We start from the raw sequence: 72,089 nt of genomic DNA, 5'->3' as shown, positions 1-72,089 counted from the left end.
CTTTCTTATGCAGTAAACCATATTCTGAAATGTGGAGCACATCTACAAAATGTTTCGGCGAGGGACTTTATGGAGAAAGTGAATCTGCAAGATAATATTTTGGAGTCTCATCTAATCAATCTCATGGCATGTCAGCGTGGTACAAACGAGTATTGGTACCGTCGTCATGGGGAATTGAAATGTATGCTAAGAAACTTAGGAACTCCTACATGGTTCCTCACTCTTAGCTGTGCCGAGTATGCATGGGACGACTTACTTCAATTTCTACGAGAGGCAAATGCAAATATACAAAATATAGAATTCAAAACACCTGGAGAACTGTGTTCTTTGGATCCAGTGAATGTATGCAGATATTTCAATCATAGATTTGAAGCTATGATGTCTTTTATTACCAACAAAAAAATCCTCCCCTTGGAGAGGTTTTGGATTTTTTTTGGAGAAAGGAGTATCAAGCGAGAGGTGCTCCTCACATACATATGTTGTTATGGATTAAAGATGCACCCAAATTTGGAACAGATTCGGATGAGACAGTGATGAGTTTCATTGAAGAGTATTCAATATGTGCTGTTCCGAAAACTACCGAAGAAAACAGTTTAAGGCAACAACTTTTACGCTTTCAATCCCATCGTTGTGGAAAGTACTGTCGTCGAAAATTCAGAAACAAGGACAAGTTCTACACAAAATGTCTTTTCGGCTTTCCACGACCAGTGATTTCTAAAGGAAGAGTAAATAATTTGATGTCTTCTCTGCGACATACTGTGACGAGGAAATCACCAAAAAATACATACAATTTAAAAAGAGACGAAGAGTCCAAGTACATCAACGACTACAACCCAGTGATTTTGTCCATGTGGAATGCTAACATGGATATTCAATTCGTTGCTGACAACTCTATTGCTGTGGCTCGATATGTGACGTCTTACATCACAAAAAAAGAAAAGACAGAACTAAAGGAAATGTGGGAGGACATTTCACATGAAAAGAGTCTAAGCAAGAAATTATACAGTTACAGTCTGAAGATGTTGTCGCATCGAGAAATTGGAGCGTATGAATGTTCTGATGGATTGTCGTCAGCAAGTCTCTATGCCAAATCTAGAACCATCATTTGGGTGAGTCTAGGTCTTGCTGCAACACGAAATCGAGTTTTGAAATCTGTACAAGAGATAGAGTATTTGTCGGAGAAGGAACCAGAAAGTACAGATATTTTGAAGACAAACATGTTGGATACATACTATCCAAATAGAAGTCATCACCTTGAGAACACTTGTCTCTATGAAGTTCTGCAAAGATATATTTATAAGAGGAACATCAGAGAAGATATCAATAATGGAATATATGGAGTCATTGGATGTGAAGGATGTCTAGTGAAACAGAAAAAAGGTCATTTGATTAATCATCGCAAATTGAGTTGTGATAATCCAGATAAAAGAGAATTTTATTATTTGGCTCTTTTGCAACTGTTTAAACCATGGCGTGAAGAAGAGGAACTTCTTGGAGATTTTCTCTGTTATGAAGACTCCTTTAATGCAACGAAGGATACCATAGAATGTCCTGTTTTTCCAAATTATCTGCAAATGTTGAATGAAGAAATAGAGCAAGAAGCCACAATTGCTGCAGAGATTGCGAGAGACAGTTCTCAAGGCAGTCAAAGTTCTGCTTCATTGAGTCAGGATCCACTAGGAGGACCAATTATCCAAAATGAAGCTGCTACTGCCATGGATGAGGTGGAAAGAGCTATGGAACAAGCTCAAGATTATGAAGTTAACTTAGAAGATTTGGTTAAACAACTAAACCTTGAGCATAAACAGATATATGACGAAGTCACAGAACAGATTGAATATGGATTCAGTCATGAGAAAAAAGAGTGCTCATGTACATCATTTAAGCCTGTCCAACTGTACGTGAGTGGAGAAGCGGGAACTGGAAAAAGTTTTCTGATTAAAGCAATTGCAATTTATCTGCAGAAAAAGACTGAATCACCGCTGTCTTGTGTTGTTACCGCTCCAACTGGGCTGGCAGCACATAACATTAAAGGGATTACTTTACATCGTTTACTGATGCTGCCAGTGGAGCATGATAACAAATTGGAGTATCACAAGCTATCTGGAGATGCGTGTTCCGAAGTTTTGAGAGTCCTGAAGAAAATGAAACTTCTTATCATTGATGAAGTAGCATGGTGTCAAATATAATGCTTGCTTTTGTGCATTTGAGAATGCAAGAAATTCTTAGAACAGACTATGATGTTTTATTTGGAGGAAAACATATTATTGTTTTTGGAGATCTTCTGCAGTTGACTCCAGTGAAAGGACAACCTGTGTTCAAAATACTCACTCATGAAGATACCAGGAAGTGCTTAGGGAGCATTGGAAACGTTAATATATGGTTAAACTTTAAATATGCAGAACTGCTTCAAAATATGCGGCAGGCAAAGGATGAAGATTATAAAAATATTCTACAAGATGTAAGGATCGGAAAAGTAAGTCAGCAAGGGAAAGAAGCTTTACATGCACGATTAATTTCAAATTTGTACCCAAATGAAAACATTCTTCCAGAGAACATTTTTAAGAAAATTAACGAGAAGAAATCTGGCATATGTTTGTTGCCAACTCTGAAAGAATGTTCCATGTTCAACAACAAAATGTTACAGTTAGAAAATGAAGAGATAGTGAAACTGGAAGTTATTGATAAAATGGAGCATATGGGAGCAACAATTATTTTGTCTGAAAATTTGAAATCAAAATTGGATTCATTAGAGAAGACTATATCTAAAACTGCTGGTTTTGAAAAGACTCTGAATGTGTGTTTGAATTGTCGTGTCATTTTAAGAAGGAATTTAAATGTTGAAAGAGGTCTGGTAAATGGAGCAATGGGTTATGTTGTTGGTTTTGTGAATTACAAAAATAGAGATGGAATTGAAATTTTAAAAATTAAATTTGATGACATTGATGAAATAGAACAAATTTGTCGTTGTTCAGCTAGATTTTTGCTCGTGAAAGACTTATATGTTCGCCGAAAACAGTTTCCTATTTGTTTGACATATGCGGTGACAATTCATAAGTCTCAAGGTTTAAGTGTAGATAGCGCTTTGGTGAACATTGGAAGTTCCGTGTTTAAAGAGGGTATGGCATATGTGGCATTATCACGAGTCAGAACTTTATCAGGATTGTACTTGATTGAGTGTGATGAAACAAAGATTTGTGCAGATCTAGATTGTGTAAAAGAATACAATAGGTTAAGAAGAGAGTATGCTCCACATTTGCCTCAATATCCTCTGATTGAAAAACGTGTGGTAGGCCGAAAAAGAAGAAATGAGAGTAATTGCAGTGAGGTATCAGCAAAAAGGCATAAAGTAGATAAAAGTGTAATTGTAAAGAGAAACAAAAAGGATTCTGTTGAAGATGTTGTTGGATTTCAGTTTGAAAACAGTTCTGGTGTCAACTGCTATGCTAATGTAGTAGTTAATGTTGTTTTTTTCTTCAAAATTTACAAAGACAGATTGTTGAAAATCGGGAACAAACATTGTGCGGTTTATTGAATTCTGTGTTAGACAAATGTAGTAGTGATAGAGCAAAAATAGAAAGTGTTTCAGAAATTAGAAATCTTCTAGATATATGTTCAGGTCAAAATCAATTTTTACAGAATATTCAGGAGGATTGTCAGGAATTTTTAATGTATATGTTTGATGCCTTGCAAGATGAAGGAGTAGATATAAAAAATCTATTTGGCCTTTCTTATCAATGGCAACATGACTGTGATAACTGTGCTTCATCAAGTACTACTAGAATAGACTCTGAAAGATTTATATATTTACCTTTACCAGACTGCAAATCAGTGTCTTTCAATAATCTAGTTAAAGCAGCGGATCACAATATGGTGTGTACCCAATGTAAGTCTGCAATGCTGTCCACATTTTTTCTACAAAATTATGGTCACTACGTTATTTTAATGTTCCAACGATGTAGACCTGATGGAACTAAATTGACAACTTCTATTAAAAATTTCGTGGCTTCTCAGTTATCGATATCAGGAAGAACCTTTGCAACTGTAGCTATTATTTTTCATGACGGTCCTTCTACAACATCAGGGCATTACACATGCCCTAAAAACTTCTAAAGGTTGGACCCAATGTAACGACACTCATTTGACTTTCAAACAACGTTTGCCTTTTGGCTTTATAAATTCATACCTAGTGTTTTTACAGCCAAAATTTAGGTAAAGGTAATTGGCCTATGAAGACGGGAGGAGTACTCATATATACTCATACATCTGACACTATTTGGCCAAATGGAAAGGTGCAAGAATGAGTAAAGAGTCATGACTGAAAAAAAGGAGTATATTAAAATTTTGAAAATATTTCAGATGTTCTTGGAGCTTTTCTTGTAGAAAGTCGATGAAATGGATTTCTAAGTGAACAGCAAAATACTATGCAACGAGAAAAGGACCTCCGTGATATACTATTTGGCCTCAAGGAAAAGTAAGTCAATCAAAGATTAGCGTACATTTGTCATTTGTCAGTATATAAGGTTTTTTTTAAAACACAATCTTTTAGATTGTGTCTTTTTTTTCCCGCTGTCATATGATGAGTAATTTGAACTCACTGCTTTAAGTGAAATTCAATATATTCTGAGAACAGCAAAAATAAACTATGTAACATGTTGTAGAAGTTATTCTATACTTTGGATTGTGTAAATTAAATTGTATTCCCATTCTCTGACATCCACTCTCCCTCGCTTATCTTTTTTTGCTCCTTACTTTTGACCTCTTCTCTCTATTATTCGTTCACTACTTCTCTGTGCTCCGTGCCTCACTCTACTTGTGTTATTTTCATTTGTGTTTATCTACCTTCTATCACTTCTTTTGCAACAACTTCACTGCTCCTCTCTCATCGTTCTTCATCCCATTTCTTTTACTCTGGTTCCGTTACTATCCATCATTTCCTTTCTTTCAATATCCTTCTCTTTACTTTCATCACCAAATTATTTTCTCTCAGTACCACTGTTTTAGTCGTCTTCTCCTCTCTTTCCTTTTTTTTGCTCAATTACTTTTTTTTCTTTTCTCACTCATTGTACTCCACCTCACTCAGTTTTTCTCTTATTGTGTCTACCTTATAACTTCCTCAGTCCATTTCCTTCAATTGTTGTATATTATTCTGTCTCCCATCATCCTTTCACTCTATGACTGTTCTTCACTTACTCTCAGTTATCTTCTATTCCTCATTCTTCTAAATGCATCCTTAATTAGACTGTTTTCTGTCTCAGTCATTATCTTTTTACTTACTTCTGTTTCCTGATTTAGTTTTGCTAACTCACATTGTTTTAGTATCTTTCTTACCTTCAGTTCATTTCTCTGTTCTTCTCTCTCTTTTTCTTAGTGAATCTATATGCCTTACTCTTTGTAATTTGCTCTCCTTCTATTTCTTTTTCCCTCTTTTTGTCCTTCTACCTTAGTTTATTTCCCTTTCTGTGTTCTTCACTCTAACTTTATTTCTAAATAGAGTGTTATGATGTTTTTAGCTCTTCATTTGTATCTTTTAACTTAAAATACATATTTTACTAATTATAACTTATTTTTTCTTCTCTCTTTCACAGATACCAACTGTAGTAAAAAAAATTAAAGTTACATTTATTATATGGTAAGTATGACTAAAAAATGTAGTTTGTTATCACCCTTTGCTTTAAGGTCACTAACATTTTCCCAATCTACCTCACTCCTGTGTTTTTACTCTGCTTCTCTCACTTATTCTTATTCTCCATGTTTACTCCCCTTTCCCTATTTACCCTCTCATATTCAACTTCTTTTGATCCCTATTCTTTACTTCACTTACCCTATGTTCCCTACCTTTGCTTCTTCACTCATACTCTTTTTCTTAATTATTTACCTTACTCCTACACATATACCTCATCTCCCTCCCAACACATACACACACCTGTAACATATACCCCACACACACACCACACACACACCTCATACACACACAAAAAACCTCCCACACACACTCCTCAAAAACACACACACATTCCATACACACACATACATCGAACACATATACACCCCACACTCATACACTTCTCACACATATTTCACACACCCTCATCTCTACCCACACCAAAACACTCCACACAACCACACCCAAAGACACACCTTACACACCCACACTCCGCCCTACACCCACTGACTCCCTGTAAGTCACACACACTGCATTACTTATCTTTTTTTGCTGTTTTACTCAAGCCCATTCAGGTACTGTTTCCTTTACTCTCTTTGTCCTCTCTCTTTGTCACTCACCATGTGTTATCCTAATTCAATATTTCTCCCTCTTTCACCCCTCTTTACTTATACTATGGGTAGCGCACCGGGGAGCGTAACAAGGGGAAAGCCAAGAGAAACAGTAAAATAATATTTTAGAGTGCTTTGAGGTAGGGTAGCTGTTGTGTTGTGTGGGTGATTTACTTACTGCACTACTTCCACTCCTTTTCTCAGTCCCTCTGTTCTCACAGTTCCTCACTCCCGTTCACTCAGTCCGTCTCTCTTACTGTAATTGTCTCTGTCTCTTCACTCTTTCACTACTTGTTCATTATGCTTTCTCCCTGAAGTTCAAGCAAACTACGTTATTTACATTTCTTTGCTGCTTCAATTATTCCCTTTCCGTTACTTCTTCTTTTCTTCTTTCAGTTTTTTCTCTCTGTCAATCCACATGTTTTAACTTTAGTCGATTTTATCCATCTTATTTCATCCCTCTTTAGTTATACACACTACTTTTTTCTCTCTCTCCCTCACCAGTGTTATTTAAATCTGGTTCCGTTATTACCTTTTATTTGTACATCATTTTTTCTCTTTCTTTTTACTCTTTACAGCCACTCACATTCTTCATGTGCCTCTGCTTTAGTATTCTTCTTCTCTCTTTCTTTGTTTCACAGCCTTATATTTTTTACATTTTCTCTCTTACACTTTCTTATATCTTTTACACTGTTTTACTATGTATTACACAGTACCTCTGTGTTGCTCTCTCTTGCTGTCTGTCTCTTAACATTACTCTCTTTTTCTCTTTCTCTTATGCTCTCCTTCTCTTGTTTTTTTTTTCTTTTTTTTTTTGATTGCGCTAACGGAGCGCTCTCCGGTGCGCGTACCGGGAAGCGCACCCATGAGAAAAATGAAGTCAAGAGTGCTAAAAATGTTAGTAATTTTTAAAAAATGGGAGGTAGTTCTGAAAATAACTTTTTTTTAAATGTTTTTGTTGTTTTATATTTTTTTTAATTTTTCTGAACATTTTTATTTGTATTTTTTGAACAATTTTATGTTTTTTTGGGAGGGAACAACGAAAAACAGGCATTAGAAAGGGCTCAACAGGAGCAAAAAAAAATTTACTTCTTGGGGCGTTTTGAGCACTTGTGGTTTTCAAATGCTCTATTAATTAAAATGATACTCATATTCCCATATGAAATTAGTTCACCACAATAAATGCACACTAGCTTCATGTGCACAAAATTCTGTTGAATACTTGGGACCGTCTCCCTTGCCTCTGGTCCCTATAGAGTTTCCTGTGACGATGTACTGGCCACAGGAGTTGGTGGGTTATCCTGGAGGTGACGCAGCTCAGCAACGCTGTAATTGATTGGATGCCACCTCTGCATGTGGCGGAGCATAGTATAGTTTCCAAAACTATACTTTTTGTCTGTACCTCTAGACAAAACATCTTTGCAAATGAGGCATGTCACGTATCGGGCATTGACCTTTTTTTGGTCTTGAGGGTAAGAATAAAATTGCCATATAAAATGGTCTTTGCGGTGGGATTTCCGGGGCTCTTCAGGCAAGAACTGCCTCGGCTCTACGTCCTCTTCCTCTTCTTCATCCTCTTCCTCTGGGTTTGGAAGGAACTGTGCAGGTGGTCCTTCCTTCCTAGGTGGATGTGGTGGTGGTGGGGGTCCACCAGCTGCAGCTACTATAGATGCCATTATTTTAACAAGCAGAAACAGGTCTTCCTCGCACAAAGATGAAAGTCAGAGTGAGGAAAAAAGGAGGGGTTTTCATCATTTGGGAAAAAAAATAGTTCTAAACCAATGAAAAGTGTTATTTACAGGTCACATGACCTGTCACGCTTACGTTACGCGTCCCGCTCCGCGCACCGGTGCACTTACGGGGTGCTGCGCTTCGCGCCTCGTTCGCGCTCTGGAGCACTTCCGAGTGCGCTAACGCGGCGCGTCATAAGACGCATTACGCGGCAAACGCGATACGTCGCGCTTACGCGACGCGTCACGATGTTGTTCTCGAACGCGGCAGTTGTGCAAACGGAACGTTTTCCGGTGCGCGGATCGGGTCGCGGCACCAAATTGAGCTAACGGGAAGCTACCCGGTGCGCGGACCGGTAGCGAAACTGAAAAAAAAAAAAATTATATACATAAAAAAATTATATTAAATACATATAAAATATATTTTTCCTTTAAAAGAAGAATACATTTAACAGCTTTTAATACTTGTTATTAAAAAAACATTGAAATTCACTGAAAAAACCCAAGGTTATAGACCATATATAGTTAGGAATTAGCATTTACAAAACCTTGAAAATTCACTGAAAAAACCATAGGTTATAGACCATATATAGTTAGGAATTAGCATTTATAAAACCTTATTTTACTCACACAAAACCATTGAAATTCGCATATATAGTTAGTTGCACTAACTATATATTTCGCGCACCCGCAATCCACTGCTGATGACGTCACATATTACATCATTCATGACATGGTCAGTGACATCACTGATGACATCACTGATGACATCTCAAATGACATCACTGATGACATCACTGATAACAGCATCCAGTGACTGTATGTTTCTGTAAAGTTTAAATATGTCTTACATATTGAAGAATGAGTGGATGTATAAGTGTCTGGATGAAGGATTTAGTAGGTGCATGACTGACTGTATGAGTGAGTGATTAAATGTGTCTCACTGAGTGCATGGGTTAGTGACTAAACTGTCTTAATTTGTGCATCATTTTGTCTGTTGTTCTGCAAACTGCTGCATGTGTTGATCAGTAGCTATATGAGTAACTATATGGGTTATTGATTGGTTGCCCAAGTATTTGTATGGGAGACTGAGTGTGTGTGTGGGTGGTTGGGAGGTGTATGACTCTGTGCATAGATGTGTGAGCAGTTGATTCACTAGATGTATGGGTTCAAAAGTGCATGTGGAAACAGCTGTATGGGCGGTTGACTGTGTGCATGAGTGTATTGGTGAGTGAATGGATATCTCAGTGCTACATGTCAAAGTAAGAACATATGTAAAACACAGTATATGTGAGAGTTGACATATATAATTAACTGTGCATAAGAGCCAGTGAATGTGTGAGTGGCTGTATGGATCATTCTGAAACTGTATCAGGGATTGTATAAGAGAGTAAATATGTGTTAGTATCTGTTTGAATAAGTAAGGTGTGTATTACTGTTTAGTTGAGGAAATGGAGGTGTGATTGATTCTTTGCATGACTGACTAGGTGTGTGAGTAACTCCATGGATGAGTGACAGTCTGTGAGTGTCTGTTTACACTGAGTGTACATAAGGTTATATTAGAGTCTGAAGAAGTTCATCATATTATCACATGAATGATGTCATCAGTGATGTGATCAGTCATGTCAAATGAGATGTCATCAGTGATGTCATCAGTGATGTCATTTGAGATGTCATCAGTGATGTCATCAGTGATGTCACTGACCATGTCATGAATGATGTAATATGTGACGTCATCAGCAGTGGATTGCGGGTGCGCGAAATATATAGTTAGTGCAACTAACTATATATGCGAATTTCAATGGTTTTGTGTGAGTAAAATAAGGCTTTATAAATGCTAATTCCTAACTATATATGGTCTATAACCTATGGTTTTTTCAGTGAATATATATATGTGTGTATATATATATATATATATATATATATATATATATATATATATATATATATATATATATATATATATATATATCCTCCCAAATTGCCGAGCAACTCAAGTCTGAACCTTAAAAGGCGGCCAGCGAGACTGGTGCACGGCTTCCAGTAAAAATTCAAAACTCTCCCTCCTTTTACCTTCAAGAAGGCTCACTGACACAGGCTGGGTTGCTGTAGAAGTTGCTTTAATGGTGAACAGCACGAGGCAAGACGTTACCACAGCCCAACGTTTCTGCCATTACAAGCCTTGATCACGGGCGGTGTCAGTGAGCCTTCTTGAAGGTGAAAGGAGGGAGAGTTTTGAATATATATATATATATATATATATATTTATATGTATATATATATATATATATATATATATATATATTACCTACTGGCGATAGCCAGTAGGTATATATAGATAGGATTGTTTTCCATAGGGAAATCGCAACATTCTATTGGGAATAACTTTGGCGCCGGTTGAGGAATCTTCCTGAAATTTTCCTTAACTTTGCCTCGCGGCGCTCCGCTCCTTCCCTGAAAGTTGGGGGGGGATTTGTCAAGCGGGTGCCGAGATAAAAGGGGGGTCCCAAAACGTGTTTTCCCCATGTTAATTTCCATAGGGCGGTTGGACTCACTTTTAGCCCGAACGGCTGAATGGTTTTCCACCAAACTTGGCAAAATTGTAGGGACTGGTAGCCCGATGTGCCTTTGCTATGTCTCAAGATATGTGCTCCAGTGGGTTTTACGAAAATTAACTTTGAAAAAATATATATTGGCTACATTGGGCTATATATATGTTAGAGCCAAAATGTAGCCCAATGTAGCCCAATGTAGCCCAAAGATGGCCACCAGAGACACAAAAAAACAAATGTAGCCCAAATATCTGCCAGATGTAGCCCAACTATAGCCCAATGACAGAATATCCCAGAGTGTTCTACAGAACAACTAGAACGCTAACAGTCTTACTTATGACAAAAGTATGGCACACCTGAAGTCATCTTGATTGGAATAAAGTGGTAACACTTAATACATTTAATTTGAAAAGGAAAAAAATGAGGGGTTTCATTTTGCCATAGAAATTTTATATATATATATGTATTCACTGAAAAAAAATAGGTTACAAACCAGTTATAGTTAGGAATTAGCATTTAAAAAACCTTTGAAATTCCCTGAAAAAACCATAGGTTTCACACCAGTTATAGTTAGCTGGAAATTTTACTCGCATAAAACCATTGAAATTCCCACGTTATAGTTAGTTGGACTCACTATAACTTGCACGTCTGCAATGCACTGCTGATGACGTCACATATTACATCACTCATGCATATATTTAAATATTTAAACATTACTCGCTAATATATGTATATATACACTTAATAAGCCAGTTAACCAATCATTTTTTTTTTAAAAAACACTGAAAAAACCATAGGTTTCAGGCCTTATATAGTTAGGAATTAGCATTTAAAAAACCTTTGAAATTCACTGAAAAAAACATAGGTTTCAGGCCTTATATAGTTAGGAATTAGCATTTAAAAAACCTTTGAAATTCACTGAAAAAACCATAGGTTTCAGGCCTTATATAGTTAGGAATCAGCATTTAAAAAACCTTTGAAATTCACTGAAAAAATCATAGGTTTCAGGCCTTATATAGTTAGGAATTAGCATTTAAAAAACCTTTGAAATTCACTGAAAAAACCATAGGTTTCAGGAGTTATATAGTTAGGAATTAGTTTTTAAAAAACCTTTGAAATTCACTCAAAAAACTATAAGTTTTAGTGGTGTTATAGTTAGCTGGACATTTTACTCATACAAACCCAATGAAATTGCTCCTATATAGTTAGTTGTACTAACTATATTTCGCGCACCCGCGGGTGCATGAAATATAGTTAGTACAACTAATGCCTAAGAGTCCGAGGCAAAGTGACTTTCCACACTGACTCTGTCCAAGTTAGCTTGATTTTAACGCTAGATGAGCGATGCTGACAAATGCTCTAACGTTTGGGGAGGAACATAGGCACATATTTCTAATCTGGCCACCGGAGATTAATGTTGCTATGCTGTGTGCCTGGAGTGCCTGCCATTAGACCAGAATGAGTTCCTCAATGACACAATGAATGATCTATCCACAATGCTGCCAATCTGGTCATGAGAGCTTAAAGTTGCTGCGCTGAGCGCCTGGATTGCCTGACATCAAACCACAGCGGGCTCCCTAATATACCAGTGATATCCCCAATGATAGTAAGTGCCTAGACCACAGTTTTCTTCCTATTACACAGCAATCTATACACGGTGATCTCTCCAACGACAGTGATCTCTTCACGGTGATCTCTTCCAATGTCACTACATGCACCACGTGCACATCCTGGATGAATGCATGAGACGCCCTGTACTTCAGATCCCAGCTGATGAAGTGTTATTGCTACCAGTGAACTGTGATCTGGCTAACCACTCTCTTATATAGATTTGTACTATCTAATCTACCCCACGTGATTGCCGAAGGGGGCCTTCCAGGGCACCGATCAAGGATCTAAGCAATTCAGAAAAGGATCTAGCAGTCATGATGGATACGAAAGACCAGGGTACCCTTAAAAGACTTAAATCAGAGCACTCGAACCCAGGATCGCCAAATAAACCAAAGAAAGTTCCTCCGGACGCACTTGATATGATACTGAATAGGCTGGATGAAGTGAAGGACCTAGCCAAGGTCACTAAAGAGGAAGTGGTGGCAATCCGTCAAGATATCCGAGACACTAATGCGCGCTTAACAGAAACAGAATCTAGGATCAGTCGCCTGGAAGACATAGAGGTTAAAACCTCGGCGGCTCTGAAACACCTACACATCTCTTCTGACCAGACAACTAGACGATTGGAAGACAGGAATAGGAGAAGGAACCTATGCATTTTTGGGATTCCGGAAGGGTCCGAAGATTCGGAAGGATCATGTACTCGGTTCTTGGAATCTTGGTTTACTAAAGCCACGAACCTGACTTTTACCAACCCTCTTGAATTTGATAGAGCACATAGAGTGCCAGGAAGAATCACTAAGACGCAGAAAGGACCTAGGCCCATCGTATGTAAGCAGTTACGCTACCAACACGTGGAGCAAATCCTTGCCTTCGTGCGGAAACACAATCATATCCTGTGGAGGGACGCCAAGGTCTACATTTCTCAAGACTACAGTAAGGAAACCGTAGAAATAAGGAAGGCCTTCCTAGCCCTACGACCACAACTGTCGTTGAAGGGATATCAATTTGGTTTTGTGGGCCCGGCGAGGTACAGGGTGACAATACGTGGATCGTCTCACTACTTCACGGATCCTATGAAGCTCAAACGCATGCTTGAGGAACTGGAAGGACGAGATATGGAACGCGACATGGAAACCAATAACCCAGACAATCTGGCGGCCTCAGCTTCAGGATACAAATGATCACCTCTGGCCGTTGGTGCTTTCAACAGGTGATCCAGCGGCCTATAGAAAATATATCATAAACAACACTACCCAATTTCATAACCTATAAATAAAATTCTATACTAAATATGGACCCATTTATAAACCTGACATATTTTGGGCCTACTGAATCAGGTGGTCAGATTAAATCTATATACACATTATCTATAAATTATATACAATTTTATACATCTGCGGAAAGAATATAGTTATTAGAATAAAATCTAACCATTTAAACGACCACCATTGGCGACGCGATCTAGCTAATAGTAACCCACACTTCTGAATAACCAAGACCAGCTTGTTTGTCAAAAGTAAGATTTTATTTACTAAATTATGGTATATAAGTTGATAGTTTTATAAATGAATTTTATTAGCAATAAAGTAAACATGTTTGTAAAGAATCATAAAAAGCAGTTTATGCATTTAAATCAAAGTTTAAGAGAATTATTAAAAGTTTAGCATTTCTAAAACCTATGTCCCTAGCTGAGCTAAAATAATAGAAATTAAAGTAAAGTTCTTTGAGGATTCTTACGTGCTCCAAGCAAAGTCCGACAGCACTTCACCCTCATCGGAAAGTCAGAAAGCAGCAGCCAGCCCATCCCTAGGGGCATGACTTTTTATACCTTTCTACGCTAACTAAACTACGCAAAGGAAAGTTTTCAGAAATCTTCGACGTCCCATTGGCTGAGAGTGACAAGTGACATGTCACCCACATTTCAAAAGTTCCGTTAGGTCACTTTTCTTAAGGACCATTGTCTTTTCTGTATGCAACCAGGAGCTTCCTAGGTTTGCTACAAATGTCTCATTGCTTCCAATTGACTTCCGCGGATGCCAAGTTAAGGACTGACAAAATGTTCTTTTTCGACCTTGGCCATGTCCGACAGAATGATGATAGCACGTCAGCTTTTGCTTTGTGAACGCAGCTTTTGACGAACATTTTATTTCAGAATGGGCGTCTCGTGACTTTTGCAGAAATAAAATTCAACTTTTTGTAGCTCGAGCAGGCTAGGCCCAAAAGCAGGCAACTTATGCTTTCTAGTATAAAACAAACACAAGAAAAGTATTAATGTAAGAAATAATGTAGATTCTGTATCCACCCCAAGATTTTCTAATTAATTAACCCACCCTATTAATCTAATGTTACCTAGCCAATGCAAACAAATAAAGCAGCGTTTATATCTACCAGTCTCCGATAATCCATGAGACTTATATGCACCTAGAATAGTGGAAATGACATCACACAGACAAGGAAAAGCAAAACAAGCACATGCTTCTTTTAATTTTGCAGCAGTTAGTAATGACAAAAACGAAAACAATAATTTATTTTATTATTTTGCACGAACAAAAAGATGCAACAATTATGCACGTTTATGAGCACACATGTTAGTCCCCCCATGTGTAAAGTTTAATCTAAGTTGTATTAGAACGACATATCACAAATCATTAATATTATTATTCATGTTATGGAAATGTGACTTCACGAGTTTAAACAAAATTTTGTTTTCTATCTCGCTCCATCAACTCCCTCATCTGGTGATTAACAAATCACCACACCAGCACTCAAAATTTTGGTAAATTAAATTTCTAAGAAATCGATTCAAATTCATTTGTATCAGTAAACCTAAAAGTCTGTTTCTGCATAATCTTTGGAATTAGCATAACGCTCTCTATGTAACTCCTGTAATTCAATTTCTCTTTCTTCTTCTTTTCTAAGTTTATAGATTCTTTTCTTCTCTTTCAACTGTTTCTTTCTTTTATGTAACAAACAACCTATTTTAGTCAAAATAAAAATGAATATTATTACAATCAAAGGTGCCAAAATCTTGCCAAGAATTGAACTTCCGATATCATGAAACCAGTTTTTAATTGCTTGAAACCTTTTTGAAAGTTTCCCTGTAAAATCATCTTCTTCTAAAGGAATTATCTCTGAATGCATTTGTGTAATATTCTTAATGTACATTTCAATATTCTTACTTTCGTCAGGTATATATGTACAACAATGTTGTACATGTAAAATGCCACAGACTCCTCCCTCTTTTGCTAGGATTATGTCTAAAGCAAGGCGATCTTGAATTACCATGGATCTAATTGCAATAACTTCAACATTCACTAATTGAAACCCATCAGCTGTATCAGTTGATAATCTATCAACTATAGTGGACAATTTTCTAATTCTCCCTGCATTTAAGGTTATACCAACAAAAGGTATTACTGCTTGAAAAATATCTCCCAGAACTTCAGTAAAAGTTTCTCTTTTAACTCTATTTACATAATTATGAATTTTAAACAATCCTTCTGAATCTCTGTCAACATGAAACACTTTAGGAAAAACAATTCCCACATAACAAGTTCCATACCAGTGGTCTGGAAGGTTGTAGTAGGCTTTGTCACCACAAACAAAATAAATCCCAGGAAAGATTGGATCCTTTCCACCTTTGAATCCCCAACCTCCCAAAATCTGATAAGTATCTTCACAGTTACTTGCACCCACAAAGTAATTATCAAAAAGTGTATTATCTCTTCTAATGCAAAGCTTTCCACTAACTGGTTTGTCTATGTGAATCGCAATATTTTCAAGCATTTTGCCATTTAACTTCTCATCCTCTTTCTGCCAGAAGCTTGACTTAGTCTGCTTGACTAATTCATTCCTCTTATAAATTGCTCTTCTCTCCTCAACCATATTCAAAAAAAAATTTCCTTCAGCACTTAATTTGCAAGTTAGATTATTTTTATAAGCATACTCATAAGTAAGTTCGTTAGTAACAAGGAAAAATTCTCTCATTTGCTTTGCTTTCTTATGCTTATTTAAAGCATTCTCAATCTTAATATTTGCAAAAGTTTCATCATAATTTGAATAGTAATATTCTAAACGTCCAGTTTGATAAAATAAACTAGTTAACACACTACATGTTACAGCATAAGTGAGAGGAAGCATATTATATGTTACTCCCTCAGAAACAGAAGCAGGTAACTTAACGCAGACGTAGCAGTCTTTTGCATCCATTACCTTAACATATTCACTCAATAGCTTTGTGAATGTATTACTTGAAAAATCACTAATTGATTTATCTTGATGAATGTTAGGCTGATGATCAATAACTTTTGCAGACGCACTATGTTTAGTTTGGCTAACCAGAGCTTTGCTTGATATGTTAACTTTGTGTAATTCTCTATTCATCTCTAAAGGGATAATCACAGCTAGAATCAACCAGAGCAGAATTAAAATGAGCAGACACACCAGAGTCATCTTACAGCATCTTTTAAAAACAGAACACTTTGAAGTGCTCTCCTTAACATAAGGCATTTTTGATTTTAGCCTTTGATTTTAGCCTCAAAAAAATTAAAAATAAAATAAATTTTAAAATATTTATATTTACACCCCCCTTTTAAAATATTTTTTTTTTTTTTTTTTTTTTTTTTAAAACCCTAAACAAGATTTCTTCGACCTTATGTCATACATAAGTTTTCTTCAACTAAACAGTTTTTCTTCGACCTTGTGTCAACTAACAAATTTTCTTCAGCCTTCTGCCACTTTAATATATCTGTACTTCAATCATTGTCACTAATTTCTTGGATTTCGTTTTCTTCTTCACTACTATCATATATATCAATAACAGGTGGAATTACTAAGTAAGTCCACTCAGGAGACTTGTATTTTTGATTTGGTCTTACTATTCTCTTTCCTTTTCTCGATATCACTTCAATTTTTCTTCCAACTCCAACTTCTTTTCCAGGACTCTTTTGACTACTGATTTCTTCAACTTGTTCTTTTGGTTTCTTGATCAATCTGACTCTTAATCTTCCACCAGGCCAGTAGTCTGCTTTTCTCACGTACTTCTTCTTTGGTTCAGAATTATTTGATTCTGACTTCCAAGTCCTTTTCTTTCTGTTTTCACTTTCACCATCCACGTCACTTTCTTCAGTTTCGTAGTCTGAAATTTCAATTGACTCAGGAATTTCTTTATTCGGCAATTTCACTCCTTCAGGAACTTCACTTTGTCTTCCATCACTGGTACTCGGTAATTCTTCTTCCTCCTCTTCTTCAATTACCTTCAACTTCCCAGATTTCGGATTTCTGTTCCTTACTTCAGAGTTTGTTCTCTGCCTTTCGATACTCTCCTGGTCTGAAACTTCTTTTTGTTCTGCTTCTTTGTCTTCAATAGAGACAACCGAATCCTCAGTTATCTTTCCCTTTAACAGATTCTCTTCACCTTCAGAATCTATTTCAATTATTTCCAAGTCTTTTCTTGTCAAATTTCCATTCACTGGCACAGTTTCCAGATGTCGACTTTCTTGTCGATCTTCAGAATCTGGAATTATTTCACCTTCTGTTTCGCCTTCTGCTTCAGAATCAGAATCATCTGTGGTATCACTTTCAACATCAGAACTTTCCGGAGTTGGTACTGGAATAGTATGACTAGGATGAATCCAGCGTTTCAATCCTCTGCACTTTACAGCATTAGTAGTGATCAAAATTATCTGCCTAGGTTTCTGCCATCTAGGAGCTAGACAATTCCTTCTCCGATGTACTTTCGTTCTGACCCAATCGCCAGGTCTCAGATCATGTGTCAAAACCTTTTCATCTGATTGTGCTTCAGTTCCCACCTGATTAGACACAGAAGTTACCATATCAGATAACCTTTTACAGTAATCCAAAATAGCACTGTCATTTATGCTCAACAGTTTACCTACAGGTACAAAAGCTTGCCTCATAACTCTTCCCATTAAAATTTCATGAGGACTCAAACCTGTCTTTTTATCTGGTGTACTTCTTAATGACATCAAAACAAGTGGAAGAGCATCGGTCCACTTTACACCTGTTTCAAGACACATTTTTCCAATTCTGTTTTTAATTGTTCCATTAATTTGTTCAACCACTCCTGATGCCTCTGGTCTGTATGCACAGTGTATTTTCTGCTCAATGCTCAAAGCTTCGCAAATTAACTTCATCAGTTTGTTATCAAAATGGCTTCCTCCATCACTCTCAATAGTGACTGGAAAACCGTACCTTGGGATGATTTCTCTGAGCATTAGTTTTGCTACTGTAATTGAATCACAATGTCGTGTAGGAAAAGCCTCTACCCATCTTGAAAATAAGCAAACAATTTAGATTTTTCACAGCCTGCTGGGCAGAAAATCTGGATTTTATTAAGGACACGGAGGCTAATATTATGCAAATCTCCTTTATTACCACAGCTCAGTAGCAACAATAGAAGAATGTAGAACATCAATAACATTCTGAGAAGGAATAAAGTCTCTTAGAAACCATGTCTCAGCCTTCTTTGTTCAAGAACTGCGAAGAAAGATCAGCATGAGGTAAACTTGAGGATCCAAAACTTGAAGATCCAAAAACTCCATAGATAAAAATCCAAGATCAGGTTATTCTGAAAGAAAAAGGTATACATGGTAATGTAATACAAATGGGAGGGTATGAAGAAAGAGGTGGGATAATATTAGCCTCCGTGTCCTTAATAAAATCCAGATTTTCTGCCCAGCAGGCTGTGAAAAATCTAAATTTTATGGCACGACACGGAGGCCATATTATGCAAGTTTAAAGTGCATTAAGAACATTATCAATCACATTAGAAATTGGTTTGAAATAACATGCTCTAAACATAGTATCATTAGACCAATCTGCAGCCCTAAGGATGTCTTGTAATCCTCCTCCTAAGCAGAAGGCTTTAGAGGCTGAAGCACCTCTTAAAGAGTGAGCGCCAAAAACAGAAATATCAACACCACTTTCATGCATGACATTTTTAACCCACCTGGCTAAAGTGGGAGAAGAGACTCCTTTATGAGGAGATCTATAAGAAATTATTAGTTGTGATTCATTCATTCTAAGATATTTAGTTCTTTTTTCATATTCCTTTAAACATTTAACCACACAAAGTCTATCATTTTCAGGGAAAAAGGGATAGAAGATTGAAGATGATAAGGTTTTCGTTCTTTTCTTGAGGAAGAAACAAACTCCTTCGGGTTGAAAGGCCCTACTAGAAATGTCTAAAGCCTTAACGTCAGAAGTTCTACGAAAGGACACCAGACACAATAAGACAGTAATTTTAAAAGAGATGCGTTTGAGCGATAGAGAGGAGTTATCTCCCCATGACGCTAAAGTCCTAAGAACAAGAGTGACGTCCCACAGGGTGGTATATTTAGGGCCAGGAGGGTTTAAAACTCTCATGCTTCTCATTATCTTTTTAGTAAGAAGATTTTGTCCAACTGATGTTTCGTTAATTAAAGAATGACCGGCTGAAATTGCGGATCTATAAACGTTAACAGTTCTGTAAGAGAGACCTGAAGTAAAAAGGTCCGAAAGGTAGTTGATAACATTGACTAGATCAGTTGAAACGGGATCGTAACGCCGTTGAAGGCACCAGCGAACCCATTTGTTCCATGCCAGTCTATAAGCTTTCCTTGTTCCGGGTGCCCAAGACTCTGAAATGAGTCTGAAAGCATTTGACGAAAGTCCAGGGACATTCCATTGTCTCCTGAAATCTTCCATGCCGTCAGAATTAGAAGGCCCTGCTCTATCAGGGGATGTGTATGACCTTCCGAATCTAGAAGGATTTCCGAGAAGGAAGGAATTAAAATTGGGAAATCTATGCTCATTTCTAGGATGATGGGAAACCATGCTTGGGACCTCCAGAGAGGGGCTATCACTACCATGCTCTGACTGTAACGTCGAGCGTGGAGAAGGAGACGAGGGAGCATTGAAAAAGGGGGAAAGGCATAAGGTGCTAGGTTGGTCCAATCTTGTAGGAAGGCATCTACTTTCATGGCTTGAGGGTCCGGCCTCCAACTGAAGAATTGTTTCAGCTGGGTGTTTATACGGTCTGCAAATAGATCTGTTTTGAATGGGCCCCATTTCGTTTGAATGGACAGAAATACATCTCTGTTCAATTTCCAGTTGCTGGAGTCCTTGAAATTTCTGGAACACCAATCGGCAACTTCGTTTTTCAGTCCGGGAATGTGTTCCGCTACGACTGAAATACCTTTGTTCAAACAGTAGTTCCATAGGCCTTTCGCCAGGTCTGTCAGGTCTTTGGAATGAGGGCCGCCCAGCTTGCTGACATAGCGAACTGCAGACACGTTGTCCATTCGTAAAGTTACGCAGCATTTCATTGAGTCCTGAGTAAAACAGCGAACCGCAAACGAGCCTGCTAGTAACTCTAAGCAATTGATATGCAATTCTTTTTCTTGTTGGGTCCAGCGACCCCCAGTGGATAAGTTCCCGCATCTTGCACCCCAGCCTTCTAAACTCGCATCGGATTCTATTATTAGATCTGGGAGATCTCCAAAGATGGCTCTGCCATTCCAAGCTTCTAGATTTCTGAGCCACCAGAGTAGCTCGGTTTTGGATTCTTGATCTAGTGAGATTAGTTGGGAGTACGAGCCGTTGGCTCTCAGATGTCTCGATTTCAGTCTCTGTAGAGCCCGATAATGGAGGGGGCCCGGGAATATAGCTTGAATTGTGGAGGAAAGAAGGCCCAGGATTTTGGCTAGGTATCTCAGGGGAAAGACTTTCATAAGAAGTGTTCTCCTCAGTTCTTTCCTGACTTTTCTCACTTTGTCGCTGGGGAGACGGAGTTCTGTCTTTATAGTATCTACCAGGAAACCTAGGAATTGGGTTTGTTGAGAGGGGGTCGTACAAGACTTTTTTAGGTTTATGATAAACCCTAGGTGTTGTAGAAGACGTATCGTGAGGTCTGTATGAGAGGAAACAATCTCTCTTGACTGTGCCATTATAAGGATATCGTCGAGGTAAATGATCATCCTGATTCCCCTTTGTCTCAACCAGGATGCGATGGGTCGAAGTACTTTGGTGAAGCACCAAGGGGAGGACGAGAGGCCGAAGGGCAGGCTGCAAAATTGGTATAGGTGGCCTTGCCATGTGAATTGTAGAAACCTTTGATGAGGTTCCCAGATAGGTATCGTCAGGTAGGCGTCTTTCAGGTCGAGTCTTGTCAACCAGTCTCCTTTCCTTAACACGTCCCTTAGGAGGTGGATTCCCTCCATTTTGAAGTGTTGATAAACTACCCATTGATTTAGTTCCTTGAGGTTTATCACTGGTCTCTGCTCTTTGTTTTTCTTTTCCACCAGAAATATGTTGCTGAGGAACCCCGGGGAAAAGGATTCGACTATTGCGCCTTTTTTTAGGAGTTCTTGGACTTCTTGAGAGACTAACATTTGGTCCTTGGCCGAGAACGTTATTTCTCTGGGGGTTCTTTTTTGACGGGGAGTGGCTATGAAGTCTATTTTGTAGCCCTTTACTGTGTTGAGTACCCACGGGTCTTTTGTTACCAATTCCCAGTTTCCAGCGAACTGGAGTAGTCTCCCTCCCACCTTTGGAGGGGTATCTGAAGGGTCTGGTAAGGTTCTTACCTGTGGAAAAGGAGCGTTGTCTCCTCTCGCCTCTGAAGTTTCTACCACGAGGTCTTTGCCTTTGGGGATAAAATTGTCCAAAGTTGTTGGAATTGTTGAAGTTGAATCTGCCACCACCACGAGACATGAAGGGTCTTGAGTTTGAGTTTCCTCGGCCGGGAAAACGACCCCGCATTCTCCCGGCCCGGGTAAAAACCCGATCTTGGAATACTCTTTTGATGTCTTTTTGGGATTTTTGGATGGAGTTAAAGGCTCCTACATATCTAGCCATATCTTTGATGAATTCCTCTCCAAAGAGGAAGCCTTGAGTAGCTTGACCTCCATCGTTCTTAGCTAGTTCGATTAATTTGGGGTCGATTTTAAACAGGACTCCCTTTTTTCTCTCAATGGATAAGGCGGTATTGGCGTTTCCAATTAAACATATAGCCCTTTGAACCCATTCCCTCAGTTCCTTAGGGTCGACCTGTCGGTCCTCGAGATAGGCTGTTTCTGCCATCTCAAAAATCTTTGTTATAGGACCAATAGAATCTAGTAGGCGATCCTGGCAAGATCTAAGGCCCTTATCTAGTCCTTTTCTAGGGTCTCTGGATGTTTTAGAGATAAAGGCCACCACTTTGGGATCAAGTTCGGGGGTAGTGGTTACTTTATTGGGTAGGGCGGGTCTAGGGCATTCAGATCGAAGTCTTGCCCTGACTTCCTGTGGAATCTCCCTCCGAAGCCAAAAGGTTAAGTAGTCGGCGATGTGTTGGGAGGGGGTCCACTCGGGTGACAAGGGGTGTTTAATTAGGAGTGGGTCGAACATAGGGTCTCCAAAGGGGTCTAGTAGGGCTATGTTTTTCTCCGGGACCTTAAATGTCCCCTCTGAGCTCCCCGTTCTTCTTTTTTGGTAGTCATCTTCATCGGTGTCGAATTCAGATGAACAGGACAGGTCTATTTCAGGTTCTGAGATATCCTCGATATCCATATTAGTAGGGGGCTCTGGGCCTTCATTTCGCCCATATGGGGTGCCCGGGGCACCATTCTTGTCACCACCCCGAGGGCGTGAAGGGGCGGAGGTTGCCTTATGCTTCTTAGGGTCTTCGTGATCTGTACCTCCTAATGCCCTCTTTTTGGGAGCCTTACCTTTTGCTCCGGATTGAGTCCCACTGGTAGATGGGAGGGGGGAGTGTAAGGCCTCAAGCCTTTTATTAATGTTATCGTCGATTGAGTCAAGGACCTTTTCAAAGGCCTTGTTAACCAGTTTTTCTAGGTGACTCTCGATATTAGGGATAGGTTCTGACATGTTTAGTTGAGAAAAGAGGGGTTAAATATTAGTTATATTAGTTATGGTCGAATAAGGGTTAATTATTAGGCAGATCGGTGAAGGGATCTCTCGTAGTTGAAGCGCTGTGAAAAAACGTTGTTGATTTGTGAAAAGGCACGTTATGTGTGTCGGTAAACTGTCATTGTATCGACATTAAAGTGAACCATCGTTTTAAGATGGAGGTTTAATGCAAAGTAATAGGACTTGCCCAAGGTCCTAAAATGGCCGCCACGCACGTTTTACGCGTGCGTCTGCCGTTTCTAGTTGTATTCCTCTAATCCGGCCCCTCTCGAGTAACGTTAACGAGGGGCCGGAGAAGTCCGTGAAAAGGTGCAGAGCGGCTTGCGAGCGGAAGCGGAGAGTTGTCTACGCTTGGAGAGGGCGTTGGGGAAAATCACGGAGGTAAGCCCATGTAGTCAGGATACGACTTATGGGCGGCGCGCGCGCGTGTATTTAAAGGACAACAAAGCTTGCGAAGCGGTAAAAGGGATGAAACCGGTCCGAAATAGAACCGGAGGGGGACATAGTTAACAAAATGAAGAAGGTACAAGTTACCAGACAAAGCGCAATATTAATATGTAAGCATATCAAAGGTTAATGTTATACAACGAAATAAAGCAAGGTATATAAGAGAAACAACAGAAAAGGACATGTAGTAATCATCTACAATGATATTACCAGTAAAGGTACAATTATTAGTTAAAATCTAGTTAAAATCACCAAGTAAGTGAGAGGTTATAGTAAGAGCTACTTATCTTTCTGAGCAGCAGCAACAAAGAAAGGCTGAGACATGGTTTCTAAGAGACTTTATTCCTTCTCAGAATGTTATTGATGTTCTACATTCTTCTATTGTTGCTACTGAGCTGTGGTAATAAAGGAGATTTGCATAATATTAGCCTCCGTGTCGTGCCATAAAATTACAAGCACATATTTCAAACAATTGTGTAAAGGCATTTCAATGAAATCCATTTGTAATCTGGTAAAGGGACCACCCTCTCGACCAATTATTCCTGTCCCCACCACTGATTTTCTGTTTGGATTCATTTGTTGGCATGATAAACACCTTTGACAAAAAGATTCTGCAATAGTTCTAAACTTGGTGTTAAACCATGTTTCTCTGAAAAGTCTGACCATAGAATCTCTTCCCAGATGTGCTGGACCATGATATAATCTGGCCATGTCAGCAATCAAGCAATTTGGTAAGACTACTCTGCCATCTTTGTAAACCCACACTCCATCTTCTTCACGTGGTCTACAATCTGATCTTAACCACAAGTCTTTTTCTTCATCTTCTGCTTCATTTTGTAAATCTCTAATCTCATGCCATGTTTCTACAACTGTTGTTAGCATTAATGAATTTGAATCAGTTTCTTTACTCCTCTCCCGATTGTAAGAATAATTTTTCCTTGCGCAGTATTTAGCTGTTTCATCTGCGAAGGCATTTCCCTTGGAAATATAATCAATTCCTCTTAACAATGGCGATTTCTTTTGGCAATTGTATTGCTTCAATTAATCTCCTAATGAAAACTGCATTTTTAATTGGTGATCCTGCTGATGTCATGTATCCTCTTTGTGACCAGAGTTGTCCATAATCATGTACAACTCCGTACCCATACTGACTATGAGTAATGATGGTAACTCTTATATCCTTTGATATTTCACATGCACGAATTAAAGCAATTAATTCAGCCACTTGTGCTGAACGAACTCCTTCAAGACATGATGCTTCTTCGACATCTGTGACTGTACAAACTGAATATGAAGCTTTTAAGACACCTCCTTCGGATCTTAAGCATGAGCCATCTACAAAGTAGACAAAATCCGATTCAGACAAAGGTCTGTCTTTGATGTCTTTTCTTGGTTTTGTGCAGAATTCCATGACATCTAAACATTCATGTTCTGTTTCAATGTCATCAACAATTTCAGAATCAGGCAGTAATGTAGAAGGATTCAGATTTAAACATCTTGAAATCGAAACATTATCTGCTCCTAGTATGATTTTCTCATACTTTGTCAATCTGCTACTTGTTAAATGCTGAGTCTTACCTCTTGTCAGTAATATTTCTACTGAATGAGGCACAAAAACTTTCACAGGAAATCCCATAATGATCCCTTCACTTTGTTCGAGGCTGATACTTGTAGCTGCAACTGCTTTCAAACAACCTGGTAATGCTTTTGCAATTGGATCAAGAACTGCAGAGAAGTATGCAATAGGTTTCTTTAAATTTCCGTGTCTCTGAATTAACACAGATAATGCACATCCTTCTCTCTCACTGCAATACAGTTCGAAATCTTTCTCATAATTTGGCATACCTAAAGCAGGAGCTTGGCATAAGCTCTTTTTCAGGTTCTCAAAAGAATCCATCTCAGCATCATTGAGAATAATTGGATCTTTTACATCTGATTTTGTCAGTCTTTGTAGTGGTTTTGCAATTACTGAAAATCCACTTATCCATTGTCGACAGTAACCAACCATTCCCAAGAACATTCTGACCTGTCTTTGTGTTCTAGGTGGTAACATTGCTTGAATCATTTTTATTCTCTCTATTGTTACTTGTCTTTTTCCCTTTGCAATTCTGTGACCAAGATATTTTACTTCTTGTTTGCAAAACTGTAGTTTTGCTGGGGACACTTTATGTCCTTCTTCTGCAAGGCGATTTAACAGAATTATTGTGTCTGTCACACAATTTTCTCTTGTCTTTGCAGCTATTAACAAATCATCAATATACTGCAATAGCGTAGACCTACCAGGTAAGTCTAGGTCTTCTAATGATCTTTTTAACAGTTCGTTAAAGATTGAAGGACTTTCTGTATAGCCCTGTGGGATTCTTGACCATCCGAGGGTCTTACCTTGGAATCTGAAAGCAAAGATTTCATAACTGTCTGGATGTAAGGGAACAGTAAAGAATGCATTGCAAAGGTCAATGACTGTATACCATTCAGCATCATGTGGAATCTGAAATAGAATTACTGCTGGATTTGGAACCACAGGACAACATGGAACGACAATTTGATTAACCTTTCTCAAATCTTGTACGATTCTAAATGTTCCGTTAGACTTTTTAACTCCCATAATTGGTGAATTACAAGAACTACTCTCCATTTCTTTTAATACACCTTGCTTGATTAATTTTTCAATTATTGGTGTAATACCTTCAATTGTTTCTGTTTTCATTTTATATTGTGGAATGTTTGGAAATTCTATTCCCTGTTTCAATGTAATTTTTACTGGATCTACGTTTTTCATCAGACCCATCTCATTTCCAGTAAAATCCCATATTTCAGATTTCACTGTTTCCTTGAGTTCTTCAGGTAAATCCTTTTCTTCAAATGCAGGAAACAATTTTGTTTCTTCTGCTTCCATCATCATCATTGTCATTCTGTATAAACCATCTTCCTCCATTGTTTGTAACTCAACTCCATCAGGAGAACAATATATTCTACAATTCATTTTACATAGGATGTCTCTGCCCAATAGATTCACTGGACTACTATTACAAACCACAAATCTGTGTTTGTCTCTGTAATTTCCAATTTCAACTGGTACTGGATCAGTTAAGTCAGTTTTAATTTGCTGATTACTTACTCCGACAACTTGGATGGTATCCCCAGAGAGAGGTAGGTTTTCAATTTCCACTGATCTAACAGTAGAACGGGTAGCACCAGTGTCCACTAGAAAAGTGATGTCTACATCATTAACTTTCCCGTTTACAAAAGGACCAGACTGGTCAACCTCAAGAGTGGCTCCAACAACACACTCTTCCTCCTCTCTCGGGCACCGTCAGCAATAATCATCAGAATCGCTGTCTTGACTTTCTGTTAATAAAAACTGTTGTGAAGCATTTTGCATTTGAACTCTTTGCTGCTTTTGCTGTTTTTGTGGTTTTATTACCTGTTCACTTCCCTGAAATCCCACGTTTGGATTATATTTTTGAACTCCCCCACAATTTGGAAAAGGTGGTTGTGGCAATTGGTCTTGACGATTATTCACCTGTTGCTGTTGCTGTTGCTGCAACTGTCGCTGAATATTTAATTCGTTTAACCCCTGTTGCATCTGTAGCTGTCGCTGCAGGTCAACACCATTCTGCATCTGTGGATTCAATAAGGGATTCTTTAAGTTTTTAGGAGGATGAGGACACTCGTCTCTCCAATGTCCAATTTCGCCACAATTAAAACAAGGTAATCTTTGCTTTAACTCCTCAATCTTTGGGCTAAATTTCTTTGGGAAATTATTACTTTTAAACTTTCCTTGTATCTGGTTTGTATTTCCAGTTTGAACAAAATTAGTGTTCTTATTACCCATGCTGGCAATCTGTTGCTCAGCCACTTTTACCTGAGCCCACATGGCTTTCTCCTTGAGCTTTTTCTGTTTTACTTCTATTTCATCGCTGCAATACTTAGCCTTTCTTAGAATATCATCTACAGATAGTGATTGCCATCCGACAATGCTATTTCTGATCATTTCTCCAATTTCAGGTTTTAGTCCATAAACAAATCTATAGACAAAATGGCTCATGTCTTTTTCGTCTAGTTTTTCATAACCACTGTATTGTTTAAAGATTAACAGTAGTCTTTCATAAAAAGAATGAACTGATTCTTTTGTTTCCTGTTCTGTCCTTTCTATTTTAACCCAATCGACTTCTTTCGGTGGAATTTTATTTTTCATCCAAACAATTACTTTTTCATAAAAATCCATTACAAGTGGATTTGGAGCACCTGTTTCTTTTATTCGTTCAGGTTCTGTTTTTGGCCAACTAATCGATATCTTGCATTCTGTCCAAAGATCTGATGGAACTACAATATCAAAAAATCCATCTAAATCAATCCACAGAACTTTTGACACTTTGATAAATCTATCGACTTGCCTGTACCACTCAACTGGTTTTTCCCTCAATTTCGGAAAGTCATTTGTAAATAACAGAATGTCCTGTCTCGACCAAGGGACATGAACATATCCTCCACCTGCAATTTCTCTCATTGGAAATTGTTTTGACAATTTTTCCAATCTTTCATCTTCCTTCTTTTTCGTCCATTTTACTCTCCATTTATTCAGTTCTCCTAGCTTTTTGATATAGACAATCAAATCTTTTATATGTACTATTCTTCCCATTGAGTTCAAACTCTCAATGTCACTTTCTGAAAAGTCTAATCTGTAATGTTTCGCAAAATTCTTTTGTTTACTCACATCGATTTCAAGTTCTGCTGCTAGATCCTCTAGTTGATCATATTTATTTTTTGTTTTCCACTGAATGCTTTTACAAATGAACAGTAATTCATCATCTCGATAGTAATTTAAACTATCTGGACCGATTGTTCCAATTATTAATTCTTCGATATTTGCTTTTAATTTGGCCACATCAAGTTTTGGTGTGGTTACCCTGACTTCAGGACTCCCTATATCTGATATAGCACCCATTGGTGTTTTTGGAGATAAGTCCTCATTAAAGGTTAAATCAGGCATTCTCGATTTAGAAGAGTTTATTTCAGATAAATCTGAATAAAATTTTTCAGCAGCTTTTTGAATTTCTGTATTTAAAGGAATAGTTAATCCTGTTTTGTTTGTTTCCTTTTGATCAAATACAGGCTGAACAGGACCAATCGTTACTGGAACTGTCACAGCTTCCATGCCTTTTGTCATTCTTTTTATTAATTCTTCTTTAGATCTTAAATATTCATTATAATCAACATCTTCAACATTTCTTGCCTCTCTTGTATAATCTTTTGGAGCTTCTCTTGCCCTTGGAGCCATTGTAAAATGTCTACCTTCATTTCGAACATTATCAAATTCTGATCTTCTAGGAGTTTCAATGATTTCACAATTATTTGGATAAAGTTTAGGAGCTTCATTAATTGGAGGTGCACTCGGTGAAGTTTCAGTAGAAACCACCGGAGTAGACCATGATCTAGGAGGTCTCAAAGGCTGATTCTTTCTAGCAGTTGTATATATTTCTTCCATAACTGCATCCTCAGATTCACTTTCCATAGATTTCCCTGTAGGAGTACCCATTACCATTTCCTGAATTAAATATAATCCTTCACTCATGTTTCCCTGTCTCCACATTCGCAATCTATCTTCATGAGTTTCTCTTCTCCAAGGTGGATTTTTAGAAGGTCTTTTAATTCCACTAGCTTCTCTTTGTAACTGATACATCTCATCTTCCCACTCAACTAAAGCTTCAAATTGAGTTGGTCTCGGTTTCGGTATAAGAGCGTTCATTTTCTCTCGCAAATTTCTCAAGACTTTTACATTAAATGAACCATCATCAGGCCAAGTTAAAACACCGTCGTTCTTTGTATAGCGTTTCCAACTGTCGAACCATAATACAGTATGATATCCATATTCACCTTCCATATACGCTGCAGGTGTTTTATACTTATGAAGTAGTTTACCACCTCGCGTTTCGATTTTCTTATCAGGTGAAAATAAATTCTTAAATTTCTGAAATAATGTTGGCTTTTTCTCAACATGTTTAAAATGATAACTCATTTTTAAGAGTTAAATCTAATTCACAAAATCGTTCGTAAAATATTTCCGGGATGTTCCGCAAAACAACCAATCCGTGCGCGAAACACACCAACAAGCCAATGACAGTTGAGCTACGTCACTTTTCTGCTCAACCAATAAAAATGGAGTTTTTCTGAATGACCAATCAGCTTACAGGTCGTCAGAGACTCAAGAGCCAATCAGAATATAGCTTGTGACGTAGGTCACCCAATCCCAGCGCGGCTCTGTGACGTACACAGCAGCTGCGGTTTCTCGTTTCTCACTCCTGGCGCTTACCCCTCCTTCACAAAATCTTTTCACAGCGCCATTTTAAGAACACTTTTCAGTGTAAATTAATTCTTAACAATGACTATAAGGACAACATCTGTTCGTTTCACTATTTAGGATAGTTTACATACATTCAAGTATCCACACTTCGGAATAGACGGCGCTATTCACACTAAGGATAATATTCAATTGTCAGTAGAGTAACCTTACCCCACCCTTCTAACACGTATAATTATGAACTCGCTTTGCTCTGAACCCACCGCGAAGTGACAGTTCTAAGAGTTCCACTTGAACATAAAATACAATTCAAACTCGCACTTTCACACTGAAATTTCCCTAAATTCAAACACACATGAAATCCGTACAGGACTCTCACCTGTTTATAGAGATCATGCACCGTTAGTAAAATAACGACGTTATCCGTACAGGGCTCTCACCTGTTTATAGATATGAAACATGTACCCGTACAGGACTCTAACCTGTTTATAGATAATCATGCACCGACGCTAATTTACCCTTCACTCAAGCTCGGATATAACTAATACTCTCATCACAGTGAGTTTTATGGAAGGCGCTTTGTCCCTATTCTCATGCTGCTTTAATTTCTTAGAAAACCCTCACTATACAAGATTCACACCTAGCCCTAAAACTGTGCTGCTCGGCGACAACACTATGGTACACGGCGATACCTCTTGTGATACTCGGCGATATCACTACAAACAGAACAGATGGCTTGCGTGACTAATTTCTCGCCACACAATCTATACCGGTATAGCTTACAGATAGCACGAAAAACGAACTCAACATGTGTTAAAACATCGATCCTATTTCCATACCATAACACTTTAGTAACCCTTAGCAACCAACATATTACCTTGGTTACTCTTAGCAACCATCAATTTCTGCTACCAGAGAATTGATCCAGCGGCCTATAGAAAATATATCATAAACAACACTACCCAATTTCATAACCTATAAATAAAATTCTATACTAAATATGGACCCATTTATAAACCTGACATATTTTGGGCCTACTGAATCAGGTGGTCAGATTAAATCTATATACACATTATCTATAAATTATATACAATTTTATACATCTGCGGAAAGAATATAGTTATTAGAATAAAATCTAACCATTTAAACGACCACCATTGGCGACGCGATCTAGCTAATAGTAACCCACACTTCTGAATAACCAAGACCAGCTTGTTTGTCAAAAGTAAGATTTTATTTACTAAATTATGGTATATAAGTTGATAGTTTTATAAATGAATTTTATTAGCAATAAAGTAAACATGTTTGTAAAGAATCATAAAAAGCAGTTTATGCATTTAAATCAAAGTTTAAGAGAATTAATAAAAGTTTAGCATTTCTAAAACCTATGTCCCTAGCTGAGCTAAAATAATAGAAATTAAAGTAAAGTTCTTTGAGGATTCTTACGTGCTCCAAGCAAAGTCCGACAGCACTTCACCCTCATCGGAAAGTCAGAAAGCAGCAGCCAGCCCATCCCTAGGGGCATGACTTTTTATACCTTTCTACGCTAACTAAACTACGCAAAGGAAAGTTTTCAGAAATCTTCGACGTCCCATTGGCTGAGAGTGACAAGTGACATGTCACCCACATTTCAAAAGTTCCGTTAGGTCACTTTTCTTAAGGACCATTGTCTTTTCTGTATGCAACCAGGAGCTTCCTAGGTTTGCTACAAATGTCTCATTGCTTCCAATTGACTTCCGCGGATGCCAAGTTAAGGACTGACAAAATGTTCTTTTTCGACCTTGGCCATGTCCGACAGAATGATGATAGCACGTCAGCTTTTGCTTTGTGAACGCAGCTTTTGACGAACATTTTATTTCAGAATGGGCGTCTCGTGACTTTTGCAGAAATAAAATTCAACTTTTTGTAGCTCGAGCAGGCTAGGCCCAAAAGCAGGCAACTTATGCTTTCTAGTATAAAACAAACACAAGAAAAGTATTAATGTAAGAAATAATGTAGATTCTGTATCCACCCCAAGATTTTCTAATTAATTAACCCACCTTATTAATCTAATGTTACCTAGCCAATGCAAACAAATAAAGCAGCGTTTATATCTACCAGTCTCCGATAATCCATGAGACTTATATGCACCTAGAATAGTGGAAATGACATCACACAGACAAGGAAAAGCAAAACAAGCACATGCTTCTTTTAATTTTGCAGCAGTTAGTAATGACAAAAACGAAAACAATAATTTATTTTATTATTTTGCACGAACAAAAAGATGCAACAATTATGCACGTTTATGAGCACACATGTTAGTCCCCCCATGTGTAAAGTTTAATCTAAGTTGTATTAGAACGACATATCACAAATCATTAATATTATTATTCATGTTATGGAAATGTGACTTCACGAGTTTAAACAAAATTTTGTTTTCTATCTCGCTCCATCACAGGCTATCTCTAACCTGATAGATCTACAGGCCTTGTGGGCTTGTCAATTACAGGATAAGGTCGCAAGCTCGCAGACGCCTCCTGACGCTGGAAGTTTTACCGTGAGTTGTAATGTGGTGTAAGGGTTCGGACTACTGTCCTGGAAGTTTCTTTACTTTCCTTATCTCGTTTTGTTCTGACATCGATCTGCTGTTATTGATCCAAACTCTTTGACTTGAGCTGATTCACCTTGTTTGATTACTACTGATGCGGGTACCGGAGAGATGTTACTCGTAGTGATCTGACTGTGTCCATGCTTCGGCACACCGGCAGGGTACTTCGGAGTTGGTCGGATCTCACAGCTGCCATGCTGAGATTCTCTGACTAAGTGATTGCTCACTGGCAATTTATTGCTTTTGCTTAGGCTACTTATCATTACTGAATAGGCCCAGAGTCTACTAGCCCTTAAGGGCCATTGATGAAGGATAGGAAGCTGTAATACCTTCCAATGGTCCGTGTTGTACTTTATATTGCTTTTACTTACCGTTCTTTTGTTATAAATCTAGTGGAGTATTCTGGATTATCTCTGGCTAACAAGAATGCACCTTAGAAGTGCTTTATTGGCTCCATGTTAGTTCCGCCACACCATTTCAATGTTTCACTGCTTACGTAAATGTTAATATGTATTATGCATTGTGCATAGCTGTTCCAATGTTTATACAAGACTAGTTTAGACGGGAGGGTTACTGCGGTTTTCCTCACGTCGCCATGCTTCTGCACTACAGTTGGGGAGGGCGGGGTGGGGGAATGTGGGGGAGAGGGGGAGATGTGTATTGTATGTTATGGTTTGCATTTTTTCTTTTTCTTTCTCTTCTCATTCCTCTTCTCTTTTCTTTGCTATTCCTTTCTCCTCTAGCCTATTCCTTTTCTCTTGACTGGACAAGTTGTATCATGCACGTGTTGTATCTGTATACCCACACTCAGACCATTCGTGTTCTATCTCTGGGCACCCGAGCGTCTGCTCATGGTTTTTGTCCGTCTTGCAACATAAGGGTCAAAGCAGGGTACTCCTCACATAAAGCGCCGCGTGGTACGTCACTTCTTAGGTCTCATAAAGCATTCATGATACATACACTAGTATAAATGTCATATCCAACGCTCTCCACTCCGCTTGGGACGACCTCACTTGACCAACTGAAGATTCTGTCTATGAATGTTAAAGGTTTGAATCAACCCGTAAAAAAACAGAAGATATTAGACTATGTGCGCAGGCAGAAGGGGGACATTGTTCTGTTGCAAGAGACCAAACTGGACGTTAAACAGTTCTATACTCTGCGCAACAAGTTTTATTCGGAGGTTGTAGGGTCAAGTGCACTTGGTAAAAAGAATGGGGTTCTGATACTATTATCAAAAAGATCCAAGGTAGAATTATTGTCTTCCTCATCAGACGAAAAGGGGCGCTGGGTCACAGTAAAGCTTGCCAAGGACAACACGGAATGTTTTGTCACAAATATATACGCACCTAACACTAATGACTTAGAATTTTGGCAGGACTTAGTCAAGCAGATTGCAACGATACCTGATACGGCAGTACATATACTAGGGGGTGATTTTAATCTTCCATTTGACCCTGCCCTAGACAGAGATTCGAAGTGTGTGTTTAAACCGAACAAATCACATAATGCTTTCATCAAATTGTGTCAACGTTTCAATTTGATTGATACGTGGAGAATACAAAACCCTACTGACAGGGACTACACATTTTACTCTTCTCCTCACGATTCGTACTCCCGCATTGACTACATTTTCATTACACAAAATGGCGTTGCAAGAATAGAGGATACATCAATTGAACCGAGAGTACTGTCAGACCACTCAGGCATATCTCTATCCCTCAGCAACATTACACCGTGCCCTAAACAAACGTCATGGAGACTCAATGAGGAAATCTTACACAAAGAACAAGATAAAACTGACATCCAAACAGCTATTCGGTCATATTTGGAGATTAACAGGAGAGGGGACACCTCAGATCTAGTGCGATGGGAGGCTTTGAAAAGTACCCTAAGGGGGGTGTGCATCAAAATCCGTTCAGCAATGAACAGAGATTGCAATGCAAAATTGGAAGCGTTAGAGGCAGAGATAGCTAATCTGGAAAACAGACACCAAATGACAAGGGATCGGGAGACACTTAATACCATGACTAACAGAAAATACGAATATAACAAGCTGGTGAGCGAAAGGGCGGGAGTGTGGCTAGACAGAAGGCGAAGATTTAAGCTCTGTGAATCTAATAAGGCTGGTAAAAGCCTGGCTGCATACCTAAAGTTCAAGGTGCAGAAAAATACTATTAATGTCATAAGGGACTCTGCGGGAGTAGGCCATTCGGACCCCCAAAAAATAACTGAGGTCTTTAAAGACTTTTATGAGGACCTGTATGCTAAAAATGAATCGGTTGCTGAGGGCAAAATTCAGGAGTATTTGCAGGAATGTGACCTGCCAATGCTAGGGCCGGAGGACCAACACAGCCTTAATGAACCGATCTCGGCTACTGAGGTGGAAAAAGCAATCAGGGGGTTGAAATGTGGGAAAGCACCAGGCCCTGATGGCTTTACGGCTAAATTTTACAAAAGCTTTGCCACAGATTTAGTCAAACCTCTTCTGAACCTCTTCCACGAGTTCACGGAGTCAGGTGAAGTGAGGGGCACATTGGCAGAGGCGACTATCGCAGTTCTACCAAAAGATGGCAAGGATCCGTCGCTACCAAAAAATTATAGGCCGATATCCCTGATTAATTTAGATTGTAAGTTACTAGCCATGATCTTATCAGCCCGTTTACAAAAAGTTCTTCCTGCCCTCGTACACCCATCTCAATCAGGTTTCTTAAAACATAGACTGTCTACTGATAACACCAGAGTATTAGCCCATGCCCTAGAAAAAGCAAAACTGCTGAATACCCCCACTGTAGCAGTCACACTAGATGCTGAAAAAGCCTTCGACAAGGTAGATTGGACCTTCCTTGAGGCAGTTTTACACAAATTTAATCTAGGGAGGACATTCACTAAACTTGTAATGGCTCTGTATGCCGGCCCTACTGCTAAGGTTAGAGCGGGTGGCTCCTTCTCTTCTTCTTTCTGCTTGAAACAGGGGACAAGGCAAGGGTGCCCACTATCACCATCTCTTTTCTTATTAGCTATAGAACCTTTTCTGTGTCATATTCGAAATAATGAGGCCATTGCTGGTGTTCCGTTTGATGACTGTACTGTAAAATTAACTGCATACGCCGACGATGTGCTGATTCTGACGGAGAAGACTGACGAGGCTATCCGGGCCTTAATGGACACAATTGATGGGTTCTCTAAAGTTTCAGGGTACAAGCTGAATAAGGACAAAACAGAAGTCAAGCTACTAAACAACATCGGGGGTAAAGAAATACTGGGCTCATCTGGCCTCACCTGGCAGCCAAAAGCTTTTAAATATTTGGGCTTAGATTTTGAGAAAGACTTAATAACGACTCTGAAAGTGAATGAAGACTTAACGTTAAAAAAGATATCTACGCTGTTAGATAGCTGGTCACCCAAATTTTTGTCCTGGTGGGGTAGGGTTGAGACTCTTAAAATGATGTGCACGCCTCTAGTTAACTACCTGGCTTGCATGCTCCCAATGACTTTCTCGGACGAATTCATCAAAAAAGTGGACAGGTTGTTTGGAGAGTTCCTGTGGCGAGGGAAAAAAGCCAGGATATCACTAAAAAAGTTGCAATTGGCATAAGAAAAGGGCGGCCTGGGCCTGCCCTCGTTCAGGAACTACCAGACGGCCTTCCTCTGTAAGCAGGGGGCCCTTTAGCTGGTTGACTCTACATCCTATACCCCAGTGTGGCTATCTATCGAGCGGTCATTAATGGCACATGCACCCCTCTCAGCTCTCCTCAGCATGGATTTGACCCATGTACCCCACTCCAAATACATTCTACTAAATACTAGAAGAGCACTCCTCAGGCTTGACCAGTCCCATAAAACTGCTTCGGTGATTAAGAAATCTACCCTACTCTCGTTATGGTATAACCCTATGTTTCGGATAGAGGGAAAGACCCTTTATTGGGAGTTGTGGGCTACACGTGGTATCCATATGGTGAATGACCTCTATGAGCATGGTAGGCCCCTACCCTTTTCGACATTACAAAGGAAATGTAATTTGCCACCCATAGAATTCTACCAGTTCTTGAAACTGAAAGCCGCTATCTCTAAGCGTGCCCTCACTACAGACTTACCATGGTTGCTGACCCGTCTCCGACTATTGTACCATGCTGACCATTTTGTATCTAGAATATATAAACTGCTCCTCCCCCTGCCCAAGAAACCACCTAAGTTAACGGAAAGCAAGTGGGAGTCGGAACCTAACTCGACAGGTATAACGATAGATTGGGAGGTAATACACGACACTGCAATAACAAATAAGATATCCCCGATTCTATGTCAAACGAAATACATGTTGCTGAACAGAGTGTTCTGGACCCCTCAGAAATTGTTTACATGTAAACTGAGGGATACGCCTAACTGTTGGAACTGCCAGGAAGCACCTGGAGACTTGGCACACATGCTTTTTGATTGTCCCCTATTAAGGTCATTTTGGAAAAAAATATTTGCATATATTCATCAGGTATTCGGAATCACACCTGTGCAGGAATTTGTATATGTCATCTTGGGCCCTTTAGAAACACAATTACCGGACATCCATGACAGACAATTGCTTGATATCATGTTGACACTGGTGTGCAAGGTCATTCTATATAAGTGGAAAAATTTTACTGAAGTCAACTTTAAAATGTGGCTGGAATGGCTTTCCTTCTTGAGAGGGGCGGACAATCCGGCACTACAGTCAGCCACATGGAAGCCTTCGAACAACAAACTGTGGTCCTCCCTAGATACGTCATCCTCCCACTTTGAGCCCCCATGATGCACACTTCAACGGACTGCCTATAGAATTTAGTATGTTTTACTGTGTATGCTTTGCTGTGTACTTACTGTCGCCTACACCGCGACCCAGGTTCCTGTAAACCGATTGCTATTGATATATGGATACATCTGTCCTCTCTCTCTCTCTTCTTTCTCTTTTTTCTTCCTTTTCTCTCTCCTCCTTTTCTTCTTTCTTTGATTTTGATTATTGTAGGTGTCATTGTGCCAACGCTATATCCATCTATACTTTGGAAGATTTATTGTATTGTCTTTATTTTCAATTTTATCCAATCTTCAATAAAAAAGATTTGAATAAAAAAAAAAAGTAAAAAAGTGAATATTGGAAGGAAGCAGGTGATTCGCAATGATTATAGAAATTATCTAGTTGCGAGACACTTTAAAATTTCCCACAACCAAAATTGTAACTTATTTCAATTCTGTGTACTGGACAGTATTCCAATCAGGGAAAGTAGAGGCAATAGAACTTTAGAGTTGAGAAGACTTGAATAAAAAATGAATATCAGGTATAACACTTTTTACCCCGTGAGACTCAACCTTGATGAAGAATTGGCAGTTCATTTAGGCGGATCAGGATTTTAGAAAGTTGTAAATAGATCTCTCTTTAAGAAGAAGATGTTTTTGGTTTGCATGGTTTTAAAATGAAATATGTAGCTGCATATTTTATTTTAATTATTGTCCTTCGTTCATTTTTACCAGTTTATTTTGAAGACATCATGGAGACACAGGAGACCCATTATATCGGACTATTGTACGGTAGGACTGTTATTTTCCTCTTTGTTTTTGTAAATAGGAATGTATAATATTCACTGATATGTGGAAAAATGTTGGATTTGTTTACAATATTTGAGTATATAAGACCCACTTGGGCAGAATTTAATTTGGCAGGTGACCGTATCAAGAGTGGTTCCACTAAGGTATTATAATGAGTATGAGATATTTATTATCTTGTATTGAATTTAATCACCTAATTTTAGACAGAAATTCTTAATTTTTATTATTTATGATTATCGTAACTTGTTTAAAACAAGTAATGCCCACTGGGGCTGAATAGTACTGACTAAAGTGATAGTAGTTTCACATATTGAAGATGAATTCCTTTTGGATTAATCAACGAACATAATTTGGGTATGATAATATAAATTAATGTCTCTCCAAAATGTGAGTCTTCTCACGAATGAGAATTGTAAAATTAGAATGACAAAGGATGTTTTCAATGTTGATTAAGGGCACATATCACATGACGAGTTTTGTATAAGAATCAGGAAGAAACTTGTAAATGCTGACCAACACCAAGACCCGTTGCTCGGCCAAACCTGCTATACGCGAACTACACTGGCTACCCATCATAGAGAGAGTGAAGTTCAAAGCGCTGTGCCTTCCTCACAAAATTCTTAATGGAAAGCCCCCCCCCATACTCAAAGATCTGGTCACTCCTTATAGTACCTCTAGACCCCTCCGATCCTCTAATGCCCACCTCACACGAGTTCCTAAGATCAACAGAGCACGAGCGGGAGGCCGCTGTTTCTCCTACAATGCGCCTAAATTGTGGATCTCCCTGCCCTCTGACCTTCGTGCACAACCCAATATGCTAGCATTTCGGAAAGCACTGAAGACGTGGTTGTTCCCGTGAGCTTCCCTACTCCTACTTCATTAGTATTGGGTCAGCGCTGGGACGCTCAAGGGCAGCTACGCGCTTTAGAAATCTTGAAATAAAAATAAAAAAATAAAAATAACCTTACCGTGATCAAGGAGCGTGTAGCTCCGAAACACGTCGGGCTGTTACTAACTCCCTACAAACCACATTGCATAGAAAAAGTACAGCTACAAATGCAACGTTACTTGGAGAGAGATTCCACAGTGAAAATCTAAAGTGAAGCATCCCATATGGGGAGTTTTTAAGACTCAAAAGGAACTGTTCAAATGAAAAAGAATTTCTCAAACATAGCAAGAAAGCCAGCAATCGATTCCTCACCCGTAAATATCCTACAAAAAATGTTGCAAAATGTCTAAGCATAGTCATGAACCAAGATCGGAAAGAAATCCTGCAAAAGAAGAAAAACTGTGAAATAAATAACAACAAAATCAGGCACATAACGACATACAGTGCAGAAAACAAAAAACTGAGAAACATCATCAGAGAACATTGGGGAATTTTAAAACTGGATTCGACCATTGCAGAAATAATAGGAGACCATCCCAACATAACGTACCGTCGAGCCAGAAACATAGGTGATCAAATCGTTCATAGTCACTTCAAAGAAACTCCAAATGCAATGTGGCTACAAAGGGAAGGATTCTGGCCGCTTAAACAGTGCAAGGTTTGTAAGATCACCTCTCCAACAAAAGAAATCAAGATCAAAAAGGGCATGAAATGGAAGATACGTCAACACCTCACATGCAAGAGCTCATATGTAATCTACATGATAGAATGCCCATGCCACAAAAGATATATAGGGAGCACCATCTTCGAAGTGAAGAAAAATATTTTAGAACATGTCCGTGCCACAACCCATAAAGACCGAACGAATGCAGTCACAAAACACATGGAGAAATGCCATGGCGGCAATTGGGAGACTTTAAGATATTGTTCACTGGAACAAATACCAGCATCTGAAAGAAGAGGAGATCGGATCAAAATCCTCCGACAAAAAGAATCCAAACACATCCTAACGTTTAGGACCCTGGACCCTAGAGTACTGAACCAGAGCGACGAACTTATGTCCATTTGTAATTAAAATTGATAAATCAGTACTTAAAAATTGAAAATCAGGTAAAAATTTGCTCACCAGAGAGTCAAGTATATACAAAATGAAGTATTTAGTGTACGTTTTTGACAGGCAGGCCAAAAAAAAGAGAAACAAGCTCACTAGGGAGCCATGAAAACAACATAAAAACTTAGGACATAATAAATCATATTATGAAAACAATAAGTGGTAAACAGTGAACGGCATGAAAATAATGCTCACTAAAGAAAGATAACTGTTGGACTTACTACTGTGAAAACAAAAATGCTTACGTTTAAAAATTTTCTTAATTTGCACTTTATTAACACTGAGCACTAACAACACACTGAAAAGTATCTTTGGAGCTTTTAAAATGTCACACACTACACTGACCACAATGCACTTGATTATAATACAGGAAGTCACTGTGTGCTAAAAATAAAAGAAGTCTGTTTGTCAGGGCTCTTAATCTCGTGATCAAGCCTTGTGAGAAGGTGAAACGCGTTGGGCTTGGCAAGCGTCAGAAAATAAAGTCGCTGTCATTTTCTAAACTACATGAGTGAGTGCACTCTTACTTCACCAATCCCAGGATTGGACTTTTGTTAATACATATCATCTGGACCCTGCCGAAAAGAAACGCACCGCACTGAATTGGGAGCGCCGGCGTCAACATGGGTAAAACCATGTCTGATATATATATATATTACCTACTGGCGGTCGCCAGTAGGTAGTTATAGTTAGGACCTAGTTTCCATAGGAAATCCGCAACATTCTATTGGGAATAACTTTGGCGCCGGTGGACGAATTTTCGCGAATTTCTCAAATTAGATGGCCCGCTCCGCTCTGCTCCTTCCCTGAAAGTTTGGAGGGGATTCGTCAAGCAGGGACCGAGATAAAAGGGGGTCCCAAAACGTGTTTTCCCCATGTTAATTTCCATAGGGCGGTTGGACTCATTTTTAGCCCGAACGGCTGAATGGACTCCCACCAAACTTGGCAAAATTGTAGGGACTGGTAGCCCGATGTGCCTTTGCTATGTCTCAAGATATGTGCTCCAGAGGATTTTGAGTAATTTAGGTTCAAAAAAATATATATATCTATAAGCGCACCCGGCGCGTAACACGAGTTCGCGAGCGGAAAGCTGATTGGCTCTCGGGTGTCTGTCAACATTCCAAACAGTCCGGAGCGGCCGCCATCTTGTGTCTCGGTAGGATCGATACACAAGAGGTGGTAAAATCAAAGGGGGAAATGACCATAAGGGGGCAGGGTAGACTCCCCTGACCCCTAGGTTTGATGTGGGGGCCATAAAAGGGCCCTGAGGGAAAAGAAAAAAAAATCGATTTTCGCGGGGGGAGCGCCCGGTACGCGTACCGGGGAGCGTACCAAGGGGAAAACACAGTGAAACAGTAAAATAATAATTTAAAGTGCTTAGAGGTAGGGTAGCTTTGCATAGAGTTGTTGTGTTGTGTGGGTGATTTAAGTACCAGCATGTAGGTACCGATACAGAGTCTTAAATTCAATGTACACCGTCTCCTCTGTATATAATTTGCATGTTGTTACAGAAGTTATTGTGGTATATGGAATCTATACCATAGTCTGTCAGTAAAGCAGAAACAACATGGAGGCAGCAGATGAAAAAGAGATGTCAAATACACATTGGAGATAATATAGTGGGAGAAGGAAGTAACTATGAGCAAAATTACTATGTAACACAAAAAAGTTGCACAGTATACTATAAGTCTCACTTTATATTATAATCATTTTGGTACTATTTCATGAATTACATATAAAAATGAATAATTTCTGGAACAAATTTTAATTATTAAATAAAAATGTATTGTTGTGATTTTTCAAAATTTAAAAGAACTTCCAACAATATATCATCAGGAATGTCCTCACTTTCAGTCCATGATTATATGTCTTCCACACAATTAACTAACTCTTCGTCCAGAGACTGATCCATAAAGTCAAAGTCTTCCTCAGGATTGTTCTCCAGAACAATTTCAAAAGAAATATTAATTTTGTTTGGTTCTCCTTCCATTTTCTTGCTGTAAATTGCATTAAAAATAAATATATCTGTAGAGTTAGGGCAGTGTTGGGTTTAAGTTTAGACAGGTACTTCTGAAGTGAAGTTATCTTTGGGCGGTGTATGGTATCAGGCAGGAAGTAGAAATATCAAAAAAGTGCATGTGAAGAAGCCTAAGTAATTTCATAATTATACCAGAGAAGCCTAACTCAATCTATAACTATAACAGAGAAGCGTATCTCAATCTATAACTATAACAGAGGGACAGTAAATAACTATCAGAAAACGTTTTTACAAATTAACTTAAAGTGCCCCTTACAAATTAACAACTTACCTTATTGAAAGGTGATGAAGATAAATGGAGAAAATTCTTTAAAGATGTACCTCAAGTAGTTGTAGTCAAAATGGCCGTGTTTCCCTCTCATTTTTCATTTATATTCATGTACATAACCAGTCAAATGTCAGGAAAAAAAAGTAGAAAATGAAAGTAACATTTTAATTGGTTGTAAATTCTAACACTTCATATGTGTTTTTGTCATGTAATTTACCTCAGGATATTTAGACAGGGCTGCAGCCCAAATGGCTCAATGGAATTCCACCAAATTTGGGAAAATGGTAGGGACTGGTATGTAGTAGGGCCTATTCTATATTTGGTGAAAGTCTCTCCAGTGGTTTTAATGTAAATTAACTTTTAAAAAATTTTGGGAGCGCTTACTGGTGCGCGTACCGGCAGCGCTACGGGAGTCCTCCATCTTGTGTTTTGGTAGATTTGAGACACAAGATGGAGGACAAACAACGTTGGGAATGGGTAAAAGGGGGCACGGTAGACACCCCCTGACCCCCTAGGTTTTCTGAGGGGGGCTTAGGAGGCCCATATAGGCCAAAAAAAACAATTTTTTTTTCATGTTTCGCGGGGGGGAGCGCCCGGTACGCGTACCGGGGAGTGTACCGGGGAGCGTACTTTGGTGAAACAAGTTAGAGTAAAATAATCATTTGGAGTGATCAGAGGTAGGGTAGCCCTGAAAAGAGCTTTTGGTTTCTGTGGCTGATTTAGGTACCTACAAGTAGGTTCCAATGCACAGTCTTAAATTCAGGAGGAATATTCTATTCCCCTCATCTGAGAAGTGCACACCATCTCCTCTGTAGATATCTTGCATGTTGTAACGCGAGTTATTGTTGTATATTGAACCCATTCCATAGTCTCTCATGTAAGCAGAAACAGATTTATTCACATGTGTCCGTGCTTTCTCAAATTGTGGACAAAATTGGTTGGACCACTTCCATTTCTGTCTTTGGCATATATTGGAATATACCAAGGCAGTTTGAGGAAAAAGTGCCATCAATTGCTCAAAGGTGTCCTTTAAAAGCATTTCCAGACCTACCCCAGTCAAAGTGCCTAAGTCATTTCCACCACAGTGCAGAATTATGAGGTGAGGGTGTGGCAGATGCAAAAAGGTTTTCACCAATGGTATCAAGGTTGTGAAAATTTCTGATAGCTGCATACCTTTGAGCCCAGTGGATGTAGCTATGTCCAATAATCCAGACAGAATACATGGTGAGAGGAGGTTCTGGTGCAGTCAGATGAAGTGTGGGAATGAAATGGCAGTTGGAACAGTAGGAGTTTGCAAAAAAAAACTGTGGAGTTTCAGTGCTCTTGAATCACAAGCAATGATTGGTGGATTCAGATAGTTGAAAACTGAAAGTTAGGGTGCATGGTTCTGTTGTGTGAAAGAAGTAATTTACTAATTTGAATGGTTAAGAAAAAGTCATTTAAAGAAACATTGCACCGGATAAGCTGGTGTATTGAGAGGTCAAACATCCTTGCTGAGTTCATTTGCAACATTGTAGAATAAACTTTTAAACCTGAGAGCTCAGTGAGGAGGGAGTTGCTATGGTGACAGGTAGAAAGGGCTGAGGGGGGGAAGGGTGTTGGTTTGAAAATAGAGAGGGAAGAGTTTTAATTGGTTAACATGAGGGATATGTGTGTAGAATTAGAGGTTTTCTGTGCCATTCATGGTTGCAGTTCCTGGAGTACATACCTTTTGCTCTGCTAAAGAAATATTGGTGTGTGTGTCTGACACTGTTCTCAATCTCCCAAAGCATTTGTAAAGGTGAGTAATGATTCATTTAATATAGATAGAGACTTGTATACTCTAAGGAGAAGATTTGGAAGCAAATTGTGGTTTTTAATGTTGCTTTGTGTTATGTTTTTTGATAATGCTTGGTAAAAAGTTTTTACTGCATAGAGGAATTGTATTTTGTAAAATTGTGAAGTTTCAGTAGTGACATGGAATGCTTGTACATAGGACCTGTGCTGTGTTTCTTAAATGTGATGTGAAAAACGATTTTGGGGAAAATGAATGGCTTTTACATTTTTGAGAGGGAATAAATAGTGTCTGCTTGCTTAAAGAAAGAAATTTGAACCTTTCACAATGATATCACCTGTGTTAACTCAGATTAGGAAGCAGATTGAGCTTCTTTCTTGTTGGTTTGTGTCATGTTTTTTGATAATGCTTGGTATTAACATTTACAAGATAGAGGAATAGTATTTTATGAAATACTGACGTTTCAGTAGTGAAATTGAATGCTTGTACATAGGACCTGCGCTCTGTTTCTAAAATGTTATTTAAAAAACGATTTTGGGGGGGGCGTGGCCGGCGATCTACCAAGATGGCCGCGTTCTGGTGAGGCTCCGAGGGTGAGATCATAGCCCAGTATCAATCCGGCCATTAATCCTGATTTTCAGTGCCCCAGACGCAACGACAGTGCAGCGGAGGTGATTTGGCGTACAGCGACCCCTTTCTGAGCTCGCTATGACGCCGCGGACCCGAGATACACCGTGAGGGACGCTGCGGCCTACATTGGCGCCAGAAGCATCGGCCTGGAGTTGGAGGGCTGACCGAGGAGGCGCCTTCACGACCATCGGGTGTGGACGCGGGGCTGGACTGGGCGCCCGGAGGTGGGTGAGTGAAGACCTGGCTTGCCCCCACCTCCCCCCCGTGCCCTCCCCCCTGCCCGACATCGGCCCGTGAGGAACCCCGCGGGAGGGCCCGCTGCGTTGCGGCTCCCGTCGGTGAGGCTGAGCCTGAGCCGCCGGTAGCCTCTGATGACACCGGTCCCGGAGGCGGATTGACGCCCGGCCATTGGCGACTCACCACAGACAGAGGCGGCGGAACCACTCCTGCGTCCTCCACGAGGGGAAAAACGCGCGCTGAGCAGAGGGGCCGTTCCTGAGCTCTGACTTCCCCACGGCGCACAAACGGCAGCAAAGCCCGGGATTTGATCTCCCCACCAGGCCCAGAGGTGGTCTGGCTCGTGGCCCTGACGTCCCACTGCAGCCTGCAGCGACGGGATTTCTATTGTGTCCACCTCAGCGGACGACGCACGCACCAGACGACGGGATCGCTGCACCCTGCTTCTCGGTGGCACAGCGGCCACATTGGATCTTGGGACGGGACGGGCACGCCCCCGGCGGGGGCGTGCCGCGCAATCCTCCGCAGCCCACAGTGTCGAGATTCCTCCGGCACTCACCACAGAGGCCAACACGCGCACCGAGCGAGGGGGTCCCTTTTAACAGCAGAGACGCCTGAAGACAAGTGAAGGGACAGGCCTCACCCTAGTACCATCCGACTCGCACCCCGACCTGCGGCGCATCACCTCTTCTACCCGGTGTGGACTGGGGCAACGCCCCCCCCCCCTTTATTGCACCATAATGAGCGGCAGGGGCACCAGAGGGACCCAGCAAAGCAAATTAGATAAATTTGCTTACGCCAAGGACTTTCCGCCGCTGCCGGAGCAAAAGAGAACCAGTATGAAGGGTGCGGAGGGTGGCGCGGTTCCGACCATAACCCTGGAAGACATTATGGCGGCCCTGACGCAGGTGCAGACCATGGTGGGACGTCACGCTCCTGCGGGCTGATCTACAAAAGATGTCGGCGAGAGTATCAACGGTTGAACAGGTCACTACAACGCTTACATCTGACACGGCGTCGCTATTGAAAAGAGTGGCGCAACTGGAAGAGGACAATAAAATCCTGGCAGACAAGATGGATGACCAGGAAGGGCGCTCCAGGTACAATAATATCCGCCTTATTGGTCTGCCGGAATCGGAGGGGGGGCCTGCCATGGACCTCTATGTGGAAGACCTGATAAGAAATGTGCTGCAGCCTAAAGGCCTCTCCAACTTCTTCTCGGTGGAGCGGGCGCACAGAGTCCCGGGGGGGCGCCCTCGCTCAGGGGCACGACCACGACCAGTTGTGGCGCGCATATTCAACTTTAGGGATTGCGATGCCATCCTACAGACGGCCGCCCATTCGCATACAGAACGCGGAAGTTTTAATTTTTCCTGACTACACGACGGCGGTGGCGGCAAAGCGGAGAAGTTTCCTCGAGGTGAAGAAAACACTGCGATCTCGTGAGTTACCATATTCCATGCTCTTCCCGGCGCGCCTCAGGGTGGTGGCAGAGAAAAAAACTTGGTTCTTCGACACGCCGGAGGAGGCACACGACTGGCTTGAAGGATGGAGGCCGGCGGAGGGCTCGGGCAAGCAGAACGGCAGGCGAAGGAGACGAGAACAGTCCGGCGACCAAGAACTGACCGAGCAGGAGGAGAAGACTGAGACAGACCCAATCGAGGACTCTAGGGATTGATTCCTGCTGCATTAAGGGAAGTGTTAAACACCACTTATCTTTTTTCTTTTTTCTTATTGTTGAGAATTACTGCAGTGGCATTGAACTAGTCCTTATGGACACTCACCTCCTTGGTGTACTATTGAGACTTTACAAGTGAACTGGGACACTGACGCTGTCGGGGGCTACTGATCCCCCTTGTACTTTCACCCCCCCTCAAGCTCTTGTAAGCAACGTTGTCCTTTGACAGGGGTAGTAAGCACTCTGCTGAGTTGGGGTGGTGGGCAGTTTGGAGTCCGCGAAGCAGGGAGGCAGGGAGGGGGGAGGGAAGGGGGGAATGTTCTAGGTTGTTAGTTCTGGTTTTAGTTACAGTGATACATTTGACTACTCTCATTGCCATGCTGTTGGGACTCACGTTGATTTGTAGGCTGAGCACACTGATCCAGGATGATGGGGGCTGACACACTTTTGCCTCGACGAGGCAATGAGGCTACTGTGACACCGTCTCTGTCGATACTTTCCTGGAATGTCCGGGGCCTTGGGGACAAAGTCAAGCGAGGACTGGTCCTGAAACACATCAAGAGGGAAGGGGCTGCTGTGGTCCTCCTACAGGAAACACACCTCACAGGCACGGCTGTGAAAGCTATGGATCGCTGGGGTTTCCAAATGATGATACACTCTGAGTTCACCTCTGGGTCAAGGGGAGTGGGAATCCTAGTCAAGAAGCAGTTTCCCCTACTTGTCCACTCTGTCAGGTCGGATACGGCAGGAAGGTTTGCCGCTGTACACGCGCAGTGGGAGGGAAAACCCATCAACATCGTCTCGGTATACATTCCGCCAACACTACAAGCAGCGGCCCTAGCAGACCTTAGCACTTTTATACTTGGACTCCCAGAGGGAGGTTTACTTCTGGGGGGTGATTTCAATCTGGTAGCTAATAGCCTGCAGGATAGGGTACCCCCGAGGTTGTGCAATAGTGCAGGCGCTAGCGACCCACTACAAAACAGTGTATGCGTCCACGTCCACAATCTCGGAAGATGAGGCATACACTTATATCAAAGATCTCAAAATGCCGGTGTTGACTGAGGAGGAGATGTGGGCCTTGGACGTAGACTTAACGGCCGAGGAGATAACACTGGCGATTAAAACCCTACAGACGGGTAAAGCGCTGGGGCCCAATGGGATACCGGTAGATTTATATAAGCAGCAGGCGGAAACACTCGCACCACACCTATTACACATGTTCAAGGATAGCCTAGAGTCAGGAGAACTCCCGCCGGATCAGCGGACAGCCACGATTGTGGCGATCCTCAAACCGGGGAAACCAGCGGACCAATGTACATCGTATCGCCCAATTTCCCTCATTAACGCTGAGGCCAAAATACTTGCGAAACTGTTGGCACAGCGTCTCACGCCTTATCTGACAAAACTTATACACAAAGATCAATCCGGGTTTATGCCGGGCAGAAGCACGGCGCTTAACCTGCGCAGGGTGCATGGTGCACTTGCGCGGGCGAACTACCTGTTAGAACCCGCGGTGATACTGTCCCTTGACGCCCATATGGCGTTCGACACAGTCCACTGGCCCTTTCTATTTGCGGTTTTGCGTCACTTCGGTTTTGGCCCAAAATTTTACTCCTGGATCCATCTGCTCTATGCAAGGCCGATGGCGCATGTGGCGGCGAATGGCCATATCTCGGAGGACTTTCCTTTATACAGAGGCACGCGCCAGGGATGTCCGCTCTCCCCATTGCTGTTCGCCATGGTCCTAGAACCCTTGGCCGAATGGGTAAGGTGGGAACCGACGATCAAGGGTATCCGCTGGACGAATGACTGGGAAGATAAAATCTCCTTATACGCTGACGATGTGCTGATATATCTCACTGCCCCAGGCGCTCGATTAACACGCTATTAGATGTTTTCACGGTCTATGGTCGAGCTTCCGGCTATTCGATCAACTGGTCAAAGTCCACCATGCACATACTGCGCGGTCCGGCGCCGAGCCTGCCAGACACCTGCCCGCTGCGGGTCTCGGTCGACGGGTTTAAATATTTAGGGATACACATTACAGCTGACCCTGCTTCTTTCCACAGGCAAAACCTGCAGCCCCCCCTTGACCGCCTCAAACGCGACATTCGACACTGGGAGTCGCTACCGCTGACACTGCTAGGCAGGGCTGCCCTATTCAAAATGATGGCCCTGCCCCGCTTTCTATATGCTCTAGAGAACACTCCCTATCCGGTCCCCCCCGCATACTTTAAAACCATCGCAGCGCAAGTCTCAGTGCTATTGTGGGGCTCTAAACCTGCTCGAATAGCGCAAGCCAAACTCACGCGTAGCTGGTACGACGGAGGCATAGCGCTCCCAGATGTGCTCCTGTACTACTGGGCGTCACAGCTAAAGATTGTTAATCAGTGGCTTCATCTTCCCCAGTCTGAGCCGGCTCTAAAGTCGGGCAGGGCGCAGTTGGGATTGTCCGGAATGCTGACTCCCCTGTACGATGCTTCGCTAGTAGCATCGAAAATCGGCCCACTACGGCACACACTCACCGTATGGCACGCAGCGTTGCGCAGACTGAAATGGCGGGGAGTGTTAACGCAGCTCGCCCCGTTATGGGACATAAAACAACTTGGGCTATTGCGACAATCCAAGGGCTTCGACCGTTGGGATGCAATTGGCATCTCCACCATTGGAGACTTGTGGCAGAGAGGGCACGTCCTACCTTTCGAAACACTACAACAGCAATATGAACTGGCACTAACAGAGCGCTTCAGGTACACACAGATACGTCATGCCCTGACGACAGTGTTCAAACCTGGCACAGATATCCCAGAGGCGTCCCCACTAGAGGACAGACTACTGACGGACTTCATGCCATCAAAAGCAACATCGCTAACCTACAGAAAACTTGTAAATAATCTGCCTGACCCTCTAGAGGCCCTGCGGAAGAAATGGGTACATGACTGTGGCGACATGGACGACACAGAGTGGCAGGAGGCGACCTCCTCTCCAAAAGAAATAGGTATCCCCGCGCGCTTACGCCTAGTACAACTACGTATATTGCACAGGTCCTATTACACAAGGGATGCACTACACAAAATGAAAAGGATAGCACACCCTTACTGTCTGAGGGGATGCGGGGAAATAGGGAACTTCTACCACACAATATGGGAATGCCCCCAAATTGCGCAATATTGGACACAAGTGATGCGCACCTTGTCACAATCTGAGGAAATATCCATACTCCCGGACCCCAAACGGTGCCTCCTGAACGTGTGGGAGCCCAATGATCTCACGCTATATGGGCAGAACTGGATGACAATAGGTATGATGGTGGCGAAGAGGAATATAGCGCAAAGGTGGGGTGGGGGGTTGCCTCCATCCATAGCAAACTGGAAACAAGACATGGACGCTGCAATGATTGCAGAACGGGCTGTGTACCGGAATAGAAGATGTCCTAAGAAGTGGAAACGGGTGTGGGGGGCATGGAATAAATATGGAGGAGACATTTGTGACCCACCTTCTGATACAGACGACACTGGCTCTGATACTGACTGAAGCAGCCTCGCCCAGAAAGTACTCTGTGACCCTTGATTTACCATATATAATACTCAGCTCATATGTCAATAATGTATTTACACAGATTTATGGTCCCATACTCCAATACATGCCATATTCTTTATTACTGAGAGACAATGTATCGCACTGTTTAAAAATGCTAATAAAAATGTTTTTTTTAAAAAAATGATTTTCAGACAAATGAATGAATTTTACATTTTTGAGAAGGAATAAATAGTGTCTGCATGATTAAATAAATATATTTGAACTTTTCACAATGATGTCACCTGTGTTACCCCAGATTAGGAAGCAGATTGAGATTCTTTCTTGTTGGTTTGTGTCATGTTTTTTGATAATGCTTGGTATCAACGTTTGCAAGATAGAGGAATTGTATTTTGTGAGATAGAGAGGTTTCAGTATTGAAATTGAATGCTTGTACATAGGACCTGTGCTCTGTTTCTAAAATGTTATTTAAAAAACGATTTTGGGGCAAATGAATGGCTTTTACATTTTTGAGAAGGAATAAATAGTGTCCGCATGATTATATAAATATATTGGAACTTTTTACAATGATGTCACCTGTGTTTCCTCAGATTAGGAAGCAGATTGAGATTCTTTCCTGTTGGTTTGTGTCATGTTGTTTGATAATGCTTTGTATCAACATTTGTAAGATAGAGGAAAGGAGGTGGGGCCTGTGTCTAAGAGTGCAGTGGGGGAGAGGTTTCATGAAGTACATTCCACTGCCCTCTTAGACACAGGCCTCAAAACCACTGCCCCCCAGGACAGCCCTGACCTCATCTGTACTCCTGGTCAGGTCTCACCTCATCTGCATCCTGTTACTATCTATTTTACCTAATAGATTGAAGCCTGTCCAGGGGGCATGGAGGTGGTGAGGCTTGTATAGGGGTCAGAGGAGGTGAGTCCTGTCCACAGCACTCTTGGACACAGGACTTACCTCCTCCGCACCCCTGGACAGGCCTCACCTCATCTGCACAATGTGCTTACTAATTGAATGCTTGTACATAGGACGAGCGCTCTGTTTCTTGAATGTTATTGGAAAAACGATTTTGGGGCAAATGAATAGCTTTTACATTTTTGAGAAGGAATAAATAGTGTCTGCACGATTAAATAGATATATTTGAACCTTTCACAATCATGTCACCTGTGTTACCTCAGGTTAGGAAGCAGGTTGAGATTCTTTCTTGTTGGTTTGTGTCATGTTTTTTGATAATGCTTGGTATCAACATTTGCAAGATAGAGGAATTGTATTTTGTAAAATAGTGATGTTTCAGTAGTGAAATTGAATGCTTGTAAATACGACCTGCGCACTGTTTCTTAAATGTTATTTAAAAAACGATTTTGGGGCAAATGAATGGCTTTTACATTTTTGAGAAGGAATAAATAGTGTCTGCATGATTATATAAATATATTGGAACTTTTTACAATGATGTCACCTGTGTTTCCTCAGATTAGGAAGCAAATTGAGATTCTTTCTTGTTGGTTTGTGTCATGTTTTTTGATAATGCTTGGTATCAACATTTGTAAGATAGAGGAAAGGAGGTGGGGCCTGTGTCTAAGAGTGCAGTGGGGGAGAGGTTTCATGAACTCCATTCCACTGCCCTCTTAGACACAGGCCTCACCACCACTGCTCCCCAGGACAGCCCTGACCTCATCTGTACTCCTGGTCAGATCTCACCTCATCTGCATCCTGTTACTATCTATTTTACCCAATAGATTGAGGCCTGTCCAGGGGGCATGGAGGAGGTGAGGCTTGTATAGGGGTCAGAGGAGGTGAGTCCTGTCCACAGCACTCTTGGACACAGGACTTACCTCCTCCGCACCCCTGGACAGGCCTCACCTCATCTGCACAATCTGCTTACTAATCAAATTCTTGTACATAGGGCGAGCGCTCTGTTTCTAGAATGTTATTGGAAAAACGATTTTGGGGCAAATGAATAGCTTTTACATTTTTGAGAAGGAATAAATAGTGTCTGCAAGATTAAATAGATATATGTGAACCTTTCACAATCATGTCACATGTGTTTCCTCAGATTAGGAAGTAGATTGTGCAGATGAGGTGAGGCATGTTCAGGGGTGCAGAGGAGGTGAGGCCTGTATCCAAGAGTGCAGTGGAGAGGACTCACCTCCTCTGAAACTTGGACAAGCCTCACCTCATCCGTGCCCTCTGGACAGGCCTCAATCTATTGGGTATAATAGATGGTAACAGGGTGCAGGTAAGGTGAGGCCTGTCCAGGGGTGTAGATGAGTGAGGCCTCTCCAGGGGTGCAGATGAGGTGAGGCCTGTTCAGGGTTGCAGATGAGTTTAGGCTTGTCCACGGGTGCAGAGGAGATGAGGCCTGTGTTCAAGAGTATAGTGGGAGAGAGACCTGTCCAGGGGTGCAAAGGAGGTGAGGCCTGTGCAGTGGGATAGAGGCTTCATGAAGTCCATTCCACTGCCCTCTTAGACACAGGCCTCAATACCTCTGCTCCCCAGGACAGGCCTGACCTCATCTGTACTCCTGGTCAGGTCTCACCTCATCTGCATCCTGTTACTATCTATTTTACCCAATAGATTGAGGCCTGTCCACAGGGCACGGGGGAGGTGAGGCCTGTATAGGGGTCAGAGGAGGTGAGTCCTGTCCACAGCACTCTTGGACACAGGACTTACCTCCTCCGCACCCCTGGACAGGCCTCACCTCATCTGCACAATGTGCTTACTAATTGAATGCTTGTACATAGGACAAGCGTTCTGTTTCTTGAATGTTATTGGAAAAACGATTTTGGGGCAAATGAATAGCTTTTACATTTTTGAGAAGCAATAAATAGTGTCTGCAAGATTAAATAGATATATTTGAACCTTTCACAATCATGTCACCTGTGTTACCTCAGATTAGGAAGCAGATTGAGATTCTTTCTTGTTGGTTTGTGTCATGTTTTTTGATAATGCTTGGTATCAACATTTGCAAGATAGAGGAATTGTATTTTGTAAAATAGTGATGTTTCAGTAGTGAAATTGAATGCTTGTAAATACGACCTGCGCACTGTTTCTTAAATGTTATTTAAAAAACGATTTTGGGGCAAATGAATGGCTTTTACATTTTTGAGAAGGAATAAATAGTGTCTGCATGATTATATAAATATATTGGAACTTTTTACAATGATGTCACCTGTGTTTCCTCAGATTAGGAAGCAGATTGAGATTCTTTCTTGTTGGTTTGTGTCATGTTTTTTGATAATGCTTGGTATCAACATTTGTAAGATAGAGGAAAGGAGGTGGGGCCTGTGTCTAAGAGTGCAGTGGGGGAGAGGTTTCATGAACTCCATTCCACTGCCCTCTTAGACACAGGCCTCATCACCACTGCTCCCCAGGACAGCCCTGACCTCATCTGTACTCCTGGTCAGATCTCACCTCATCTGCATCCTGTTACTATCTATTTTACCCAATAGATTGAGGCCTGTCCAGGGGGCATGGAGGAGGTGAGGCTTGTATAGGGGTCAGAGGAGGTGAGTCCTGTCCACAGCACTCTTGGACACAGGACTTACCTCCTCCGCACCCCTGGACAGGCCTCACCTCATCTGCACAATCTGCTTACTAATCAAATTCTTGTACATAGGGCGAGCGCTCTGTTTCTAGAATGTTATTGGAAAAACGATTTTGGGGCAAATGAATAGCTTTTACATTTTTGAGAAGGAATAAATAGTGTCTGCAAGATTAAATAGATATATGTGAACCTTTCACAATCATGTCACATGTGTTTCCTCAGATTAGGAAGTAGATTGTGCAGATGAGGTGAGGCATGTTCAGGGGTGCAGAGGAGGTGAGGCCTGTATCCAAGAGTGCAGTGGAGAGGACTCACCTCCTCTGAAACTTGGACAAGCCTCACCTCATCCGTGCCCTCTGGACAGGCCTCAATCTATTGGGTATAATAGATGGTAACAGGGTGCAGGTAAGGTGAGGCCTGTCCAGGGGTGTAGATGAGTGAGGCCTCTCCAGGGGTGCAGATGAGGTGAGGCCTGTTCAGGGTTGCAGATGAGTTTAGGCTTGTCCACGGGTGCAGAGGAGATGAGGCCTGTGTTCAAGAGTATAGTGGGAGAGAGACCTGTCCAGGGGTGCAAAGGAGGTGAGGCCTGTGCCTAAGAGTGCAGTGGGATAGAGGCTTCATGAAGTCCATTCCACTGCCCTCTTAGACACAGGCCTCAATACCTCTGCTCCCCAGGACAGGCCTGACCTCATCTGTACTCCTGGTCAGGTCTCACCTCATCTGCATCCTGTTACTATCTATTTTACCCAATAGATTGAGGCCTGTCCACAGGGCACGGGGGAGGTGAGGCCTGTATAGGGGTCAGAGGAGGTGAGTCCTGTCCACAGCACTCTTGGACACAGGACTTACCTCCTCCGCACCCCTGGACAGGCCTCACCTCATCTGCACAATGTGCTTACTAATTGAATGCTTGTACATAGGACAAGCGTTCTGTTTCTTGAATGTTATTGGAAAAACGATTTTGGGGCAAATGAATAGCTTTTACATTTTTGAGAAGCAATAAATAGTGTCTGCAAGATTAAATAGATATATTTGAACCTTTCACAATCATGTCACCTGTGTTACCTCAGATTAGGAAGCAGATTGAGATTCTTTCTTGTTGGTTTGTGTCATGTTTTTTGATAATGCTTGGTATCAACATTTGCAAGATAGAGGAATTGTATTTTGTAAAATAGTGATGTTTCAGTAGTGAAATTGAATGCTTGTAAATAGGACCTGCACACTGTTTCTTAAATGTTATTTAAAAAACGATTTTGGGGCAAATTAATGGCTTTTACATTTTTGAGAAGGAATAAATAGTGTCTGCATGATTATATAAATATATTGGAACTTTTTACAATGATGTCACCTGTGTTTCCTCAGATTAGGAAGCAGATTGGGATTCTTTCTTGTTGGTTTGTGTCATGTTTTTTGATAATGCTTGGTATCAACATTTGTAAGATAGAGGAAAGGAGGTGGGGCCTGTGTCTAAGAGTGCAGTGGGGGAGAGGTTTCATGAACTCCATTCCACTGCCCTCTTAGACACAGGACTCAACACCTCTGCTTCCCAGGACAGGCCTGACCTCATCTGTACTCCTGGTCAGGTCTCACCTCATCTGCATCCTGTTACTATCTATTTTACCCAATAGATTGACGCCTGTCCAGGGGGCACGGAGGAGGTGAGGCTTGTATAGGGGTCACAGGAGGTGAGTCCTGTCCACAGCACTCTTGGACACAGGACTTACCTCCTCCGCACCCCTGGACAGGCCTCACCTCATCTGCACAATCTGCTTACTAATCGAATTCTTGTACATAGGACGAGCGCTCTGTTTCTTGAATGTTATTGGAAAAACGATTTTGGGGCAAATGAATAGCTTTTACATTTTTGAGAAGGAATAAATAGTGTCTGCAAGATTAAATAGATATATTTGAACCTTTCACAATCATGTCACCTGTGTTTCCTCAGATTAGGAAGTAGATTGTGCAGATGAGGTGAGGCATGTCCAGGGGTGCAGAGGAGGTGAGGCCTGTATCCAAGAGTGGAGTGGAGAGGACTCACCTCCTCTGACACTTGGACAAGCCTCACCTCCTCCGTGCCCCCTGGACAGGCCTCAATCTATTGGGTATAATTGATGGTAACAGGGTGCAGATGAGGTGAGGCCTGTCCAGGGGTGTAGATGAGGTGAGGCCTGTCCAGGGGTGCAGATGAGGTGAGGCCGGTTCAGGGTTGCAGATGAGGTGAGGCTTGTCCACGGGTGCAGAGGAGATGAGACCTGTGTTCAAGAGTGTAGTGGGAGAGAGGCCTGTCCAGGGGTGCAAAGGAGGTGAGGCCTGTGCCTAAGAGTGCAGTGGGGTAGAGGCTTCATAAAGTCCATTCCACTGCCCTCTTAGACACAGGCCTCAACACCTCTGCTTCCCAGGACAGGCCTGACCTCATCTGTACTCCTGGTCAGGTCTCACCTCATTTGCATCCTGTTACCATCTATTATACCCAATAGATTGAGGCTTGTTCAGGGGGCATGGAGGAGGTGAGGCTTGTCTAAGGGTCAGAGGAGGTGAGTCCTGTCCACAACACTGTTGGACACAGGACTTACGTCCTCTGCACCCCTGGACAAGCTTCACCTCATCTTCACAATCTGTTTACTAATCTGAGGAAACACAGGTGACATGATTGAGAAATGTGCTAATATATTTTTTTAATCATGCAGATACTATCTAATCCTTGTCAATAATGTACAACCAATTCATGTGCCCGGAATCTTTTTTTTAAATAACATTTACAAAACAGAGCACAGGTAACATGTATAAACATTTCATTTCACTACTGAAACCTCACTCATTTAGAAAATACAATTCCTTTATGCACCAACATTTCTTTGCCAAGGATTATCAACAATGTATTAGTCTCTATTATATTCTCTTCCTGACTTACTCTATTTTTCCACCTGTCCCCTTCTAACACCTTCGCTCTGACTTATTCCTTCTTACATCCTGACTCTGTGTTACACTCTGTTACACTCTCTCTTTGACTTACTTTCTCTTACACCCTGTCTTTAATGTATTCCCTCTCTCTCTTTTTTACAGCAATTTGTAAGTCATACTTTCTCTTACATCCTCTTCCTGATTTACTCCGTCTTACAACCTTTGTCTTTGTAACATTCTCTCCCAGAGTTACTCCCTATTACACCTTTTGTCTGTTTTACACCCTGTCTCCCACTTTCAGAATTTTTTATTCTCTTCCTCTCTTCCTGTTCCCCCCTCTGTCTGACTTACTCCTTGTTACATCCTCTCTCTGATTAACTTCCTCTTACACCCTCTCTCTGTCTTACTCCTTCTCTATGTTTTACTCCCTCAACCTGTTTCTTTGTCTGACTCTCTCTGTCTTTTTGTGTTAGTTCATCTAGCTCTTTTTCTCTGTGTTACTCCTAGTTACATAGTTGTTGCGTTATAAACTTAGATATGTTGTAAACTAGTGTTTATATCATTTGCTTATTGTCATTGCTTTGTTGTTTGGTAATAGTGGTCTATAATGTGTTCTTTTTTCTTTAACACAGATTGAAATCAAGATTTTAATAGTAAGGAAATATGCCCTCAAGGCAGAGGAGAAGAAAAGATGCCAAGCGGAAAAAACCAAAAACAGCAACTGAATTAAAGCACTCCTCTACAACAAATACTTCAAAAAACAGGAAAAAAGCTCCTGGTAAGACAACTAAGTCTTTCTTACGGAACATATGTAGATAAAAAAAAAATGTTGATGAGAATGTAAATATACAGAAGGAGAGAGCAAATTTGAAAAGGAAGGAGAGGCCCCCCAAAAATGTTACTACTGGAGCAGGAGAGAATAATATGTATCGGTATAGAAGGCAAAACCAATTTAGGGACATTCGTAAACGAATGTTTCGTAATAGGGTGGTTTTAAATGTGTTAAAACATGTTAAGAAAGGTAAACAGAGAGCTGCTTTTTACATTCAAAAGAAAAGTGTAGAGAAGATTGTTGATCACGCTTTTGAAGTTAAGAAAAAATTATTTATTTTAATAATCAATAGAATTAGGACACTTAACAAGACAATTGATGTTTTCAAATCAAGCAGTAGATGCAAAAGACTAATTAATCGGACTAAGTTTTGTAAACGTTTTTCAGGAGAATGGATGCATAGTTCAAGTTGTGAGCCATTTTTTAATGAAGAGAGTTACTTCCAGGAGAATGATTTGGTGCATGCAGTTGACACCAGTGGTCGAGCATATGAGGTGAAAGACGGTTGTCCGATTGAAAAAGAGAAACTTGTGTCTAGATATGCAGAAGAGGTGTTAGCTGATGAAGTTTTAGGGAGACGTACTAAGGGTCCTGTGTATACTTGGAAGTGTAGTAGTATTTGTAGTGTGCGACAGGATTCAATCAATTTGCTTCGTAATTTCTTACGGACATATAGTAAGAAAAGTCTAAAACAGAAAATGAAGATGTTGCAAGAGTTAGATCCTTGCAGAGTGAGAGAAAACACAGGTTTGCAGGGGCATTCACTGGCTTGTCTTTCTAGAAAAGTATGTCAGAGTGTTTTTCATCATTTTAGGATGTTAGCAATACATCATACTAAAGTGAGGAAATTAGTGAGAAGGTTGTATTGTGCAAAAAGTCCAGCACTTAAGCTAAAACAGTTAAACAGTGCTCTTTTGCATGGGACTGAATTAGATGTGAAGACCATTTGTGAAGAAATTGAGTTAAATTACTTTGGTGAAAAAGAGGACAGTGTAGAAATTGACACAGAAATTCATGGTAATGTGGAAGACAATGTACAGATTTTAAGTACAGAAAAGTTTGACCAGGAAATTTCTAAGTTTAAGGTGAAATCAAGTGAAAGTCCAAATTTTAGTTGTGTGTGTTGTCGATGAACGCATTATAAGCACCAGACTAGATTAGTTGATTTATATGTAAAAAGAGAAAAGGTAAATAATAATGAGTGGAAGGATTTTGCAACTTATTTGTTGGTGGAGGATTCTTTTGATTTGAGTTCTCATCAGCGTATTTGTAAATATTGTTATAATAAATTAAATGAAAACAGAATGCCTGCTAGAGCTGTTCATAATAATCTTGAGTTGGTAGACATTCCTCCTGAATTGATGGATTTAAATACATATGAATCTATTTTAATTCAATGTGTGCATCCTTTTCAGGCTATTGTTCGCATGGAGCTTAAGATAGGGAAATTGCCTCCTTCAGATTTACAGAGAGGATTAAAGGGAAGAGTTGTTTATTTGCCTCTAGATTTCAAGAAAAATATTGATACAATTGGTGTAGAGAAAGTGGAAGAGGAACCTCTGGTTATTCTAGTTAATGGGGTCCGACAAAGTGTAAGAAAATCTGGCAAGATTTAGTGGATGTTAGGAAAGTCAAAAAGGCAACGTTGTATTTGGTCAAAAACAATGAGTACTACAAACATGTATGTGTTGGAGCAGAGGAAATAGTTGCAGAAGAAGACAGTGATTGTTCAGCCGGCCAAATGGAAAAAGTTGATGTGTCGAGAAGTGAAGAAATATATGAACATTATACTGTTCATCCTTTGCATTCCAAAGAAGTAATGGGGAATGCAATTGACTTGTTTCAAATGAAAGCAGCAAAAGGAAGTCCCATTAGTGTATGGGAAAAAAGTTTGGAAGCTTGTTGTTTTCCACAGTTATTTCCAACAGGTCAAGGTGGACGATATGACGATCGACCACTTCAAATTCCTGCATCTGAATACCGGACTTTAAGATTATATGCTGAAGATCCAAGGTTTCGTCAATGCATTCCTTATTTGTTTCATCTACTGTATGAAAGTGACTTGTCTGGGCTTTCTTATGCAGTGAAGCATATACTGAAAAGTGGACCACATCTGCAAAATGTTTTGGCGAGGGACTTCATGGAGAAAGTCAATCTGCAAGACAGTATTTTGGAATCTCAGCTAATCAATCTCATGGCATGTCAACGTGGAACAAACGAGTATTGGTACCGTCGTCATGGGGAATTGAAATATATGCTAATAAACTTAGGAACTCCTACATGGTTCCTCACTCTTAGCTGTGCTGAGTATGCATGGGACGACTTACTTCAATTTTTACAAGAGGCAAACGCAAACATACAAAATATAGATTTCAAAACACCTGGAGAACTGTGTTCTTTGGATCCAGTGAATGTATGCAGATATTTCAATCATAGATTTGAAGCTATGATGTCTTTTATCATGAACAAAAAAATCCTCCCCTTGGAGAGGTTTTGGATTTCTTTTGGAGAAAGGAGTATCAAGCGAGAGGTGCTCCTCACATACATATGTTGTTGTGGATTAAAGATGCACCCAAATTTGGAACAGATTCGGATGAGACAGTGATGAGCTTTATTGAAGAGTATTCAACATGTGCTGTTCCGAAAACTACCGAAGAAAACAGTTTAAGGCAACAAGTTTTACGCTTTCAATCCCATCGTTGTGGAAAGTACTGTCGTCGAAAATTCAGAAATAAGGACAAGTTCTACACAAAATGTCGTTTCGGGTTTCCACAACCTGTGATTTCTAAAGGAAGAGTAAATAATTTGATGTCTTCTCTGCGACATACTGTGACGAGGAAATCACCAAAAAATACATACAATTTAAAAAGAAACGAAGAGTCCAAGTACATCAACGACTACAACCCAGTGATTTTGTCCATGTGGAATGCTAACATGGATATTCAGTTCATTGCTGACAACTCTATTGCTGTGGCTCGATATGTGACGTCTTACATCACAAAAAAAGAAAAGACAGAACTGAAGGAAATGTGGGAGGACATTTCGCATGAAAAGAGTATAAGTAAAAAATTACACAGTTTCAGTCTTAAGATGTTGTCGCATCGAGAAATTGGTGCATATGAATGTTCTGATCGGTTATCATCAGAAAGTCTCTACGCCAAGTCTAGAACAATTATTTGGGCGAGTCTAGGTCTTGCTACAACACGAAACCGAGTTTTGAAATCTGTACAAGAAATTGAGTATTTGGCGGAGAAAGAACCAAACAGTACAGATATTTTGAAGACAAACATGTTGGATACATACTATCCAAATAGAAGTAGTCATCTTGAGAACAGTTGTTTGTATGAAGGTCTGCAAAACTATATTTATAAGAGGAACATCAGAGAAGATATCAATAATGGAATATATACTGTCATTGGGTGTGAAGGATGTCTAGTGAAGCAGAAAAAAGGCCATTTGATTAATCATCGAAAATTGAGTTGCGAAAATCCAGAGAAAAGGGAATTTTACTATTTAGCTCTTTTGCAACTCTTTAAGCCATGGCGTTCAGAAGAGGAACTACTTGGAGATTTTCTCTGTTACGAAGATTCTTTTAATGCAACCAAGGATACCATAGAATGTCCTGTTTTTCCAAATTATCTGTAAATGTTGAACGAAGAAATAGAGCAAGAAGCCACAATTGCTGTAGAGATTGCTAGAGACAGTTCTCAAGACATTCAGAGTTCTACTTCATGGAGTCAGGATCCACTTGGAGGACCAATTATCCAAAATGAAGCTGCCACTGCCATGGATGAGGTGGAAAGAGCTATGGAACAAGCTCAAGATGATGTAGTTAACTTAGTAGATTTGGTGAAACAACTAAACCTTGAGCAGAAACAGATATATGACGAACTCACAGAACAGATAGAACATGGATTCAGTCATGAGAAAAAAGAGTGCTCATGTACATCATTTAAGCCTGTCCGACTGTACGTGAGTGGAGAAGCGGGAACTGGAAAAAGTTTTCTGATTAAAGCAATTGCAACTTATCTGCAGAAAAGGACTGAATCACCGCTGTCTTGTGTTGTTACCGCTCCAACTGGGCTGGCAGCTCATAACATTAAAGGGATTACTTTACATCGTTTACTGATGCTACCAGTTGAGCATGATAACAAATTGCAATAACACAAGCTATCTGGAGATGCGTGTTCCGAAGTTTCCAGAGTCCTGAAGAAAATGAAACTTCTTATCATTGATGAAGTAAACATGGTCTCAAATCTAATGCTTGCTTTTGTGCATTTGAGAATGCAAGAAATTCTTAGAACAGAGTATTATGTATTATTTGGAGGGAAACACATTATTGTTTTTGGAGATCTACTGCAGTTGACTCCAGTGAAAGGACAACCAGTGTTTAAAATGGTCACGCATGAAGATACCAGGAAGTGCCTAGGAAGCATTGGAAACGTTAATATATGGTTACATTTCAAATATGCAGAACTACTTCAAAATATGCGACAGGCAAAGGATTAGGATTATAAAAATATTCTACAAGATGTAAGAATCGGAAAAGTAAGTTAGCATGGGAAAGAAGCTTTACATGCACGATTAATTTCAAATTTGTATCCAAATGAAAACATTCTTCCAGAGAATATTTTTAAGAAAATTAACGAGCAGAAATCTGGGATATGTTTGATGCCAACTCTGAAAGAATGTTCCATCTTCAACAACAAAATGTTAAAGTTAGAAAATCAAGAGATAGTGAAACTGGAAGCTATAGATAAAATAGGGCATATGGGAGCAACAATTATTTTGTCTGAAAATTTGAAATCAAAATTGGATTCATTAGAGAAGACTATATCTAAAACTGCTGGTTTTGAAAAAACTCTGAATGTGTGTTTAAATTGTCGTATCATTTTGAGAAGGAATTTAAATGTTGAAAGAGGTCTGGTAAATGGAGCAATGGGTCATGTTGTTGATTTTGTGAATTACAAAAATAGAGATGGAATTGAAATTTTAAAAATTAAATTTGATGGCATTGATGAAATAGAACAAATTTGTCGTTGTTCAGCTAGATTTTTGCTTGTGAAAGACATATATGTTCGCCGAAAACAGTTTCCTGTTTGTTTGGCAAATGCGGTGACAATTCATAAATCTCAAGGTTTAAGTGTAGATAGTGCTTTGGTGAATATTGGAAGTTCTGTGTTTAAAGAGGGTATGGCATATGTGGCATTATCACGAGTCAGAACTTTATCAGGATTGTACTTGATTGAGTGTGATGAAACAAAGATTTGTGCAGATCTAGATTGTGTTAAAGAATACAATAGGTTAAGAAGAGAGTATGCTTCACATTTGCCTCAATATCCTCTGTTTGAAAAATGTGTGGTAGGCCGAAAAAGAAGAAATTAGAATAATTGCAGTGAGGTAGTAGCAAAAAGACAAAAAGTAGATGAAACTGTAATTGTAAGCAGAAAGAAAAAGGATTCTGTTGAAGATGTTGTTGGATTTCAGTTTGAAAACAGTTCTGGTGTCAACTGCTATGCTAATGTAGTGGTTAATGTTATTTTTTTTCTTCAAACTTTACAAGAACAGATTGTTGCAAATCGGGATCAAAGATTCTGTTGTTTATTGAATTCTGTGTTTGAGAAATGTAGCAGTGATAGAGCAAAAATAGAAAGTGTTTCAGAAATTCGAAATCTTTTAGACATATGTTCTGGTCAAAAACAATTTTCACAGAATATTCAGCAAGATTGTCAGGAATTTTTAATGTATATGTTTGATGTATTGGAAGATGAAGGTGTAGATATAAAAAATCTTTTTAGCCTTTCTTATCAATGGCAGCATGACAGCGACAACTGTAGTTTATCAAGTAGTACTTCAATAGACACCGAAAGATTTATATATTTGACTTTACCAGACTGCAAATCAGTGCCTTTTAATAATCTAGTTAAAGCAGCTGATCACAATATGGTGTGTACCAATGTAAGTCTGCAATGCTGTCCACATTATTTATACAAAATTATAGTCAGTATGTCATTTTAATGTTCCAACGATGTAGACCTGATGAAATTAAATTGACAACTTCTATTAAAAATGTCGTGGCTTCTCAGTTATCAATTTCAGGAAGAACTTTTGCAACTGTAGCTATTATTTATCATGACGGTCCTTCAACAACATCAGGGCATTATATAATTTATTTAAAATGTCAAAGAGGTTGGACTAACTGTAATGATACTCATTTGACTTTCAAACAACGTTTGCCTTTTGAATTAAAAAATTCATACCTAGTGTTTTTACAACCAAAATTTAAGTAAAGGTAATTGGCCTATGAAGGCAGGAGCAGTTAATAAAAGTTAGTCTGCTGTTTAAAATTATATTGTGAGTAAAAGTGTTCAAGATAATATAAAAATTCTAGTTGTCATATAGGTACTGTAAATGGATCTCATAGTAAGTGATATCAGTATTATAGGAAATGTTGAATATCAGTGAGGCAGAGATGGAAATATGAATTTTTAAATATTGTGAAAATGTTGTAGGAGCTTTTCTTTCAGAACGTTGGGAAAACGGTAATTTCAGAGTTTGTTTTCATTAATTTAAAACATACTAATACATCTGACAATATTTGGCCTTATGGAAAAGTGAAGGAATAAGGAAAGAGTCATGACTGAACACACGAAGGAAATGAAAACATTGAGAAATATTTCACATGTTCTTGGAGCTTTTCTTATAGAAAGTCGATGAAATGGAAGTTTTACAGAACAGCAGAGTATTTTCCAACGAAAAGGACCTTCATGATGTACTATTTGGCTTAAAAGAAAAGTAAGTGAATCAAAGATTAGTGTACATATGTGATTTGTAAGTTTATATGGGTTTTTTCAAACACAATCTTTTAGATTGTGTTTTTTTTCCCGCTGTCATATGATGAGTAGTTTGAACTCACTATTTTTAGTGAAATTCAATATATTCTGACAACAGCAAAAATAAACTATGTAACATGTTGTACAAGTTATTCTATAGTTTGTATTGTGTAATTTAAATTGTATTCCCATTGTCTCACACTCACTTTCTTTTTTCCACTCTCTTTCAGCTCTCTTTACTCACTCACACTGTCTCTCACTCTGTTTGACCCCCGTTCCTTTACTCCACTTCTTTCACAACCCCTCATTCCCATTTCAACTGTCTGCATCCCCTCTCTCTCCTGCACCACTTTTCAGATTTCAGTCTCTCTGCTTTACTTCCCTTTTCCGTCTTTTCCTCTTTTGCTCTTTTAGTAATTCCTCTTTACTCACTCACCTCTTTTGTCGCAGTCTGTCACTATTTCTCACCCACTCTCCCTGACTTATCTTTCTTTACTCCTTTCATTTGTCCTCTTCTCTCTGTTTTTCGTTCACTACCTCTATGTCCTCAGTCCCTCACTCTCCTTGTGTTATGCTCACTTGTGTTTATCTACCTTCTATCATTTCTCTTACAACAACTTCACTGCTCCTCTCTCATCGTTCTTCATCCCCTTTTCTTTTACTCCGGTTCCATTACTACCTCTCATTTCCTATTTTTTAGTGTCCTTCTCTTTAGTTTCATCACCGAATCACATTCTCTATGTTCCACTGCTTTAGTCCTCTTCCCCTCTCTTTCCTTCTTTTGCTCCCTTAGTCATTTTCCTTTCCTCACTCATTGTATTCCACTTCACTCAGTTCTTCCCTTAGTCCCTCTGTCTACTAACTTCCTCACTCCTTTTCCCTCAATCCTTCTATATTATCCTCTCTCCCTTCATCCCTTCACTCTGTGACTCCCCTTCACTCACTCCCAGTCATCTTCCATTCCTCATTCTTGTAAATGCATCCTCAATCAGACTCCTTTCCCTCTCAGTCATTCCCTTTTTACTTACTCCTGTTTCCTGATTTAGTTTTGCTAACTCACATTCTTTTAGTATCGTGCTTACCTTCAGTTCGTTTCTCTCTTCTTCTCTTCCTCTCTGTCACTGAATGTATCTGCCTTACTCTTAGTAATTTGCTCTACTTCTATTTCTTTTTCCCTCTTTTTGTCCTTCTACATTGCTTTATTTCCCTTTCTGTGTCCTTCACTCTTACTTTATTTCTTAGTACAGTTTTATGATTTTTAACCTCTTAACTTGTCTCTTCTATTTTAAAATATATATTTTACTAATTATAACTTATTTTTTTCTCTCTTTCACAGATACAAATTGTAGTAAAAACATTTTATAAAATTTACAATAATTATATGGTAAGTGTGACTAACAAAATGTAGTTTGTCATCACCCTTTGCTTTATCCTAACTACTAGTCTCTCACCCTACCTCACTCCTGTTTCCTTACTCTGCTTCCCTCACTTATTCTTATCCTCCATGTTTACTCCTCTTTCCCTTACTCTCCTACCGCATTCAACTTCTTTCAGTCCCCCTGCTTTACTTCCCTTACCCTCTGTTCCCTTCCCTCGCTCCCTCACTCATTCCCTTACTCATTTACTTCACTCCTCTCACTCCTTCTCTCAGTCCGTCTGTCCTCACAGTTCCTCACTTCCGTTCCCTCACTCTGTCTCTCTTACCGTCGCTGTCTCTGTCCCATCACTCTGTCACTACTCTTTCGTCATGCTTACTCCCTACAACTCACCCACACTCCCTTACTTACCGTTCTTTGCTGCTTCACTCAGACCCTTTCAGTCACTCCTTCCTTTACTCTCTCTGTCTTTTCTCTCTGTCACTTCCCATGTCTTACCTTATTTACTTTTATCCACCCTCTTTCACCCCTCTTTACTTACACTCACTGCTCTTTTCTCACCCTTCCTCACCGTTGTTCCTTCACTCCGGTTCCGTCACTACCCCTCATTCCCCATCCTTTACTGTCCTTCCTTTTACTTTCAACACCCACTCACATTCTCCCAGTACCTCTGCTTTAGTCTTCTTCCTCTCTCTTCCCTTCTTTCGCTAGCTTATTTATTTTCCTTTTCTCACTTACACCCTATTACACCTTCTCTATGTCTTACTATGTAATAAACAGTCCCTCTGTGTTGCTTCCTCTAGCTCTCTTTCTGTTAACATCACTCTCTCTGCGTCTTTCCCTCATGCTCACTCCTTTATTTTTTTTAATTTTTTTTTTGGGTGTGCGCCCCGGTACGCGTACCGGGAAGCGTACCCGGGAGAAAAAAGAATGACAGAGTTTTTAAAAAATGTTGCATTTTTTTATAGATTGGAGGTAGTTCTAAAAAGAACTGTTTTTTTATTCTTTTTGTTGTTTTATATTTTTTTTATTGTTTTTTGAACATTTTTTACTTTTTTGGGCTTTTCTGAACAGTTTTATATTTTTTTTGTATTTTTTATGGGGAGAAATCCCTCTTCAAATCTTACTGCCCGGCTCGCAACCTTCGCTCTGTCCATCTCCACCTCCTCACTACTCCGACGGTTAAACTGAAAAAGCTGGGTGGTCGCAGACTCAGTTATCTGGCACCTAAACTGGGGCACTCCCTCCCTCTACATATTAAAACCTCTGGCACCTTGCTTAGCTTCCGAAAGAGCCTAAAAACATGGCTCTTCTCAAACCCCATTTAAGTTATGACCCCCACCCTCAATTTTAATCACAGCGCCAGGAAACCTCCGGTGTCAGCGCACTTTATAAATACAGCATAAGATAAGAAACAAAAAACAGGGAATTATAAATGGCTCAACTGGAGCAAAAAATAACAGGAAAAAATTAAGGGTTCTTTGGGCACTTGTGGTTATCACCAGCAACGTTGATGAGTGTAATACTCTTCTCACCATAGGTAATTGTTTTACCACAATATATACAAACAATTGTATATCTACCAAACTTGGTTTGGATATTGGGGATCATCTCCCTTGCCGCTGGACCAGATGGAGTGGGTTTGTTGCTTGTTGAGGCTCTGGAAGATGTTTGGGGAAGGTTTCTGCACAATTCTCTCACCTCTGCTGCAGAATAGTTATTGGGGTGCAATCGTTGCATGTGGCGAATCATTGTGTGATTGCCAAATGAATATTTTTTAGCTGGGTTCCCCCTGGATAGTACAGTGTTACAGATGAGACAGGTCACCTTTGCAGCGTTTACCTTCTTTGCACCCCTTGGCATTTTAAAAAACTCCCATATAAAGTGCTCCTTTGGTTTATATGGGGGATTGTCTTCAGGAAGGAACTCCCTTCTCTGATCCTCCTCCTCTTCCTCCTCCTCTTCTTGTTCACCACCAATGTGATGTTCTGGTGGCCCTTGTGATGGTGGTGGTGGTGGTGGGTGCTGGTGGTGCAGATGCTCCAGCTGCTGCTACTAATGAAGCCATTTCTCTATAAATAGAAGCAGGTCTTCCTCACTCAAAGAACAAAGTGAGAATGAGGAATAAAGGTGGGGGCTTTCATCATTTGGAAAACAAAACTGTTTTGAACCAATGAAAAGTGTTATTTTCACGTCACATGACCCAGGCTTTCATCAATTGGAAACCAAAACTGTTCTGAACCAATGAAAAGTGTTATTTTGAGGTCACATGACCCGACGCGCTTACGCTACGCGCCCCGTTGCGCGCCCGGGGGCGCGCCCGGGGGCGCGCCCAGCGGCGCTTACGTTGCGCGATCGTATGCGCTCGAGCGCTTCCGGAAGCGCTTACGCCGTGCGTCATAAGACGCATTACGCGGCTACGCGATACGTCACGATGATGTTTTCGTTCGCGGGGCGCGCCGCAAGACTGCGCTTACCGGTGCGCTCATTGGTACACGCACCGGGAGCGCTCCAGGGCAAAAAAAAAAGAATAATAATAATAAATAAAAAAAAAATAGTATTACATAAATATACAATATAGGATTCATTATAAAATAGAAATTAGCTATTAAAAAATCTATGAAATTCACTGAAAAAACCATAGGTTTCACACCAGTTATAGTTAGCTGGAAATTGTACTCGCATAAAACCATTGAAATTCCCACGTTATAGTTAGTTGGACTCACTATAACATGCGCGCCTGCAATGCACTGCTGATGACATCACTCATGACATGGTCAGTGACATCACTCATGACATCACTGATGACACCATCCTTGTGACAGAGTAACAGACCTCCTTTCAGTGGAATGTAACCCTTGAAACACATATTCAATAATAGAAACTAAAATTTACAAAAAAATGGAGATACCCATACCAGTTACAACAACCAATTCAGTAAATCCACCATCTATATACACATCCACTCATTCACCAACAGTTCTATATAGTCACTCATACATATACTCACTCATCATATGTAGTGATACACCTATACATCCTGTTACACACCGACAGTCATCCAAAATATACTCTCACACATACTCACACATGCTAATAAACTATTGAACATCCATTTATTTGCATATACAGCTATACACACTCTACCACTTTACTTCTAAGGAAACTTACACATACTTACTCTCTTAAACAATCACTTATAGAAACACATACTAATTTAAACAGGAACTCTTACAATCCCTCACTCTCACATATACTCACTTATATACATCAAAATTCATATATACTAGATTAAAACATAGGTAGTTCGGGCTGCTAGTTACTGATAAAGATATTAGTGAGACAGTCATTCACTCACTAACACACACATATACACACTCATCCACCCATACAGTCCTGCACATATGCTGTCTTCAAAACACATACAAAGAGAGAGTCAGTCGTTCATGCATCTATGTGCTAAGTAATACCCCCACCAAACCATACAAACACTCATACTGATACTAAAAAAACATCTAATAACCCATATACATAGAAATGTAGCTACTCACCAACCCATGCAGCCACTTATACACAAAGTGAAACACTAATACATATATTTAAATATTTAAACATTACTCACTAATATATGTATTCACTAAGATACACTTAATAAGCCAGTTAACCAAGCAATTTTGTTTTTAAAAAACATCCATGTAAACACTTATTTAAACATTTATTCTTCCATCAACTTTTACATATACATATATAACACATATTTATTTTTCAGAAAGACACACATTCACTGGATGGTGTCATCAGTGATGTCGTGAGTGATGTCACTGACCATGTCATGAGTGATGTAATATGTGACGTCATCAGCAGTGCATTGCAGGCGCGCAAGTTATAGTGAGTCCAACTAACTATAACGTGGGAATTTCAATGGTTTTATGCAAATAAAATTTCCAGCTAACTATAACTGGTGTGAAACCTATGAATTTTTCAGTAAATATATATATATATATATATATATATATATATCACTTAAAAAACTAAAGGTTACAGGGACCTTATGGTTAGGAAAAAGAAATTAATAAAATAATGAAATTCACTGGAAAAAAAATGTTACAGGAACCTTATAGTTAGGAAATAGAATTTAAATAAACCTTAGAAATTCACTGAAAAAATAAAGGTTACAGAGACATTATAGTTAGGGTCACATTTCACTCATACAAGACCACTAAAATTCAGCCGTTGAAGTTACCTGAGCTTATAGGTAGGAAATAGAATTGAAAAAACTATAGGAATTTGCTGAAAAAACAAAGGTTACAGGGATATTATTATATTTAGGATATAGAATTAGAAAACCCTTAGAAATGCACTGAAAAAAACAAAGATTGCAGAGACATCATCCTTACTGAACATATATCACCATTTCTCTCATACAAGACCACTGAAATTCAGCTGTTAAAGTTACCTCAGCTAACTATAACTTATGTCCCCACAATGCACTGCTTATGACCGTGCATATTACTTCACTTAAGACATGGTCAGTGGCATCACTGATGATATCATCCACAGAACCACTCCCACTCCCACACAATCCATCACATACCCATTTACAGACTCATATTAGCACTCACACACACACTCACTCATCCAAAGAGCACTCTTCCTGCATATATCTGCACATTCCTCCAGGACCTGGCCCACACTGGGGCTATACATTAGACTAGTGTTTTGGGAGCCGCTGACTCAGTGCAGCTCCCACCAAAAATGTAACCAAAAAAGATACGTTATAGGCCCTGCAGGAACCCTGTGGGACTACCCTCAAGAGGCGTGGGGGCCAGGGTATTCCAACCCTGTCCCCTTCTCTTTTTTTAATGTTTTTTTCTGGGACTTGGCTCAAGCAGAGTCCAAGATGGCCGCCAAAACTTCCTGGATCAGTTATAACAGCTAATCAGATCTCAGCACGAGATCGGGAGGGTTTGCGAAGCCTTTGTGTAACTATATACAAATAGTTTTTTCTCTTAATATCTCCAAAAGTACTAAATGATTTACGCAAATTTACAAACAGGTTGCTTTCTGGACCAAGAGCAACCTTTCTGCTAAATTTGGTGTAATTCTGTTCAGCAGTCCGGGCTGTAGTTGTGTCTAAAATCTAAACGGGAAATAACATGGCATGGAAAATCTATTTTGGGACCCCCCGATTTTCTTGTTCCCACTTCCCGGATCACCACAATCCTTTCAAAACAGCAGCTGAAGTGAGCGTCATGCTAGTTTTGAAAACTTTACAAGGATTCGTCAAATAACACTAAATATATTGGCAAATCAAAAAACACTCTTACTATGGAAACTAGGTCCTAACTATAACTACCTACTGGTGACTGCCATTAGGTAATACACACACACACACATATATACATAAATATATATATATGTATATATACACACACATATATAGATATATGGTGTGCACACCAATACAGCTAAAAAAATTGTATTCCTAAGATATTGTCACCACACTAAAGTAAACGGCTGGCAGACTATATTTTGTGCCCTTGGCATGTGAGCTGCCAGGCCCTTCAGAAGAGAGTGCTATGAGCCCCAATGTATCCCAATATAGACCTTGGTAGTTGCACAACCTTTTACCTACATGTGTCCTACCTTGCTCTACATAACAGCTCTACGGCTGACCTTTTACCTAGTTAGGTGCCAAATAAATGTTGTGTGGTTTTCTTCGAGAAGTAGCCTAATTTATTATGCATGTGTATTCTTAGTATCACAGCAGGATTACCATCACCTGCATAAGAACTCTGTACAAGAGTTACTACTATTGTCATCCTTGGCAGACAGGCCCATAGTACTATGACACATATAGGTAAAACCCTGGTGGGTACCATTCGGGTATATAAGTTATGTTATGTTATGTTATGTTAAAAAGTCTCTTCTATAGCGCACGGCTGCCCCGAAGGGCGTCCCGGCGCTTTGGCAAAGAGACATACAGCTGAGAGACACAACGCAGCGCCCCGAAAGTCCCGAGCAGGGATATTATACCGAAAAGAGCCAAGTCTTCAGCTCCTTTCTAAAAGCAAGAAGGTTGTTAGACTTCCTTAAGGATACAGGAAGCTCGTTCCAGCACCGCGGGACCAAATATCGAAAGGCACGCCCTCCGATCCGGGCCAATTTAATCGGAGGGACGACAGCTTTGGCCAACGAGGCAGATCGAAGCGACCTCTTAGGGACATAAAAGGCCAAACGATTCTCCATATACTTTGACCGATAGAATGGAGAGCCTTAAATGCCAAGGTCAGCACCTTAAAGGTAATTCTTTTGGCAATGGGCAGCCAGTGCAATCGCCTGAGGAGTTCCGAGGCATTAGCCCTGCGTGGGAGACCAAAAATGGCTCTTGCAGCCAAATTCTGTACAGTCTGTAGTCGGGCCAACAGATATTTAGGCAGCCCGATATACA

This window comes from Lissotriton helveticus, chromosome 3_1, assembly GCF_964261635.1.
Source record: "Lissotriton helveticus chromosome 3_1, aLisHel1.1, whole genome shotgun sequence".
Classification (NCBI taxonomy): domain Eukaryota; kingdom Metazoa; phylum Chordata; class Amphibia; order Caudata; family Salamandridae; genus Lissotriton; species Lissotriton helveticus.
Note: the sequence above shows the minus strand (reverse complement) of the source record.